The sequence below is a fragment of the Lissotriton vulgaris genome, chromosome 9 (genome assembly GCF_964263255.1).
Source record: "Lissotriton vulgaris chromosome 9, aLisVul1.2, whole genome shotgun sequence".
In the NCBI taxonomy this organism is placed as follows: Eukaryota; Metazoa; Chordata; class Amphibia; order Caudata; family Salamandridae; genus Lissotriton; species Lissotriton vulgaris.
In genome coordinates this window covers 734,489,520-734,561,608 of record NC_141697.1, presented here as the reverse complement: position 1 = coordinate 734,561,608, position 72,089 = coordinate 734,489,520, and positions in this window count along the sequence as shown.

The following is a 72,089-nucleotide window of genomic DNA, read 5'->3' as shown; positions in this document are numbered from 1 at the left end:
GAAGACTGGATAGTGCATCCACTTCCGCTGAACGGCCTACTACACTGTCCCGAGACATCCATCACCACTTCGAACACCTCGGTTTCCTGCACATTGGATGCATGGCGCCGTATCCCTCGGCGATTGTTATGCTTACCACCTTACTCCCCCAGACTACCGCACACCTATCACCCGCAACTCTCCTTGTTATCGGAGCTGGGGTTTCAACGACTCTGTGGTAAACTTCTTATCACCTGCTGGGGAGATCTGTTTCACGACAGTCAATTCAAGTCTGCTGATCTGTTTTTTAAAACGTATGAGCATACGCCCCTTGAGCTATTTTACTACATTCGGTTGCGCGCTGGGATGCGAGACATCCTACCAGACTACCCTGCTGAGCCCCCGGTCCTGCTACCGTTGCACTTCCTTTTGGGATCACAGGATGGGACTCACTTGGTTTCTGGGCTCTACCGCCAGGTCCGCGGTGCTGCTCCATTACAAGTCTCTGCTGCCCGGCTACACTGGTCTGCGGAACTTGGAGCAGATATCTCGGACGATCAGTGGAAGCACTGCTGTGCATTGACTTCCCGTATCTCTGCCAGCTGCAGGTTGAAAATTATTCATTATAAATACCTTCACAGGATATATTACACACCGGTCCGGAAGTACAGATTTGGATTGGCTGATAATGATCGTTGTGAGCGCTGTCGTGCTGAACATGCTGATTTTCTCCACCTTGCGTGGTCTTGCCCCCAGATTGCTCACTACTGGAGACAGGTGATTGATGCCGTTGCGGAGATGGTGGATGAGGAGATCCCTGCGGACCCTCTAGTAGCCGTCCTCGGTTATACAATGCAGTTGCCTAGAGAATGCAGAAAATTCGTTTGCACGGCATTGCTCTTGGCCAAGCGGCGTGTTGCGTGCCGCTGGAGCAGGGGCAGAGCGCCCAAGTTCAAGGACTGGCTGACCGACTTGATATATTGCCAAGATCAGCATACCACCTTTGCTGAACTACTGCCTCTCTCAAGCCGGCCCAGGGACATATGGGACCCACTGGTGCACTACCTGCTTCGGCGCTCAAGCGAAGATGTACAGTCGGGTCACGGGCCTGACACTCCCCAGCGACAATAACGCTCTCCCAGAAATTAACCTGTAGCTCTGGATGGGCCTCGTGGCCTTCCCTTTTTTTTCTGTTTATGTCTGCCCCTCTGCCCCCGCGTAAACCTCGGTAGGTGAGCTGCCCTGCCTAGACCGCGCCGCCCCCCCTTTTTTTCCCCTCTCGATGCCTGTACTCCCTCCCTCGCCATTGCGACACGCGCACGCCCCTCCGGCGAGTGATATCCTTAGAACCCTGCGATCTCCCAGACTAACACTATGCAGACATCAACGGCACTGGACAGTATGCTCAGGACACATATTTTCACTCGCGCCGCCACCTGCTAGAGCTACCACAGTAAACCATTATCACACATTAAGGACTCACACTGCTAAATTGGCATGGGAATGATCTAATACACATTCCGGTTCATACATCAAGCTTACATTGTCCGGGAAGGCGCCCCTTGGACCCCGGTTCCTTTTACGGTATCTCTACAAGCGACGGATCACATACTTAAAGGTAAATGAGTAGTCAGCTTTGTAAAACTATGGTACTCCATGCTAGTAGCCTCTTTACTCTGAGGTGCAGTTTGTTCCTAATATGTCCAGCCCCCCTCCTTTAAAACATTACCGAGTCCGCAGCAGGAGTCATCCATAACAAGAAACAGGCATCCAATATGCAATTAGACAACCCTCTAAATGGTTCTTTCTCAGTTTGTACTTTCCCCACTCCACCCTGGTTTTTCCTCTCTCGGTCCTTTCTTAGGCTACCTGTACAAACATAGGCTTAGTACACACCGTATGCCTTTTTTGTACACACACACCATCCAATTGATGGAAATGTCAGTTTTAAATGTAAATAGCATATGTAATCACATTTCATAAACTGTAAATAATGTATATATATCTGTACATATTTTTGCGTCCAAATGTCATTCCCTGCTCATAGACATCGGGGGCTGACACCCTAAGGACAATGTATGTACAAGCTCCATGTCTATCGTCGTAGTGCTTTTTAAATTGTTTTGTAATTGTCTGTTGTTGTATATATTGTTAGATTAGGTGTTGATCCTTGTATATATAAAAAATTGATTGTATGTATATGTTTTTACCGACAGCCCTGAAGAAGTCCCAGCTTGGGACGAAACGCGTCGGCTGTACGTTTTACTACAAACTGCAAATAAAGATTTAGAGAAGACTATCAACATCTTTCTGAGAAATATTTCTTCACTGTGTCCAAATACTATTTGCACTGATTTTCTTATTGTCTGTGGTGCACCTGTGCGGTTGTTTTTGCATTATCACACATCACTATTACACGGTAATGCACTGCCTCTTTGTTGTAACCTGGTTGGGGTGTTTTTTTTTGGTTCTTGTTTCTCAGACTACAAAACAGCAGTGAGACTTTCTCTCGCTCAAAAAAACCTGTTCGACTGCTGCTCATCCTCACTTGACCTACTTCACCGGATGCAGACCCGAAGCCATATGAGTCTGTATTGTGCCGCCGGGCCCCCGGGATGCCGGCTATCAGGCTGTGTATTGATGCTCTTCTCCTGCTGCCGGCCTCCGGGTTGTAGGCGACCCAAGCTGTGTACCTTACTATGTTTCTTTCAATAAAGCAGATTTGAACCCCCCCAAAAAAAAAAAAAAAAGAAAATCCTGCCAGCTTCCCTATAGGAAGTAGAGCCAATGTTACGGCACAAGGGGACTATCCATCTTTTCCTTGCCTTGCCGTAACTAGGGCAAAAAAACAACATGTGAAAGATATCCTCCCTTTGATAATTGGTGCACAAGCTACAATGGTCTTTATCTGTCTTTCCCCATCTTTTCTCAGTTACCTTTGTCCTCAGCGTTCCATACCTAAATTTTAGATATAAGGATTTGGCCAATGGAGGCTGGATTTCATCAAGAAATTGTTCGAAAGATGCCTCATTTTTTACCAGAAGAAATTTTTCTGTGAGAGGACCGTGTGTTCTTATATACACAGAATCGTGACTCACATATGACCAAAAAGTTAATTTAACAATTTTCTTGGAAGCTGAGTTTAGAGAACCAGGCTCGTTCCAAAAGTGTGTTAGTCCGAGCTGGATTAGCCAATTTTTTACATGCTTAAACCAAAAAATCTTGTTGTCTCTGTCAAGCTCTAGTACTTCCTTCAACCCATTTTTATAGTCAGATAATTCCAAAGTTGTCCATAATCTGACCCACAACAGCAATTGTCTCAATATAGCATGCTGATCTGTGTGTTTAATATTTAGGTCAAGGAATAAGGGTATCAATGGGGTATTGGTTGGAACTTTTAGTAGTCCCCTAATGAATTTATTCTCCAGTACTTCAAAAGTTTTTTTACATACCGGCCCCCAGATTTCCGCCCCATACAGAGAGGCAGATTGAACCTTATATCTAAAAAGCTCTATTGCTGGGGTAAGCTCCTTGCTCCTGAGCGGCCTGGGCGCTTCCGTTCCTTTGGTTCTCAGAGGGCTTTTGGTCCTTCTAGGAGGGGTCGTGCTGGTCCGCCCTTTCGTGGAAGGGGGCGTGGCCGGGGTGCTCCTTCCTTTGATAAATCCCGGTTCTCCGGTGCTACTTCCTCCTCCACTCCTTCCTCCAAGTCCTGACTGGATCGCTCCTGGTGTTGGTCGGGTTGGGGGTCGCCTCACTTACTTCATGGATTCTTGGCACAAGACTAGACTGTGTCAGATCGGTGAGTGCTGCAGGTGGTGTCGGAAGGTGTTTGTATTGGGTTTTCCCGGACTCCCCCAGACTATTTCAGGGCCACTCCTTTTCCCAGAGATCCTGTGAAAAAGTTGGCATTTTTGGACGGCATAGCTTCCCTGGTGGTCAAAAAGGCGGTGATTCCTGTGCCCGACGATCAGTTGGGGAAAGGGGTGTATTCCATACTTTTCCTGGTGTCCAAGCGCACTGGGGATCTTCGCCCTGTGATGGACCTGAAGTGGGTCAACACTTTCATCCCTCACCAGGGGTTCAAGATGGTTTCACTTCAATTGATCCTTCCTCTGGTGTCTCAGGGCGATTTCCTTGCATCAATAGACTTGAGGGATGCTTACCTGCATGTTCCTATTCATCCGGACTTTCAGACGTTTCTCCGATTTTGCCTACAGGGTCATCATCACCAGTTCCAGGTATTGCCTTTTGGACTCTGCTCTGCTCCTAGGATCTTTACTAAGATTCTGGCTACTCTTATTGGTCATTTACATGGGGTGGGCATTAGTGTTTTTCCGCATCTCGACAACATTTTAATTTCTGCTTCTTCTCTTCCTAAGGCGGAGTTACATGTCCAGAGGGTGTGCCAGGTCCTGGAGCATCATGGGTTCCTCGTGAATATACCGAAGTCCTCCCTGGTTCCTGCTCAGGAATTTACTTTTATTGGGGCTCTGTTCAAGACTCAGTTGGGGATGGTGTTCCTGCCCCCTCCCAGAATTCTGTCCCTGATGTCTGCAGTTCGTGCCCTGTTGGTGGGGCATTCTCATCCAGTGAGCCTATTGTTGAGGGTTCAGGGTCTGATGTCGGCGTTGTTGTTGACGCCTCCACATGTACCCGGTGGTGTCCCACATTTTGTCGCATTGGGACCCCTGTTCCCTCGATATGGGTGTTCTGGTTCCTATGTCGGAGGATATTCGGGAGGTCCTAAGTTGGTGGTTGGACAACGGCCATCTCTCCAGGGGCCGCCCCTTTCTGATTGTTCCCACCCACATGGTTACTACCGATGCCAGCCTGCTGGGGTGGGGTGCTACTCTGGCGGATTCGACGACTCAGGGGATTTGGCCTCAGTCGGTGTTGTCATGTTCCTCCAACTACAAGGAGCTGAAGGCTGTCCTTCTGGGTCTGTTGGATTTCTCGGATCTTGTTCGGGGTCACCACGTGCAGATCCGTACGGACAATCAGGTTGTCATGTCTTATGTGAACCATCAAGGGGGGTGCAGGGTTCTCAGGGTTCGCTCCCTCAGTTGCCTCAGCCGTCTAATTTGTTGTTGGGCGGAGTTACATCTGGAGTCCCTATCTGCCGTTTATCTGCCTGGCGCGGAGAACACTGTGGCGGATTGTCTGAGCCGGGTTTTTCCTTCCATGGGGTCCTTGTCCCTCACACGATGGGTGTTCAGGAGGTTGCAGGTGATGTTTGTCTATCCGATTGTGGACCGGTTTGCCTCCCAGGACAATGCCCAGATCTGATGCTTTTGCACGATTATGCCTTGCCGGCATGCCTGGAGGGTGGACGCGCTTTCGTTCCTTTGGCCGAAGGGTCTGTTGTATGCGTTTCCCCCTGTTCCCCTGATTCCAGCTGTGTTGCAGAAGTTCAAGAGGGTGGGGTCCTTTGTGCTACTGGTTGCTCCTTGTTGGAAGCGTTGCCCTTGGTATCCCTTATTGTTCGAATTGGCTGTGACTCCGGGGTGAGCCTTGCCGTTCATTCCTTATCCTCTGTTGGGTCCTCTTCTTCCCCTGCCTGTGTTCCGTTCCCTGGGTCTGCGGGCCTGGCTCTTGAGAGGGATTCTCTGATACGCGTGGGTTGTTCTGTGACTGTAGTTGGGGTCATTCAACAGTCCCGCCGGCCTTCTACGTTTAAGTCCTACGCCAAGCACTGGGATAATTTTGCTTCTTGGTGTATTGGTCGTGGGCTGTCATTGGATTCTTTGGATCCGGCACGCATTCTGGATTTTCTAAATGATGGGTTTGTGCTGGGCTTGGCCATTTCGACTCTTCGGGCTCAATGGGCCGCCATTCGGGATTTTCATTTCCTCCCTTTGGTTTCTGTTTCTCCATTGGTTGGTAGACTGTTTAAGTCTCTTTCTTTCCATCGCCCCCGTCCTATCACGTGTCCTCCTCCTTGGGACCTTCCTTTGGTTTTGCGTTCCTTGCAGTTGGCTCCTTTTGAACCATTGGAGTCGGTGGACTTAAAATTTTTAACACTCAAGGTAGTGTTTCTTGTGGCGATTGCTTCTGCCAGGCGTATGGGTGAGTTGGGTGCTTTCCTTCGTTCTGCCCCATTTTTGTTGGTTTTGTCGGACCGTGTGGTCTTGCGCCCTCATCCTATCTTTGTTCCTAAGGTGGATTCTTATTTTCACCGGTCTGCTGAGGTGGTTCTTCCGGTTCTTTGTCCTGATCCTTCCTCGGCTGAGGAATCCCTTTTGTACCTCTTGGATGTTCGTCGTGCCTTATTGATTTATTTGTCACGCACGTCTTCCTTTTGTAAGGTGGACAACTTGTTTTTCAATTTTGGTTTGTCGCGTCAGGGCCTGAAACCCTCCCTCTCCACGATCAGTCGTTGGATTAAGGAGGCCATTATGTTGGCATATGCTTCGGTTTCTGAGGTCCCCTCCCTTCCTGTTCAGGGTCGTTCCACCAGATATGTTGCTGTGTCCTGGGCTTCTTTCAAAGGGGTGTCCATGGAAGATGTTTGCAGGGCTGCTACGTGGTCTTCGCCACATACCTTCATGTCCCATTACCGCCTCCAGATTGGGGGTGGGGGTTCTGTTTTGTTTGCCTCTTCTGTTTTGTCTGCTGGGGTTCCTTGAGAGGTTATCCTTTTAGTTGCTATGCCTCTGTATATTAAATGTGTTTTTCGCTACACATGATGTGTGGTCTGTTTTCCTTACATGAAGCTGATTGCTTTGGTATCGGCTCATATGTAATTACTGTGGCGAGGAAGACAGGACGAGGAGGTAATGCCCCGGTTACTTACCGGTAATCTTCATTACTCCAAGTCCATGTCTTCCTCGCCACAGTATAGTTTCCCTTCCCTCCCGGCCCTGGTGGTGGCTTCATGTCTACAGCTTGGTTTTCAGGTTGGGTTGGTTTCTCTGTGTCCCTTTATGGGATTGGCTGAAGCCACTGGGGGCCATCTTGGAGGAGGGAGGGGAGACTTGGAGTTCTGTGTGGAGCCGAAGGCTCATATGTAATTACTGTGGCGAGGAAGACATGGACTCGGACTAATGAAGATTACCGGTAAGTAACCGGGGCATTCTTTTCAATGGAAATGGAATAAGATATGGTCAAGGCACTCTGGGGCATATTTAAAAGCCCTTATTTCCACTGCAATGTCCCTTTTTTGGACGTTGTGGCAGTGATAGGGGCTTTACCTTATTCTTAAGAGGGCGTTACCCACTTAACGTAGCTTAACGCTGCCTTGTAAATAAGGCACATAGCGTGAAAGGGAAGGTCAATGGGTGATGCGATGGGCTTTCCACCGCAACATCCATTGATTTTTACGCTGGCCCCTATTTACAAGGGTGGGGTAAATGGGAGGCAGCGCCAAAATTAAGACCAGGGTAAACCTGGTCTTAAACAGGCAAAACGAGGAGAAATGTTTAATTTCTCCTCTTTTTTGCTATTTCCATGTGTGCTGCGTGGTGCAGCACATATGGAAACAGCAAAACTCCATTGACACCATTGATTGTTTATGTACAGGAAGGTGCCCCTTCCTGTACATAAACAATAATTTAAAAGAATGTTTTTCAACGTATATGTGTGCTGCATTTATATGTGTGCTGTATTAGGCAGCACACATAGAAGTCACAAAACACCATTTAAAGATTGTTTATGTGCAGGAACTCACACCTTCCTGCACATAAACAATCTTACCCTGCAATGCAGACATCTTTGCACTATGGTACAAGGGTGCTTGTGTTGGCACTAGGCAGCTGCATTTAGCACCAGCACAGGAGGAAACACAGGGCTGCACCATATCGTTGTAAATAGGGTGCAGCCCTGCGTTTCAGAAGGGTTTGAGCACGGCATTAAGCTAAGAAGGATAATGCCGTCCTCCACCACATCCTCGTAAATATGCCTCTCTATTCTAACGTCAGGCCACTTCTCCAATCCTTGAAGGAGGTCTTTGTGCCGAAATTTGGTTGGATGCAGCCAGACATTGTGCTAATCCTCCTAGGATCACTCTGGGACCCCCCCCCCCCCCCCCCCCCCAAGATCCAGGGTGCAGAATGTCCATGAACAGTTAATGAGAGAGTGCCCCTGCTTCAGGGTCAGCTTCTGTGCAGTAGTACCCCCTGCCTTCACTTCAAAGGGACTTTGAGACAATCTATACGTGCGTCTTTGAGCCCCTGCTCTCTGTAACATGAATCTGAGCCCCACCCCCTTTACTTGGGTGGCTCGCTTTCTTGATCTGGTGCTGAGTTCTAATTCCAGCTCCTTCATTGGATGAAAAACATATTTTCCTAGGCGACCTTTACGTCACTATATCGCACTTCCCTACATGTCAACATTGGAAGCACATAGAAAGAGACAAAAGACTAGTGTTCACTCTCACATGTTGAAAAACTGGTTTGTTCTGCAATCCTGAAAGGGGGGATGGGGGGGCTTTCAGGACTGAGTTTGCAATTTTTAGCTGCATAATTCTCGGTAGTCACGTGTACTTTGGGTAAGTTATTGTTTGTATTAGCATACTGTTTAAAATGTTTTAATCCTGCATTTTTTTTTTCTTGGTATTCCGTTTCAGTCTGCCACATCACGCTCACAAATGAAATGTCTCCCAATGTCTCAGTGAAAAAACATATGTCGTCCCTATTTCCAACCTTTTGTCACCAGCAACACCTGCCCGTTCTAAGAGGACGAAAGGAAATGATTGGCTGTCCACATTAGCAGGAACTGTCCTTACTTTTTGATGCTTTATATAAAAAAAAACACATCTATAAGAAACAAGTAAAATGTTACCAAGATAAAAATCACGTGGCCAAACCCCACAGTGTCTGTCAGCCTGCAGGGCTCAGATGCTCTTGAAAACAACCCCTTGGTCTGAATCACGTGACTTGAATACCCAGAGTTTCATCTGACAGTGAACTTACATTCTCGGTATAGCATATTTATAAATATCACGATTTAGCAAGTGCAACTTCATTCCTGTTCACAGATTGAGGGCAGACATCTAGTGTTTATCAATCAGAAAGTCAAAAAACAAATTGAAAACTTTAACAGGGCCCATTACGAACTGAAAAAATTAAATAAAGTATTTTCTGTCTCCATATATGTTTGCAGTGTATACTTGTATCAGGTCTGTCCTCAGGTAAAAATACAATTGAAGCACTAATTCATCCTAAAATTAACAGTATTGAAAGGGGTATGACCCTTGTCATTCCTGCGCGCCCTCTAACATACGCATGAGCCTTCTTTGAACCAACCCCGTTTATTCTTAGCAGTGCGGACGAGAAGGTGTTTTTATTTTACTGCTGAACGCGTCCCCTGAGGTGACCTGTGCATTCTGACACGGGGGACGAGAACGCCATTCCTGTAAATCAGGACAGGTACAACCCCTTCGTACCACAAGAACGTTATCAGTGAGGAGCAGGTGCACGAGCCCGCGCGTCACCAAGGCCTTGCATTTGGGGAGAGACATGACCCTGTCAGCGAGAACAGATGCGGCCTCGCCATTCCAAGTGCCTTTTAGCGCCAGACAGAGGCCGAGCTGCACCCAATGCTGATTAAGGAGACAGGCCGCAGCAGCCTATGTTAGGGCATGCCCCAGGAGGGGATTCCCCAGCAGGACCCAGGTGCCAGCACAAAGGCAGTCGCTGCTCCCGACAGCGTCGCGTGGGAACATCAAAGTCCCGTGGGAATCTTAGACTGAGAAACCTGCACCTAATGCTTTATCACTACACCTATTACATGTTTCTTTTTGCAACGAGGCAGGTCAGACTCTGCACTGCTCCTTTAAGGAGCTTTGCAAGCTAGAATTATATTAATATCTTCTCAGCTGCCTGTAGTTTAAACTGCACGCACGTGCGCGAGCTCACACACTGCACAGCATACAGTATTTTATATTTTTCATGCACGCATTTTGAGTATTGTAAGTTCTAAGCTCACACTGTTTATAGTCACAGTCACACACAATGCACAAACTACTGCGTCACTGTAGACAGGTATAATGCTATCAGATTGGTGTAATGGCCCTAAGTCAAAGTCTTTTATTTCAGTTAATTAAAACCATAATATTTTACACAGCTGGACCAAGAAAAAGAACACATTTATTAAATATAAGCAACTTCTTTCTAGCATTATATTATAATTTTGAACAATTTCCAGTTAAAAATCCCTTGGCTAAAAATATAAAAAGCTGATGCTTCCGTATTGGAATAGTCATTACAATCAGCGCCAACGTAATAGCTTTATCGATTAGTTTGAAGTCCATTAGTGTGTTCGTGCAAAATCACCTCGAACTGAAAAGTTATCAATTAATTCAATAACACAGTGCTCCTCCTATTTCACCTGTTTCAAATGTTTCTACTGATATGACCATGTAAGATCTCCTAAAGTGCATTTGTGATAGCATTAAACCAGGGTACATCTAAAGGTGCAGACGTCATATCTAAATAGTTAATAGGCTACACAATATTAATCAGGCCTGTTGCTGTCAATAACTGATCCGCTTTAAGGAAGTTTTTTTTTTATAAAAGCTGTTATTATTTGAGGAGCCCCCTCTTTCCTGCAAAAGAGAAAGGCGTGTCAACATGTTTTGATGCCATGTGAATAAAAAAGTATTTTCAGTAAAAGTGAGCACTTGGTATCCTGTAGTTTTGTTTGCCATTTAGGGATATATTCAAATTGTAGTGTAATGGACAAAAGGAAAAAAAAAGGCAGCCTATTTGACATACGTAACAGATTTATTTAATACGCTGCCATAATTTAAAAAAAATATTTTTTTATTAAATAACTAGACAAAGAACTGCAGTGACAGCAAACATTTCAGACCAGAATATAAAGACAGGTGTATCCACCGACATACTCCCATCAGGATTATACTCTGCCATTATTAGGTAAAACACATTTAGGATTTTTTCCTGTATTTCCTCACTCACAATAAAAACGACCATACATCAGTTGTGTGCCTTCTTTATTTTTGGGATCTGTACACTCCATGTTTTGACTTCCCGACAGGGCGGTGCCTCTGAAATATAGGTTTGGCTGGGGAAGATTCTGTCCTGAAACCAGACTCATACAGCTGCCCAACTGCACACTATCTTGCTGCAGTCCAGCACCAGACGTGCGGCCGAATCTGGCATTTTGACAAACCCAATAGGCTTTGTCTGTAATAATGCTTTTAGCATAGTGTTTATCATGTGTTTAGTGTAGCTAGAAAACACAGACAGGAAGTGGACGTCTCATGTGTACTGTACATCGTGCAGCTTTTTAGAGCTGCCTGCCATGCAGTTGTGCTCTCTCTGAAGAGTTGTCACTTCTCGTAGTCAGACCGAAAAAGTCCCAGCGCAAACTTGGCTGAGTATGACAAGCGCGGAGAATCAGGACGCGCGCACTTAGGACCCGGCACCTCCGGACCCCGCCCCTGGTCTCTAGTGGTTGGTCGGCCGGGCCGCCCAATCGGCGTCCGGCCGACCCACTTCCGGATCAGGCGATGTCGCGTGACCTGGGTGATAGGGGGCGGAGACCTTTGGCCTATTTAGGGTCAACTCCCTGTGACTGGGGTCTCTGTTCCCGCTACCACTCCAGGATACCTGACTGCACACGCCGGCACCTGGCCATTCTCGAGTTCCAGGTCGGCATTCTGAAACTAGAAGCAGAAGGATCGGGCGTCGTCCACGTGGCCAGGTAAGGAGTCGAGTGCCTGGGGGGCCTTGTGGGCAGCCGTGAGTCACAGTGGGTGCTGGGACGGGGATAGGATTGTCGCTGCCTTACGGGGCTTACGGCTGTGTGTGAGGCTCCTTCCGGGTGCGGGCTCCTGCCGGGCGGCGTGGACGGTGCTTGGGGAGGGACCGGGAGCGGGGAAATCTTGCCTGACGCGTTAGCAGCAAAACAGAGCAGGCTTCACAAGGCTTCGCAAATGGTGCGCGGCGCGGCATCAGCGTAACAGCTATCTCGAGTTAGTGCGTGAGGGCGAAGTACAGACAGCATGGTGCCTAGGAAGGGAGGACAAAAGAGGAAGGATTCTGATCCGGAGATAGCACAGATTATGAAACTACTTCTGGCAAAATTGAGCATGGATGCTTCCAAGAGCGGAGAGGATAGCGATTCCTCGCAGGAGGATCAGTCTGAGATAGTGGAGCGGCCTCGCAGGGAGGGGGTGCCACCGAGGGCCGCTTTCCCTCCACTAAAGAAGAAAACCAAAGCACAGCCAAGGAGGAAGGGGGGAGCTAAACAGAAGAAGAGTAGGCCTAGCCCTGCCGGGGGAAAGGAGAATGAGGGATCAGCAGGTCCCGTCCCCACTCCTCCATTAGATGCAGAGGCTGTTGGACCTTCCACACCCATTCCGGCTGTGCCACAGGTTGTAGTTCCCGCGCCATCAGACCCAGTGGGGTCAGTACTGTCTGAGATTAGGGAGGCGCTGAAGGCATTGGCCCCGGGAAGCGCGGTACCAAAAACCGCGGACCCGCCGGCCCCACTCCCACCGCAGCCGGTGGCCGCAGTGGCGGTCGCGCATGACCCAATGGAAAGCTTGCTGTCATCAGTGACCACATTAGTGGGCCAACTATCTGCTCCGAATAAAGTATTAGAGAGAGTGAGCGCTGGAGCGGCGGCACCTTGGGTTCCACCCCAGGTTGCAGAGCAGGGCGCGTTACAAGACATTCAGAGGCAGTTGGAGCTCTTAGTTGAATCGCGCAAGGCTTCCCCCAGCGTGGCAATTTGAGCGCAGCCCCCCGCAACAGCATTAGCTGCAGCACCTACAGGAGGTAAGCCTGGTGACGCAGCAGCGAAGAGCAGCGAGATAGGGGGTGTGCAAGGGAATGTGTTGTCTCAGTCAGGGATGTTAGCTACACACGTGACTATTGAGGTGCGGGAGAAAATCTGGAAGGGCGCTTATGTAGATATATTCTCCCTTATCAGGCCCAAGAGAAGAGATGAGGATTACAAGGACAGGGATGGGAAAGAGCACTCCTTCCTGGATCGGAGACCTCGGATCGAGGAAACGATAACGAACTGGCTGTTCGGTTTTCATGTTTATGTCACAGTATTGTTGGAGAAAAGGCCAGAGTTGGCTATCCCGTTGGTGTTTTACGCTAACAAGATCGTGAAGGCACACTCCACACACGGGGGCTCAGTTTGGTTGACTTACGATAGGGAGTTTCGTTGGGCGAAAGAGGAGAACCCAGCCATTTGTTGGGATGAGGTAGAGGTCAATGCCTGGTTAGAAAGCATGAGCAGTAGGGAGCACCCCGCTAGGCAGCCTTCCCAGGGAGGGTGGGGTGAGAAGAGAGGGACCTGCTGGGCATTCAATAGCAAGGGGTGCACACGGCCCCCCGGGCAATGCAAGTTTAAGCACGCATGCGCCTATTGTGGTCACCCCTCTCACCCCGAATTCAAGTGCAACAAGAAAGCCAAAGAGTGTGGGGGTGCTACTCCCAAGGATATCAAGCCCCCAGGTGTAATCTGCCTACCCCGGTGGATATTGGAAGACTGACTTATTGGCTGAATGAGTCCCCAGACAGGGCAGCAGCAAAGGTGTTGTTTGATGGTTTTTCTAAGGGTTTTCGTATCCCAGCGTTACATGTCCCCCCTACTAGCCAGTGTAGCAACCAAGTATCAGCGAGAACCTATTCCTCTGTAGTGGCCACGAAGGTGGACAAAGAACGGGCCTTAGGCCGAGTAGCAGGCCCTTTCTCGGCTCCTCCATGGGAGAATTATGTGTGTTCCCCACTGGGAGTGGTGCCCAAGAAGGGGCCGGGGCAGTTCAGGATGATTCATAACCTCTCTGCACCAAAAGGTGCGTCTGTGAATGACTCCATTGATCCGGCATTGTGCTCAGTGACGTACTCGTCCTTCGATGCCGCGGTCCAGAAAGTGAGGGACTTAGGTCGGGGGGCATTGTTAGCGAAAACGGATATTGAGTCAGCATTCCGCCTGTTGCCCGTTCACCCTGACGATTACCATTTGCTAGGCTTCCAGGTGCAACAGCAGTTTTATTATGACAAATGTATGCCGATGGGGTGCGCGGTCTCCTGCAAGTACTTTGAGACTTTTAGCTCCATGCTGCAGTGGGTTTTTTCTCGTAGGTCAGGGTGTATAGATGTGATTCATTATTTGGATGACTTCATGGTGATGGGCCCGGCGGCATCGGATGCGTGCGCCCTGGCTCTTGGTCAACTGGTAGCTATGTTTCAGGAATTTGGAGTGTGCTGGCACCGAACAAGACAGTGGGCCCCGACACATGCATGTCCTTTCTAGGCATCAAGATTGATACGGTAGCAGGGGAGTGTAGGTTGCCGATGGATAAAGTGAGAGCCTTTTCCCTAGCTATTGAAGCGGCCCTGGCAGGTCCTAAGGTGACCTTGCACCAGTTACAGGTGTTGGTGGGCCAGTTGAACTTTGCTCTGCGAATCATTCCCATGGGGCGCCCTTTCTTGAGGTCTATAGCTAGAGCTATGGTAGGTCTTACCCAGAAGCACCACCGGGTGCGGTTAAAAGCGGGAGTTAAGGAGGACCTCAAGGTGTGGCGCGATTTCCTTATGGACTTCAATGGGCGGGTAGTGTGGCCCGCACCGCCGGTGTCCAGCGTTGAGCTTGGCCTGTACACTGATTCGGCTGGAAGCATTGGTTTTGGGGCGATCCTGGGTCCCGCCTGGTGCGGGCGGTTTGGCCAGCGGCACGACACAAAGCAGGCTTGACAAGGAACTTAGCCTTTCTAGAACTTTTCCCCATTTGGGTGGCGGTCACGATCTGGGCAGAGCACTTCAGGGACAGGGCGGTGACTTTCTGGTCGGATAACATGGCAGTTGTCCAGGTTATCAATCGGCAGGGGGCCACTTGCCCGCATGTGCTAAGGTTGTTGAAACTGTTGGTGCTGGTATGCTTGAGATTGAATTTGACTTTTAAGGCTGCGCATATACCAGGTGTTGATAACCATGCTGCTGATGCTTTGTCTCGTTCCAAGTTGCAGGACCTCCGGAGGTTCCATCCGCAGGCGGAAGAGCGCATGACTACGTTCCCTACGTCACTGTGGACAATTGGAGCCCCGCTTTAGCGGGGCTGGTAGGTGCCGCTCTGAGTGATCGCACCAAACGTGCCTATCAGTTGCATTTTAACGCTTACAGATCATTTGCGGAACAGGCAGGGACAGCGAGGATCTTTTCTCCTGAGACGATCTACGCCTTTTTACAGGCATTACGGGATCAGGGCAGAGCGGTGGCATATGCTAGGGCCTCCCTTTCAGCGATAGTCTTCTTTGCAAAACTGGCGGGGGAGCGGGACCCTGGGGCATCGTTCTTGATCAGGAAAGCATTAGCAGGGTGGGCCAAACTCGAGGGGCCGCGGCGGGACTGTCGTAGGCCTTTGGATCTCCCGACCTTGATTGATATTCTTGGGGTGTTACCCTCTATCTGCGATTCTCTGTTTGAGGGAGTCATGCTGGGGGCGGCCTTCTGCCTGGCCTTCTATGGGGCGTTCCGTCTGGGTGAGATAGTTGGGGCCTCCAGACTAGATCATGGGGGGGGGCCTGCAGTTCCGGGACACCACCCTTTCCCCGGGGGGCCTAGTGCTGCTTCTGAGACATTCCAAGACAGATCAGGCAGGGAAGGGGGCCACCATTCGTTTGCAGCCAGCACCGGGGGTAGCGGCCTGCCCCGTATCCCGTATGCAGGCGTCCCTGGCCCTGCGCCCAGCTGGGGGGGGGGGGCGGCGCTTTTCATTCATGAAAATGGGGATTGCCTGTCTCAATACCAGTTCAAGGCAGTGTTTGGTTTGGCTCTGTGGAAACTGGGGCTAGGGGCTGCGGGCTACTCCTCACATTCCTTTAGAATTGGCGCTGCCACTCTGGCGGCCAGGGCTGGTCTCGCCCCTAACGCTGTAAAGGGCATTGGGCGCTGGACGTCCAAGTGTTATAAGAGATATGTGAGGCCAGAATTGTTGTGACAAAATGTGCGTATTGTGTCTAACAGTTCCATTTCTCTCCTTCTGATTAGTATGCCCGCGTCGGTGGTGTGGGTACTCGGGCACTCGTTTGTGCGTCGCGCAATGTTGCGCTTGCAGCAACGAAAGGTGGTGAAGCCGGCTGAATTGGGCGAGACCGAATTCCTGTGGCGTGGCGTTGGGGGGGATGCGAATCCGGCACTTGAGGCGGCTCGTCGAGGAGCTCAGGGCGCATGAGCACAAGTCACCTGATTGGATTATCTTGCACTTGGGAGGCAACGGAATGGTCGACAGAGGACGCTTGGCGGTCAAGGAGGCCCTACTGGCAGAATTTGCCTGGTTGGGGCATATTTTTCCATCAGCTAGGATTGTTTGGTAAGGCATGCTATCACGCAGGACATGGGGCCCAGGAGTGCATACCAGATCATTGAACGTTTCCGTAAGACGACTGAACGGCGAATTAGCAAGGTTGTGCTCAGTAAAGGGCCGCTTGCGCTACATTCAACACTGGATGATTTCTGGAGAAACGATGTACCACCAGGATGGGGTGCATTTGTCGGACTTGGGAACAGACACTTTTATAAGAGAACTTTGGTCGTTTATTCTGAACGCAGGTGGGGAGGGTGTCAGACCTGTGGGCCTTGGCCACCCTTGTGGCGGAGAAGAGACCTGCGATCAGTAAACAGTGACTAAACAAAATGGATGGGAGGCCGCCTGGCGGACTCCATAGGCCAGCTCTGAGGGGGGATATGGTAAGCTCTCCGCTGGGAGGAAGTGACCACCGGCTGGGGAGGCTAGGGCGACAGATTTTGAGCCTCCCGGGCGTCCCTGGGCAGCCTGGTGGTCGAGAGGTGGGCCCTGGTAATGGCGAACAAGGACCGGAGGTTGGGGCCCACCACTCTAAGGGGCAGGTGCGTGGCACCTGGCGTAGCATACCCAGTTGCGAGATGTGAGCCAGATGGGGTTCCTCCCTTAGGGCTGGGAATGTGGAAGGAGCATGATATACTCGTAAATGTAATTGTAAATATCAGATATGCATGTTATTTACTTGTCATGTTTATACAATGTTGTGATTAAACATGGCCTTTTTTGCCCACCTGAATTTCTTGGTGATTTCAACGTGGGGACTCTGCATGTCTATGTCAAATTTGAGGGAGGCGGGGACCTATCTGGAGGGTACGGGTCCTATGACAAACGCGGAGAATCAGGACGCGCGCACTTAGGACCCGGCACCTCCGGACCCCGCCCCTGGTCTCTGGTGGTTGGTCGGCCGGGCGGCCCAATCGGCGTCCGGCCACTTCCGGGTCAGGCGATGTCGCGTGACCTGGGTGATAGGGGGCGGAGACCTTTGGCCTATTTAGGGTCAACTCCCTGTGACTGGGGTCTCTGTTCCCGTTACCACTCCAGGATACCTGACTGCAAACGCCGGCACCTGGCCATTCTCGAGTTCCCGGCCGGCATTCTGAAACTCCCACCCACCCGTCCCTTAGATAAAATGGTTTGAAGGGCGTTCTGCGGAAAAGAGACCTGGGATCTGTAAACAGTGACTAAACAAAATGGATGGGAGCCGCCTGGCGGACTCCATAGGCCAGCTCTGAGGTGGGATATGGTAAGCTCTCCGCTGGGAGGAAGTGACCACCGGCTGGGGAGGCTAGGGCGACAGATTTCGAGCCTCCCGGGCGTCCCTGGGCAGCCTGGTGGTCGAGAGGTGGGCCCTGGTAATGGCGGACAAGGACCGGAGGTTGGGGCCCACCACTCTAAGGGGCAGGTGCGCGGCACCTGGCGTAGGATACCCAGTTGCGAGATGTGAGCCAGATGGGGTTCCTCCCTTAGGGCTGTGAATGTGGAAGGAGCATGATATGCTCGTAAATGTAATTGTAAATATCAGATATGCATGTTATTTGCTTGTCATGTTTATACAATGTTGTCATTAAACATGGCCTTTTTTACCCCACCTGAATTTCTTGGTGATTTCAACGTGGGGACTCTGCATGTCTATGTCAAATTTGAGGGAGGCGGGGACCTATCTGGAGGGTACGGGTCCTAAGAGATGTACGACTTACAGATGGAAACCACGTGGACTTTGCAGTGCAGCATCAAACAAAAAATGTACACTGTGAACCATTTTCTCTTGTGCAACTCTTTCAAACATGCACACGTGTCAAGGTGTTGTCTCTGCTCTTTTTAGTCAATAGTATGAAAAGAGAAGATTACCTTGGTGATAATCTTTACATTTGTTGCAAGCTCAACCACAAAATATGTAACGATAAAGGCTACAATTAAATGGGAGCCCAGAAACACCAGAGGGGTGTTAAAATGAAGAAAAGTTCCAGACAGCTGTTAAGGCATGCTCAGTGATGTTTGCCCACCATGTGTGTGTTTGGATTTGACTTAGGGCAGGCTTCTCCAACGAGTAGCTCGTGAGCTACCAGTAGTTCTCCAGCTACCTACATGTAGCTTTCCTATGCGCAGTCCAGTCTAATAAATTAGAAACTTTTGCATGCCAGAATTAGTATATGTATACCAAAATTGACAAGTGTGTACTCAAGATGAAAATGTGTGTATTTCCAGAACTCATAACCTGATGTTTGGGGGGAAATAGTTGCAATTCCAAAGTATATTTTAAGCTGATATTAGATTGATAAATCATATATAACGCTGGGGAGACGTATTACTAACAGGAGCATCACAACTATGGCTGTTATGTATTATCTATGGAAAGGCATTTCAAATTGGGAAATCCTTTTTAGGTTGAGTCTGAGCCAGCACGCATGCGCTGCTCTGCAAGAGTTGGCGTAGTGGAGTACTCTCCGCCCATACTTTTCATTGGCTTGCGTCTTTGTCCTTCTTAAATGCTGCCTTCTGATTCAGTAATTGGCTTATTAGTTCCCTCCTTAGTAAGGCCTTGTCTTCATTAATAACGTCTTATGGCTACAGGCAGGGCACAAGTCCTAAAAAAAGAAGTGGGGGGACGCTGACGTCACAACAGGAAGCAACATCAGGAAAGGTGGCTTGCACCATCAGACTCATTGCCTCCCCTCGCTCACCCCTTAGATGCAATTGCATCAGAGAAGACAGCGTGCGAACAGCATTCTGTATGAGCTCCGATCTCGCCCCAAAGAGGCCAAAGACTGAATGTGTGGCTCCATTTGCTCCAGTTATTGAGCTCCATGTAAAATAAGTGGGGGGACACCGTCCACCCGCATGGTACCCCGATTCAAGCCCTGGCTACAGGCCCTTTACTTCTGTTGTTACACTGTACATGTTTTAAAATCTGTAAGCACTACTTTCTTTCATGTTTTTTTTACTACTGCAGGCATGACATACTGTCATTTAGCGCGCAATGAGTGCTTTCATTTTACAAGCGGCCCGTCACTTGTTTAATATATGCGCGGGCGCCGCGCATTATCACGGCGCCTGCTTAATTTAATAAGCACGGGTGCCCCATATGTCAGATAGTCTGCATGACCGGGTGTGTTTAGGCCTTGTTTGTTTATGTATTTCATGGTCTGTTTCCTCTTCAGGTGTTTCTAGATAGCATTGCTCTCTCTGGCATTCTTCGCTGGTAGGCCGATTACATTTTTATCGGGAATGGTTTCTATGAATGAAATCCTATTTACTCGTGTTTACTCACCTTACATTGTGACCAGAGGAAAGGTCCCGTCCTGACCGCTTGATTGTGTTTAGTGTACTAAAGTTACTAGCAGAAATTGAAAAACATAAAGGGGAAGGTGAATGAACAAGAAAACATCTTCAGTTTCAAATGAACAACCATCTAAAATTTTGGAATACGACTTTATAAAGAACATAAAAGATAAAGGGCCCGATGTAGGAGCCTTAATACCGGTCGGAAACGGCCGATTTCGGCCGTTTCCGACCGGTAAACGGCCATTTGGTATGTAGGTGCCCGTTTCCAAGGGCATATGTAGGTAACTGCACATTTACCGAATCGGTAAAATTACCTAATCAGTAAAATACCGATTCGGTAAATTCCTAATGTAGGTGGGACTCTTCTGAGTCCCACAGGTGTTACCGAATCGGTATTTTACCATGAAATACAACTTCATGGTAAAATACCAATTCCGGTGTGCATGCACATGTGTGCATGCACACCTATGCCATGTGGCAGGCAGACCTGCCCCTAGGGCATGTATGCCTGCCACATGGCACCCAAGCCTGTATTGGGGGTGCTAGGGGGTGTCAAAGTGACACCCCCTGCACCCTTGCAGAAATCGGTAATTACCGAATCGGTAAATACCGATTCGGTAATGCCCTTTGATTCCTATGGGCTTCAAGGCCCATAGGAATCAATGGGGGATACCGATTCGGTATTTACAGAATCGGTAAATACCGAATCTTACAGATTCGGTATTTACCGATTCTGAAATACCCACATCTCCCCCCCTCCAATTTACCACTTCTCAAATACCGAATCGGTATGATTCGGTATTTAATAAGTGGTAAATTGGAGTTTACCTACATCGGGCCCAAAATATTGAGACATGTTCCTCCCAATCAGTGAACTACACTCCCGCTAAGAAGAGGATGTTGCTTACTGGTAGATGTCATGCTTTGTATGTATGAGGCCCTGGGTTCAATCCCTGGCATTTCCAAAAGTATCCATCTTTTTCACAGAATTTGAACATAATGTTATGATAAAAATCACTTTTTGTTTGTTAGGTAGAGAAACTCCCACAGTTGTCGGGACGCTGCATCTGTTGACATAGGCATCACACTGAGTGGAGTGCGCATGCGTCTGATTTCCTAACACCGAATGAGCCCTAGAAAGAAAATAACAAGCATTTGCAGTGCAATAGGTCTTGCATTTACGCTAGTTTGAGCTATTGGCATTGTAAATGATAATGATGTTTATTTATGTTTTGGGTTTTAAAACATAAATAAAAGGCATTGTCCTCTACAATACTAATAGCTTAACCTCTTCCATGCTCATGACGAGCTCTGCTAGTCATGAGGCACGGTTGAGCTGCACTCATGACGAGGTGTTGGAACGTTCGAACGCGGGGATAATTTCCCAGCTGTGCTGAACGTTCGAAAACGGGTGTGGCTGTGACGAGCTCCGCTCGTAATGAGTGCAGCTGCACTGTGCCTCATGACGAGCCGAGCTCGTGACAAGCACAGCGGCGCCCCGCGCAACCCCCCTACCCCTGCACAGCTGGGGGAAAACACCTTGCAGCGAAGGGGTTAAACTCTAGGAAATGCTGAACCTTTTTCATTACAAATGCTTGTTACATTACTGGATACTCTTGTCTCACATAGTAACTATTACAAGACAAATAATACTATATGCTCAAGATGATTTTCAATAAATAAGAAACCCTTATTACAGACAATGCTGGTGAAGTCACACTGTGGCAGAAAGTCCACTGTAGAAAATCCTGTTACTCACCAGACTGAGGCAGTTGCTCCCAAGCTGGCTCTGTGACAGCCCACTCAAGAGCCCCAAATAGAGGAAAACACATATCAGGATTTGCAAAGAAACAAAATACGAGGGAATCTATTACCAAATAGAAAGTGGAATCACAGTGCAAAGCTGCTTTGAAAAGAATGCAAGGAAATGTATTGCCACCAAAGCAGCTACATTGGTAAACATGCGTTTGGGCTTCAGCATATTCAGGGCCGGCTTTAGGGCAGTGCGACTGGTGCAGCCGCACTGGTCACTGACCTGTTGAGAACGCTTTGATCTAAGGAGGGTGCTGTTTTTAGCAATATCTTATGATTGAAGAGATGAGGGGCACTCTTGCAGGTGGTACAGAGAGAATCCGAGGAGGCGGTTATGGGACGTGGGGGCGCCAAATGTGATTGTCTTACCGGGCGCCATCAGCTCTAAAGCCGGCCCTGAGCATATTGGCTATGGATCCGAGGGCTGGATGCAATTGTTTTGTAACAGAGTAACTGCAAAATGTAAAACTGTGAGTAAGGTTCATGGTGCAAGGACAAGTCAGAGGCAGAGGAAGAGCAAAGAAATACACTAAAAGCTATTAAAGCTTCTTTACTGGAGTGCTGACACGTTATGGGGTCTATTCACAAAGATAAATATTTTTATTTACTTATGGTAAACCTCCTTCTGAAAATAATAAAGTGGATAGCACTCCTTTTTATAAGAAAACTATTATTTTAGTACTCCTTCTTTTAACACATGCGTGCTGCAGAGGTGGCACGTTTGTCCACACACCGTGCCTGCAATACTATCAACCTAACTTGAGTGAATGAACCACTCAACCCCTGCGCACTGTTGCTACTGGTGGAAAAATCACACCAGATACATCATCATTCTGAATTTTAATCCTGATTTCAACAATCTAAACTTTCACATATAACAATTTCACCATTCTTATTCGGGAATATGATTTTTAATCATCAGTTCATTTTTAAATAAATTTCAACATATATTGAAAAATCAAAACATTTCACTGCATCAACAAAATCTTTCTTGACTGTATATAGTTGATGTAGCCCGATGCATTTCGAGTCCTATGTGGACTCTTCCTCAGGGGCCTGTGAATATGAACATTTTATATCAGCAACTTTGTAATATCAACTTTTAGTATCAGATTCAAGTTTGAAAAACATGGGGATGAACAAAACAACAATGAATCAATTTACATTTCATCTGAAAAAATAATGACCAAATCATGCACTGATAGTGGTGGAGTTTTGAGTTCTATCAGTGCATGATTTGGTCATTATTTTTTCAGATGAAATGTAAATTGATTCATTGTTGTTTTGTTCATCCCCATGTTTTTCAAACTTGAACCTGATACTAAAAGTTGATATTACAAAGTTGCTGATATAAAATGTTCATATTCACAGGCCCCTGAGGAAGAGTCCACATAGGACTCGAAATGCATCGGGCTACATCAACTATATACAGTCAAGAAAGATTTTGTTGATGCAGTGAAATGTTTTGATTTTTCAATATATGTTGAAATTTATTTAAAAATGAACTGATGATTAAAAATCATATTCCCGAATAAGAATGGTGAAATTGTTATATGTGAAAGTTTAGATTGTTGAAATCAGGATTAAAATTCAGAATGATGATGTATCTGGTGTGATTTTTCCACCAGTAGCAACAGTGCGCAGGGGTTGAGTGGTTCATTCACTCAAGTTAGGTTGAAACCTCCTTCTGCACCTACATGTAAAATATACACTTCTGTACTAATCACCATTTACAAGTGCAGATTTTACACCTGTGTGCAGACTTGCATGTCTCCACCCCACAGCTCTGGGTAGGAGATATCTAAGATTTAATTTACAAATGTTAAATTACCACTAGTACGTTTTTACAGGTAGGTAGACTGCTCCACTATAGTAGAGATCTCCGTACGGGAAAACGTGGAAAAAATTGAAAAAAAGGTTTACTACCGTTTAGCAAAATATATTAAAAATATTGTAATGCTAAATGTAATTGTAAAATAATTAAACATACTTATTTGTAACCCATAACTAATACATTCAAACGATACAGCATATTAACTGATTACATTAAATGTGTCTTGCACAATGAAGTAAAATATATTTATTTTATTTGTACATAATTTAAAAAAATGTCCACCCTAACTAACAATTTAATTTTTGTTTAATATGTTTTAAATATTGGTAGAAGTTATGGGTTGAATTTATTTACATGATTTTTCATTTTTTCCTACATGTTTGAAAGTTGAAAAAGCTTTATTTTTAAAGTATTATATTGTTACATTTTAAAGTGATAACATAATTATATGATATTTATATGTAATTTTTCACATATATATGTGTGGCTATAGATATAGTTATAGTTATAGATATCCAACTCATTTGTACTGCACCATGGCTTCGCCCCGCATATGGAGCCAGTGCACAGTGATGGTGCAGATCCTGTCCTCAAGAGCTGAAGGACACGCCCTCTCACCAGAAATCAATATATTCTTTATTCAGATGCACTTTGAACCAGGTGTGTGCCCCAATCCCCAACAAAAATATTTGTGGACGTTTTATAAACATGAATAGTCTGTGGCAAGCATACGCAAACATACATAATCATAAAATGTTCAGAATAAATTATTTAATTGTCACCACAGATAATTATTTATCATACCTTGGCATGCACGTTTTATAGTCACGATTCTGAGTAGCAAAATAAATGAAAGAGAAAATCAACATTGCTCTTGTTTTCACAGTCTGGGCAGCATATTCACGGACTCGCTCATGTGTAATAAATCGATTGTCGCCATCATATTTTATGCCAATTCAGTGTACCCCATATAAAGAATACTAGGATTCGTGCACAATGAGTCATAATCTAAAACCACCTAACTGTGCAATAATCCTATCTCTATAAAATATTTAGCCATTCCTACTCCCAGGGATACATACAGAGTTTATACCTCCCGTCAGGGCTTTAAATGGGATGAAAAAACTGGGGGGTGTCTCTCAAAAGGGCGTGGCCAATATAATTAAGGGCGTGGCTTAAAAACACGTAAGCTAAAAATCTGTGCTTAGCATAGTGTGCCGCTCGACTTGTATTCTGTTGTTTCTGTAATTGCATCCAGATATATGACACAACAAGTAACATCATACCTACAACAAGTCGCAACTATTGGCTTTGTCAATAGTTGTAAGTTGCATAAGATAAATAAGCAGAAACTAAGGCTTGTTGTTTATAATATTGAAAAAGCTTTGACTTAAAGCCCTGGTGACAACAAGACCCTGTTGTTTCTCCTGAATTTCAAAAAGAGAAGGAAAATCCAGAGAGAAAAAATGACTCTCTTTAAAGGATTTCCCTTCCCCTACAATGCTCACCTGGCATGTGGTCATGCAGTAACTAGGTGAGGTCATGCCGTAACTTCTCCACTAGTGAGAAGTGAGCAGTGTGAGCAGGCGCCCATCAAGGTGCCTTGTGTCACTGCATTCCGGGAAAAAAGTGCCCAAAACAGAGCCCGATAGAGGCCAGTTTCGAGGCCCTCTTTAAAAAACTGCTGGTGCTCAGCACCGGTAAGACCCGGCCCACTGAAAGCCCTGCCTCCCATGACAAGAATATCGCTATACCCCTTCTTGCAAAAGTTTTATTAGGCATAAAATCCAAGTCTCGTAATTATGTGATAGAAGATATTAATGGCACGTTCACCTGTATTAGTTACTGTCCCTTGGTTATTGATGAAAGTTGTATATACAAATATAGTTGTAGTAGCTCTGTTCAAAGGACGACATCAGCTCTTGAAGTAGTCTGAGACATATGTTAAAGAGGATAGGGGAAATAGGGGATCCTTTAGGGAATCCCCTTGTTAGACTGAAAAGCATATGAGCAGTACAGCTGGAGTGATGGAAAGAGGGATCTGTTAGGAAGGAGCTATTCCAGAGTAGGATGGTTCCTTGATTCTACCTCCGACAGGCCAGTCAATATATCCGCCCATATTTCCAGATCACGCGCAGCATCCTCATCCGTGTGCACAGATCACACACGTCTCTCCTCCAACACGCCCCATCCCTGCATGTCCGCCAGCCATTTACTGCTTGTCGGGCCGCGGGCTGCGCCCAGTGTGTGGCCACTCTCCATTTGGTCAGCACCAGTCCCAATAGTGTAACCCTATGGCGTATTCAGGCCTCATGTTTAGGTGGCAGGGGCATTCCCAGCAAACAGTGCTCCACGGAGGACTCCACCAACACTGGTGTGGTTAACCGCAGTGTTCTCAGGACCAGTACCCTCGTTGTTTGGCACAGCCCCAAGTCATATGAAGGAAGGACGCTGGGGTTGACGCACAGCGGGGGCTAGCCTCTGAGGCGTAACACAGGCCCCCGCAGCCCCATGGTGCAGGGGGCCCCCTCAGCACAGTACTCTAGCCTGACAGGTCCGGATTAAATCCGAAGCGTAGGCCCCTCCATGTATCTTGCAGGGGGGCTCGCTCCTGTTTCGTTATGCCACTGCATCCTGTGTAACCGCAGAGGGGTCAGGTAGGCTTGGTGCAAGTAGATAAACTGTGTACGTTTAAACCTCGCATTGCTTGCCACTTCCTAAACTTGACCTGATGCTCTCATCCAGGCCCTCTCCTTGAGGGGTGTTGTCAGTGCCCCGCGCACCTGTCTCAATCTGCTATGTTTATTGCATAGTTAATCTTTCTTTAGCATGCCAAGATGGCCGATATGTTGAAAGAAGCAGGCCAGTCACCTTGGAAAAGAAAAGAATAAGGACAAAAAATCCAAGATGACCAGCAAAGCAATGCCTGTGTGGGATAAGAAATACTATAATGTTATGTTATGCGGTTTTATATAGCGCACCGCTGCCCCGGAAAAGAGGCGTCCCAGCTCTGAAGCAGAAAACTGCAGAACAATAGACAACAGAAGCGGCCTACAGCAGAGGGAAGAGATGCGTTTTGATAGCCTTACGGAATGGCAAGTAGTTTTTCATACTGCGAATGGCGATGGGGAGCATATTCCAACGTTTGGCTGCCAATACACAGTAGGAGCGTCCACCAGCACGAGCCCTCCTCGCCCGCGGAACAACCGCCAGATGCTGGCCCATAGACCGGAGTTGGCGGGAGGGGGTATATAGTGTAAGCAGATTGGCCAAGATGTCTGGAGAGGAAAGATTTAACATTTTGAAAGACATGCAGAGGATCTTGAACTCTATGCATTTAGCCACAGGCAACCAATGTAGCCAACGGATAGCACTAGAAGTGGGGCATGTCCTGGGCAGACCCAACAGGGTTCTATTCGCAGCGTTCGGGACCCTTTGCAGTCTTGTAATTTCCACCTTATTGGCTCCCAAGTAGAGTGAATTGGCATAATCCAGTCTAGACAGAATAGAAGCCTGGACAATCACCTGCCTCATGGACGGGTCGAAGACACCTAGCACTGGTTTGAGCCCCTGTGGAATGCCAAAGTATGTTCCTGCTACTTTCTTTGTTTGTATCTGAAAGCTACGGGCGGAGTCTACCCACACATTCAGATTTTTTACCACCTGTTTGGGGACGGGTGCACAGCCCAGCTTTGCAGGCCTCCAGCGCTCACTCCACAGCTCAGTGTCTCTCCTGACTAGCAGTACCTCGGACTTGTTGGCGTTGAGCTGAAGACAGTTGGCAGTCATCCACTATAAGATGATCTCTAGATCCTTCTGGAACTTGCATGTGTCCTGTCCAGAGTCATCCGAGAGTGCCATTACCAACTGTGTGTGGTCCACATAAGACACTGCTGTGAGCCCTCTGCTTTTTGCCACTGCTGCCAATGGTTGTACATATAGATTGAACAATGTTGGGCTCAAAGCTGAGCCCTGGGGTACCCATAATTGATGGTATGGATCTTGGAAGCAAAAGGGGAAATGGCAACCTGGAAGGTCCTGTCAGCTAAGAAGGAGACGAACCACTCAAGGGCAGTCAGTCAGTTAGTCAGTCAGTCAACAATAAGCTTTATTCGGTTAAAAAAATTTTAAAAGCATCAAAGCACAATTCCACATATGCGTCATAATAATATTCACTATATACATACAAAAATACAATTAATACCAACATATGTGTTTCATAATTATTCAGAGAAGACCATTTAAGTAACTTTTCCCCTACAAACACAATACTTGACATTCAATAAACACTTAAAAAGATTGTCACCCACTGAATTTACATTTTTAAAAACCAATAAAAATTCATGTCAATAGATACTCCTTAAACATGAAGTCGCCACGTATGCAAAATTAGAGGGCTCATATCATAATAACTGCATCCTATTTCTTCGTCTGATTGCCCCTGTGATATAACTAGCCACTCCAAAACATACCATCGGGGACCTCAGACATTGCAGATATATCAGAGCTGGCCTGACCTGTTCAAAATTACAGCCCATTAACAACGGCAATATGAATTTCTTGCGTATAGTAACATAGAAATCGCAAAAGGAAATCATATGTAAGGTGTTCTGGTCTGAAAAGGTATCACAGGGGCATGGACTAAGGGCCCCTCCTTCGAAAAACCTTTTGGGAAAGAAAGTAGCCATGGAAGCATATTGTACTTAAATCTTATCAATACAAACAAATGAAAAGGTTTGTTTTTATATGTTAAGTATGGCTGAGTTCCTCTCCCCGAATTTAGGATTACAAAACTTCTAACTGAGTGTTTAATCAGCTCATCTTGTTCCCTTGTTGACATAGACCAGTTTAAGAACTGGAGTTTGATGGCTTTAATAGCCACCTTACTCAACGCCCTTGGATTTATGAACAGGTCAGGGCTGCCTAAGATGCCCATTTGAGTTTTAACATATCTGAGCCAAGGTATATCCAAGGCTCTGTCTAGGGACATACAATCTTGAATTATATCTTGATTCAAATTAGGCAGTTTCTGGGCCCAAGTTCTTAACCAGCCTAATAAAGGTGCCACAGCGATCTGATCTTGAATATAGCCGACTCCTAAGTCCTCATGGACATTAAAATTAGCAGCAGAAGCTGGAAGCGATAATGATTTCGATAGAAAAATATTTTCTGCTACTTGTATTTCTCTAGCGTCAGTGTAGCCCCAAACTTCGCTCCCATATAGAGCCATGGGGACAACACACTTCCCTTTGTAGATTTTCATAAGGGCTGGGAGAGGCTTAGAACCTATTCGCTTAGCGAACCCCAGAACAGCCCCCGTGGACCTTGCTAGACCATTCTTTTTTATGGTTCGCTGCGCCACCCATGACCTTTTATGATCAAATACTATCCCTAGATATGGAAATGTCAGGACTTTGGTCAGCTCCAGGCCTTTACAAAAAAATCTGGCTTTTTTTGCCTTCTTTCCGCCGATCGTCATTGAGTGCGACTTCTTAAAATTAATTATAAGATCAAGAGAGTCCATAAAACTAATAAAATGATCTAAATGTAATTGCAGTCCTCTTGCTGTTCTGGCTACCAAGATGGTGTCCCCTACAAACACAATACTTGACATTCAATAAACAGTTAAAAAGATTGTCACCGACTGAATTTCATTTTTAAAAACCAAAAATAATTCATGTCAATAGATACTCCTTAAACATGAAGTCGCCATGTATGCAAAATTAGAGGGCTCATATCATAATAACTGCATCCTATTTCTTCGTCTGATTGCCCCTGTGATATAACTAGCCACTCCAAAACATACCATTGGGGACCTCAGACATTGCAGATATATCAGAGCTGGCCTGACCTGTTCAAAATTACAGCCCTTTAACAACAGCAATATGAATTTCCGGCGTATAGTAACATAGAAATCGCAAAAGAAAATCATACGTAAGGGGTTCTGGTCTGAAAAGGTATCACAGGGTCATGGACTAAGGGCCCCCTCCTTCGAAAAACCCTTTGGGAAAGAAAGTAGCCATGGAAGCATTATGTACTTAAATCTTATCAATACAAACAAATGAAAAGGTTTGTTTATATATGTTAAGTACAGCTGAGTTACTCTCCCCGAACTTAGGATTACAAAACCTCTAACTGAGGGTTTAATCAGCTCATCTTGTTCCTTGTTTACATAGACCTGTTTAAGAACTGGAGTTTGATCGCTTTCATAGCCACCTTACTCAACGCCCTTGGATTTATGAACAGGTCAGGACTGCCTAAGATGCCCATTTGAGTTTTAACATATCTGAGCCAAGGTATATCCAAGGCTCTTATTAGGGACATACAATCTTGAATTATATCTTGATTCAAATTAGGCGGTTTCTGGGCCCAAATTCTTAACCAACCTAATAAAGGTGCCACAGCGATCTGATCTTGAACATAGCCGACTCCTAAGTCCTCATGTACATTAAAATTAGCATCAGAAGCTGGAAGCGATAATGATTTCCATAGAAAAATATTTTCTGCTACGTGTATTTCTCTAGCGTCAGTGTAGCCCCAAACCTCGTTCCCATATAGAGCCATGGGGATACACTTCCCTTTGTAGATTTTCATAAGGGCTGGGAGAGGCTTAGAACCTATTCGCTTAGCGAACCCCAGAACAGCCCCCATGGACCTTGCTAGACCATTCTTTTTTATGGTTCGCTGCGCCACCCATGACCTTTTATGATCAAATACTATCCCTAGATATGGAAATGTCAGGACTTTGGTCAGCTCCAAGCCTTTACAAAAAAATCAGGCTTTTTTTGCCTTCTTTCCGCCTATCGTCATTGAGTGCGACTTCTTAAAATTAATTATAAGATCAAGAGAGTCCATAAAACGAATAAAACGATCTAAAAGTAATTGCAGTCCTCTTGCTGTTCTGGCCACCAAGATGGTGTTGTCAGGGTATAGCAATGCTGGGATTCTTTTGGCGCCCACCCTTGGGATGTCTTCACAAACTGTTGCTAGTGCATCGCCCAAATTGTTTATGTAAAGTGAAAACAGCAGAGGGGCAAGGAAACACCCTTGCCTAACTCCACATTTAACGGGCCATGCTTTGGTTAGGCTCCCATTTTCATTCTAACGTACTGCAGCAGTATTTTTCTCGGGTACTTCAGCCAGGAAGGATATCAGAGTGGGATCGAGCCCAATGTCGAAAAGAGAGGCCCATAACTTTCGCCTATTTATAAGGTCGAAAGCGGTTGAAAGATCAATAAAGGCTAGGTGTATGTCTCCCTGCCTTGCAACCGTATATTTTCCTATGACCAAATGTAAATTCAGACATTGACCCACCGTACTTTTCCCCTGCCTGAAACCATACTGCAGATCAGAGACAATGTCATTATTGTCCAGCCATTCAGTCAACCTTGCTAAAACGACTTTCCACATTATTTTTGCAGCAGAGTCCAGGAGTGAGATTGGCCTGTAACAGGTCGGATCTTCTCTTGAGCCCTTTTTAAATATAGGGACTATGACTGCTTCGCCCCATGTACTTGGGAACCACGCCTTGGTAGAAGCATTAAAGACTCTGGTTGAAATCTTTGCCCACGGACATGGATCAGCCCTATATACCTCCGCCGGACCCCGTCCGGGCCAGAGGCTTTACCTTTAGAGGTTGATAGGATTGCATCCATAACTTCCTCCTCCTGAAAAATAATTGTGGATATGTGGTTGAGGTCCCTATCACCGTTAGGCAATGATTGCTTGCTCACAGAGTATAAGTTACTGAAATGTTCCACCCACCTTTCTGGGGCGATGAGGTAGTCCTTGTTGGTATTGTCTGCCTCATCGAAAAGTGGGCTATTTATAACCTTCCAGAAGTGGGTACTACTTTTCAGAATGCTAGCTTGAGTAAAGTCCTCCCAGGCCATCTCTTTAAGCTCAGTTTTCCATGACTTAATTGCGTTTTTATAGATCCTCCTAGTTTCAGCGATACTAGTTAAATCCCTTACAGGGGCTTTCAGAACCACCATTAGAGCATTATGTGCTGTAATGCACGATTGGTCAAACCAGTTTTTAAACTTCTTAGGCCGCTTTTCACTCGCCGAATTAAGTTAGCAGCTATTTGGTTTGTAATACTGTCAAAGGCACCTAGGATTTCTATAGATTCAACATCTGGATCTGAGCAGAGACTAAAATCTTCACGGTTACTGTCGTATAGGGTACCAAGGAAGTCGGCAGGAGTAATAACCTCCCATCTCAACCTTCATCCTTGGGAGTTGGTAATCAGATTGGTATTTGCAATAGGGGCCAAGGGTGTCTCTTAAATGAGGGCCTCAATTTCAATAGCCATCTTATGGGGGTTGTGGTCGCTCATCCCAACCTGTTCAACTTCAAGATAACCAACACGGTCCATCAGGGAGCATGACACCAGGATATAGTCAATAATGCTGTTATGTCCTTGACCTATATAAGTAGGAAATGGATTTAAAAGATCCGATTGTTCAGAACAAGACAAGTAATGGGCGGCTAAAAGACTCTCTAAAAACGCACCGCTTCTCGTGTGCTCGAAGTGGATGAGCCCCTGCGAAGTGGGATCTTGCTCAGTACTTTGCAAACAGTTTAGGTGACAACCATGGATATTAAAATCGCCTAGGATTATAACATAGTAAGGTGCTTCGTTACATATTTCTAAATTGTCTAAAAAAGCACTCAATGATTTCAGGTCCTCTAATTTGTCTTCCCTGGTAACAGAATTATAAACATTTATGACCAATAATGTTGGAAGGCTATTTTTACTCTCCAACTTAACAGCTAAGATATGAGGAGAGTTGGAGACCACCAACGCTGGACTATAAGATAATTTTAAGCTAAGCAATAGCAGAAGACCACCCCTAGGTCTTCCCATTTGGGACGGTAAGGCGAACTTGTTAAAAGAAAGATAGCCGTCCAAATAGTAGGGATCTTTCGCCTCTCAAGTTTCCTACAACACTATAATATGACTTGCAGATAGGAAATCTTCCCAAACTTTATTCCCTCTTTTAGACCGCAACCCAGCAATATTCCAAGAGAGTATCCTTATCTTGTTCTTAGTCATGGTAGCAACCTTGCCTATTATGTTCTCTCCCATGGTTGGCATGCTTACTGGGTTAGACGGGACCAGCTCGGTGGTGAAATGCTCCTCTAACTCAGCTACAGTGGACATTACGCTACCATCCAATGGATTAATAGTATCGGGCTGTGGCGTTTCAGACCCTTTGCTATTCAACTGTCAGCCTTGTTCATCCAAACCTGATAAAACCTTGTATCGGTTTGAAATAGGGGTGTCCAAATTGATCCCTCCTTCCAATCTCCCTTGCGGTTTATAAAAATAGCCCAATGGTAATGCAGCAATACATGTAGTTGTAAAAGAATAGTCCTGTGTTTCCAAGATAGTTAAGACAAAATCACATCTATCAAAATTAACGATGACACAATCACCCCTAATGTTTTTAGACGAATTCCCTAACCAAGCCACTTTCCGAACCATCAAGATGTGGTTTGCAAGGAAGGGCTTAAAGCCTTTATGCCTGATCAACCAGTCCACTGTTTTATTTTTCAACTCTACCCAAGTCTCAAGTTGGTCTTCCCTTAATGAGGGGACGCCTGTCAGGACTACCACCAAGGGACTCGATGCGGGAGGTAAATCTGTAACATCTACTGCTGGCTTCATTCAACCCACTGACTTGCTTTTGGGGTTCTGCCCCACAAGGAAGCACTTTTTTTTATACCTGTTGCATTATTCGTAAAAAAAAAAATCGTTACACCAGCTTGCTGAGTATTACTATGCTGTGGACGGCTAACTGGGCATGTCTGACTACTTAGAGTGACAGGCCCTTCTAAGGCTGGTGCTATTGAGGTGACTTTACTAACAGCCTTAGGGGGGATAGGGTGTGCAGTCGAGATGTTAGACTGCATGACCATAGTCCCACTCAAGGGCTTATTCCCTGTAGACATCGCACGTGTACATAGACCCCTCTCCTTATCTTGAGATAGTGTGAGACCTTTTTTGACCTCTTTGGTTAAGCTATTAATTTTGTTCTCCAAAGCTTCTAACCTAGACCAAAAAGGAGCTAAAGAAGAGGATATCACAGACTCCATTCGTACTCAAAATGCTTGAGTGCCTCCCGGTTCAGCTGTATCACTGTTAATGGAAATACCCATTTCCACATGCTCCTCCCTAGAATCAGATATGCTTGTCCTTTTAACTTCAAGGGCAGAGTCCACGATGCCCACCTCCTCCAACCTCTGCAGCAGGATCTGGTGGGAGACGGTTTCAAAAGCGGCACTGAGATCTAACAAAATCAGTGCCCATGTGCAACCCTCGTCTAGAGCCCCCCTCAGATGCTCGGTCACAGCTAGGAGTGCTGACTCCGTGCTGTGACCCGGCCAAAAACCATTCTGAGAGGGGTCCAGTAAGTTGTTCTCCTCCAGATAACCTGTGAGTATGGAATTAATATAGGCCCCCAAAATCTTGGAGATCCTGGGCAGGAGAGAGATGGGTCGAAAGTTCTCTGGTTTTGCAGTATCAAACTTGGGCTTTTTCAGCAAAGGGACCACCCTGGCTTGCTTCCAAGCTCTAGGGACAGCAGATGTAGACAGGGACAGATTGATCAAATGACTCAAAGATGGTAGGATCACAGATAGAGATTTTAAAAATTGGTCCGTCTTCAGGGGGTCAGCAGGAGAGCCTGGTTTAATCTTATGGCAAAGCACAAAAAGCTCCGCTTGAGAGATGGGCGGAAAGGCAGCCAGAGTATGACTACATGAGGGTCCAGACACAGGCCCCTGATAAACTGCGTGTTGAGGGAAGGATGTATATATTGTTTCCACCTTTTTCACAAAGAATGAGGCAAGGGCCTCACATTGTGCATCAGATGATACTGAGGGTGTTGTCATTTCTGCCAAGATTTTAAGATATTTTACTATAGAGAAGATACTTTTAGAAGGGTTGCTACTATTTCTGATCACATCTGAATAGTATGCTACCCGCTCAGACTGGATTGCCCTATGATATTTCTTAATGGCCAGCTAGTAAAATCCCTTTACGTTATGGTCATAATCTCTTCTCCTTGCCGGTTCCAACTTTTTACAACCTTTACGCAGGGAGGCTAACCTATCATTGTACCATGCGCTTGATTTGGTGCTATGACGTTTAGACCACCTAGCAGGGACCAGGGAATCCTGAGCATAGGAAATCCAGTCCAAAAATGCTCTGTCAGTCAACTCAGGGTCAGATGGCATCTTAAACGTGGTGGTAGAAAGGAGCTCATGGAATTGAGCAATATCAAGTTTATGCCATGGGCTCCTGAGAGAAAAAAATTTGGGAGCCCTCTTGACCGACTCGACGTCTGCCAGTGCCATAGATATTAAGAAATGATCAGACCAGCATACCGGTGAAGGGGCGTGGACCGTAATGGAAGACAAGTTGGAAAAGTAGTAAATGGCCATAGTCCTGTAGCCGTATAATGGAATCTGCTGGGCTCTCGCAAAAGGAACAACAAATACAGGTATGTTTATAAAATAACAAAATCGGTAATAAAGCATACATTGGCCCATCATCCCCTGCACTGTATGGGAGTACCTTTATGGGGTACATCCATATTGTACACAAGCTAAATGGCATAACTCACAGTGACGGGAGCCAATGGCTGGAGTGGCTAACCCATTGCATCATACTGTATGCTTTTGTGGATGCAAGCAAAATGTAAATGGGGACTTACCTGGATAATTGATGAAGATGCTGATCGAAAGCCCCTCGGTATATGTATATTATGTGTGATTTTTTCAATGCAATACTGTGGTGAGAAAAAGCTGTTTCAAAGCACTCACTTGAAATGGTGCGCAACCAGTAGCCAAGTCATAGGCAAGTCAGCCAACGTTCTTGTTGTCACAAAATCACACCGCACCATCAATGCTTAACTGAGGACCTCTGTCTTCTGGGTACTCTGGCTATGTTTACTTTCTGTCTTCAAAGCCGGCACACTATGTGGGCCGTGGTTCAATCTATTTTATTGGTTTGCTATTCATACTGCTTGGCCTTTTAAGACTAATGTGTAAAAAAGGAGGAGCTTATTTATCATGTGCTGCATTTCCCTTGCGTCACACAAGGTGGTACAAGGGCGACGCAACACTAAAGTCAGATATATCAAACCACGCAGGGCCACCATGCGTGGCCCTGCGGGGCTTGTTAAATATGAAGTAACACATGGCAGTGCCTTGCATTACTCTGTCCTACAGAGGCGTTCCATGGATGGAGAGTGGGTGTTCCTACACATCCACCCATGGATTCTGGTGCAGTTCCATATTTACCATTAGTGGCAGACCTGCGCGAAAATACAACACCTCCCCAGGGGAGGCATAACAAGGAGAAACATCTTTATTTCTCCTTGTTTTTCCTCTTTCTTTGTGTGCTGCATTCTAAGGTGCACCTAGAAAGAGGGAATGCCTCTCGGGATTTTGTTTGTGTAGGAAATCAATCCTGCTTACAACGCAGGTACACTTGCACCATGGTTCAAAGACGTAAGTACAAACATATTCAATTCAAATGTAAGGAAAATATATAATTTCAATGTTTGCTCAGAGGCAGTGTATGGGCATGAGCATGGTAACTGGAGCTGTATTTTTGCGTGTTGGCAATATATGTACCTACCGAATGTGGGAGAGAGCTACCTTGATTTTGTGAAACTCAATTATCATATAATTTGAACCCGTAGGTTAGGTGGGCCCCCCCCCCCCCCCCCCCACCTTTAGCCTGTGACACTTTAAATTAGAAAATGCAGGGCAAGGGTTTCGGCTGGGACAACAACATCCACTGACAGCAAGAGAAAAAAGCTATCTCTAATTTCCATTTTTATACCCCTTGTTTGTGAGCTGAGAAATCTTTAGATAAACCACTACTAGTTGGCTTTAGAACTAGAGACTTTAAAAACATTTTTTTATTTTAATTTGTAAAGGGCATGCACACAATTAATTCTAGAACTGTTTTCAATTTCCATTTTATCTGAGATAGTTTTATTTAATGTATACCCATAGATCCTGAGGCCTAAGCAGGAATGAGGGCACGAGAGGTAGGGCTTGCTTGCTGCGATTTATAAAAACTGACCTGGACCAAGGAACTGAGGCAGCAGTAATTCTTTTGGATCTATCTGCTGCTTTTGACACCGTGTCCCATTCAACTCTGTTGGAGTGTTTGGAAGAGGTCAGTGTATGTGGTCTGGTCAAACACTAGGTGAAATCCTTTTTGCCTGACAGATCAGAAGCTGTACACCATCCTCAATACACATCTAATTACAAGAATTTGGGTCACAGTGCCTACAGGCATCTGCCAATAATCCCACGATTTTAAACATATATGCCCATCTAGAAAAGTGGTGGAAACTTGGGGCTTCAATTTTGTGTCACATGCCACCAATACTTTGATGATGCTGTCTTTTCACCTGGTGGATGAAGCATTTGCAGGGATATTTCAAGACTGTTTCAGTGTAGTGGTATTTGTATGGAGAGGAGCTGTTTACAGCTTAATTCAAATAAGTCTGAGATACTGTTCTTTGGCAACACTCCACCACTTGTGCTACAGAGATGGTGACCGAAGGACCTATGGGTACTCCCTGCCTCATCCCCACCATGAGTAACCTGGGGATAACATTTGACCCCAGATCCGAGCCATTATTGCTTCTTGTTTGACTCTGCTAAAATCCTTAAAGAAGACCTTAAGATTCCTTCCAGTCCATACCTGCAAGACAATAGTGCACGTGCTGGTCCCCTCTAGATTAAATTATTCAAATACTCATTATCCAGGGTTCCCGTCTAGCCTCATCCGCAAGTTACAGATTACTTAGACTGTGCCAGCAAGGCAGATTCTTAATCTGACTAGATGGCAGCCCATCTCTCCAGATTTGAAGCAACTTCATTGGCTGTCTGTGGACCAAAAGATTACATTTAAGGCCTTGCTCATAACTTATGGAGCTGTTCATTATAAGGGGCCTGCATACCTTAGTGTCAGTTTTAGTGAATATGCTCCTACCATATCTCTTTGATCGGCCAATCAGAACCTTTTACTCACCCCTGGATTTGGAGAGCCAGAAAGAGTGGGCACTCCTCTTTCTTGGCTGTTAACCTTTGGAATGAACTTCTTGTAGTCCTGAAATCGTTCACCTCTGAAGATATTTAAGTAAAAAGGTCTAAAAACGTTATTTTTTAGGTAGAAGCTTGCCGGGATCGAGACACTTACTGGTAGCACCTGGATGCTTCTTAGGGAGCAGCTGTTGTGCTCTATAAATGAGAATCATTTAGTTGCCCTCTTTCTAAGATAAAGCCCAGAGTGCTGCAATGGGCTGATGGTCCTGAGTGCGGTTATGTGCACTGCATGATGTGCCCTGTTCTTATAGATAGATTGATAGATAGATAGATAGATAGATAGATAGATAGATAGATAGATAGATAGATAGATAGATAGATAGATAGATGGATAGATAGATAGATAGATAGATAGATAGATAGATAGATAGATAGATAGATAGATAGATAGATAGATAGATAGATAGATAGATAGATAGATAGATAGATAGATAGATAGATAGATAGATAGATAGATAATAGCTAGTACTTCATATCTAAACAGCACTTTAGAGGTCCCTATACCAGTGTCCTTCCTTTAAGTTTAAAGCCATGCCCTGTGGGGAAAAAATCATCCCTACCCCCAGATTCTATCACAATAATTATATTAAATTGACAAGGTTTACATATGTACAAACATAATTAGACATTGCAGTTAAATCTGTTATCTTTTTTAAAAATGCAATCAAAACATGATTGCTAAGCATACTGATCTGGTCAACAGGGCCTTACTAAGGCTTAAAAGTATCCAAAGGGTCATTAACAGAAAAGAGGGGAGGAGAAAAGGTTTGAGAAATATTTTGAGTCCCTTACCTTTGTCACCTACTCCCAGTAAGAATATAACTGACAAAAGATGGTGCTGATGGCCCATTACAGAGCGGCATACTGTCGCTCATTTTTTTTCTTTTTTTATTTTTTTTTATTTTTTATTAAGCAACTCTGATAGCACAAACAAATAAAAGGAAACAATACAAATACAAATCTTAAATTTAACAAAGAATTGCATAAAGTCATATTAACAAATCAAACATTCCATATACTTATTATAAACCTGCTAAAAAAAGAAAATAATTACAATGAAAACGATTTAATTCAAACATTCATAATAGACTCACTCCATCTATCTATAGGGGACCAGATCCTGGCGCCTCGACTTCTAGCCCGCCTACCTCTAGAAGCTTATATAGCTTTTTCCTGGTTGTACACACCTAGGAAATGACATAACCACATTTGGAACGTGGGTGGATCAGCCTCTTTCCACCTGGCTGTTAGTATAATTCTATATACTGCTGTTCCTATAAATAAGCAAGATTCTTCTTCTGCACTTAAGTCTAGAGAGCTGTCCTGCCCTAGTATATATAATGTGGAAGATTCTGCAACTCTATGTCCAAACACTTCTTCCCAGAACTCAGATAGCATCCTCTTAAACGATGTTAGTTTGTTACATTCATAGAGCATATGAATTAGTGTAGCCGGGCCTCTTCCACATCTAGGACACTTATCATTCAGCCTGAATGATAAGTGTCCTAGATGTGGAAGAGGTCGCTCATTTTTTTCCACCTATAACGAAGCACTGTTATCAGCATGATGCTTCCTTTGCCAGAGTCTGGAGCCCACTTTGGATCAACTAAGGTCCCCCACGGGGGGCCTTGCATGGTGAAGACCCATGGCCTACACCATGTAATGTAGTTGTCAAGGAAGTAAATGACACTGTAGCCCCTCTCTTAAAGAACTACTAACATAGAAACATATATGACAACTCCTCTTTGTTTAGGGGGGTCACATTCTATGGCCAGCCTGAAACCCCTTAGTGAAGTTGCAAGTTGGATCTGTATCAAGTATAATGAGCCCAGTCAGACCTTCCAGACAATGTTTTGGGTCTCGCATCAACCACACCATGGGATAGAGAAGCAATGACTTAGCAGTGGCACTATGGGCCAGATGCATCAAGCATCCATTTTGCGATTCCTAAATAGCGATTTATTGCGAATCGCTATTTAGAAAGCGCAAAATTGTATGTATGTACAAAATCGCTATTTTTTAGCGATTCCTTATTATTCTTTAATTGCGAATTCGCAAATAAAGAATAATTTGCAATGCATTCCTATGGGCCAGGAGGCCCATAGGAATGATACTGCAATAATTCTCAAATTGCGATTTTGCAGTTAGCTAATCGCAATTTGAGAATTATTTCAAGGGTGCAGGGGTGTCTCAAAGACACCCTGCTGCACCCCTGAAATTTACATGTGTGTGCATGTGGCACACATACATGCCCTATGGGCATGTATGTGTGTCACATGCAACTCTCACAAATGCCAAATAGGGCATTTTTAAAAGAAATCGCAAATATCCCCCAACTACAAGTTGGTGGTAATTTGCGATTCCTTAACACAAATTCGCAATTCCTAATAGTTACATACATATCATTTAAGGGATCGCAAAAATTGTGATTCCTTAAATGCTATGGCAAAATAAGGAATCGCAATTGTTTGCGATTCCTTAAATTGCGATTATTTGTTACATAGCAAATCATGCTAAAAGGCCGTTTGCGAGTCGCAAAGGCCGAAATTCTGCGGATTTCGGCCTTTGCGAGTCGCAAAAGCCTTGATGCATCTGGCCCAATTTGCAATGCATTCCTATGGGCCAGGAGGCCCATAGGAATGATACTGCAATAATTCTCAAATTGCGATTTCGCAATTAGCTAATCGCAATTTGAGAATTATTTCAAGGGTGCAGGGGTGTCTCAAAGACACCCTGCTGCACTCCTGAAATTTACATGTGTGTGCATGTGGCACACATACATGCCATATGGGCATGTATGTGTGTCACATGCCACTCTCACAAATGCCAAATAGGGCATTTTTAAAAGAAATCGCAAATTACCACCAACTACAAGTTGGTGGTAATTTGCGATTCCTTAACACAAATTCGCAATTCCTAATAGTTACATACATATCATTTAAGGAATCGCAAAAATTGCGATTCCTTAAATGCTATGGCAAAATAAGGAATCGCAATTGTTTGCGATTCCTTAAATTGCGATTATTTGTTACATAGCAAATCATGCTAAAAGGCCGTTCGCGAGTCGCAAAGGCCGGAATTCTGCGAATTTCGGCCTTTGCGAGTCGCAAAAGCCTTGATGCATCTGGCCCTATATGAGATATTATATTGTGGAATCAGGGCATCCCCTTACTGCTGGCTCTATTCCCTTTGTTCGGTTGCCTGGCGTCTCCATATTCTTGCTCCTGAAGCGCCCCTAGCTCCTGGATGCCCCCAACTGGGGGAACACTTGCACCTTCATGGAAGTAATAGTGTTGGCCGGCGGATCACGACTGATGAAGTGGTCCTCCTGTACTCTTCCTAACTGAATAATATGGGGACTGATCTAATGTAATATCAACCCTACAATATCTAAGCTCTGGGCTATCTATTGCTAAGGTAACACCCACTCAGGGCAAAAATGTGGGTACTGACATCATGTCTGACTTACCCCTGAGGTTGATTGCCCTAACAGGGACTTGAGTTTTTGATCCACTTATAGCTCTGCTGGTTCACTTACAGCTCTAAACCCGCAACTTGGAAATAAAATGTATTAGGTCCGTGGACATTCTATCCTCGGACATTGGTCAAAGGGAGGCCACACCAAGGAATTAGCCCCAGCACTTCAGAAAGCACTTAAAGCCAACCTGTCCCACTTTGAATCCTCCCAAAGGTCTGTGCCACCTTGGGCACGGCCTCACTAGGGACCTGTCTTGCATACTTGTAATAAGCACCTGTCTTCTTAGAGGCGTTTTCTCACCCTGCAGCTAAGTTCAAACTCCCACAAAATGTCCCAGACAGGGTTCAGACACTCCCGTCCACTCACGTGGCCAATCAGTTACACCTGTCACATTGGCAGCCAGGTACTGCCATTGCTGTCTATGAACCCGCCCTCTTTTTACCAGGTACCTGTGTGTTGTCACACTCGGCCTCGCACAGCACTGTGTCTAAAGGGATCCACGGGAGCTTTCATCCAGGTTTAAATCACTCATCTAATAACAACACATGTGCCAGTAATCTAGTCACAGCAGGCAGTCGCTCACCTCACTGTATGCTGGAAGACCTGCATAACTTGTATGTTTTAGGGGCGTTGTTTCCCAAAATAAATACCACTTTAAATTACGAGTTTTGATAGAGCACGCACAAGGAACTAAATGGTCTATTGGCGCTTAAATGCTACGGGTATTATTTAGAGAGCGGCAGAGACATACTCTGCCAAACATGTGACCGAATACCCTGCCTGCCAAACTCTCTATTCTCCTGCTGTCTAGAGTCGAGGGAGCTGCCACTTTTCCGCAGGGCTGGCTTTAGGGCATAGCTACCGGTGCGGCCTCACTGGGCGCTGACCTGTGGCAGAGGCGCTGACCTCAGGGGGGCGCTGTGTTTAGCAGTAATTTATGATTGCAGAGATGAGGGGCACTTTTGCCCGTGTTCATGAGGGAATCCGAGGAGGTGGCCATGGGGCACAAAAAATGATTGTCGCACTGGGCGCCACCAGCGCTAAAGCCGGCCCTGCATTTCCGCTGGCGCTGTTTAAATGGCGTCACTGGCACGCGCCTCTGACCATCGGCCCGACTAGATTATGCCTTTGATAAATAGATGATAGGCCGCCGGGCCTATTGAGTGGAGACGCTCTGATTTAATTTTCTTCCTGTTTGGGACCAGGAAAAGCCCGGTGGTCCCTAACAGGAAATATGATTATATTACCCCCCCCCCCACCCCCGCCCCACGTGCTCGGTAAAGAGTTCCAGCGCATCACGCATCAGAGCCAATAATGTTTTTTTCTAACAAATCCGTGCTTGGGAGTTTATTTTAGCTATGCAGGCACATTGAACATGGTGCCCTTTCAGCAAAGCATTAATGGCTTCAGCGGCCGCCTAATGCTGGTGGGTCTGCTGGAGGCACATACATCTCTGCCCTGCTGAAGTAGTTGCTGTATACCAACAGGGCCGTGAGTATGCCCCTCCACTGACCTCGCTGAATGGAAGACAGTCGGTCAAATCCTAAATAAGCCCCTACAGGCCAGATTTGTAAATCTTTGTGCAGTCTGGAGTTAAAATTTGCAGGGCTGCGGTGTACTAACCGCAAATAGTTGAGCACAGCCATAGCCGCGAAGAGTCGCGTGCTGATGATGGCAGGGGCAGTGTTCACGCAAATTAAGACAGTTTTGTTTGATGGTAATTGTTGTATGGCATATAGGAGAGAAGTAGTGTCTACTTTGACTTCTGCACGTGAAGTGTCCCCTCCAGTGCCAATTTCAGTGCACTGGGAGCAGCGCAAGGGCAAGCCTGGTAAGAAGTGTGATTTTATGGAAATTGCGTTAAGTTTTGGCTTATGATGCCATATTCTACTTGCCTCTTGTTTGTGCCTGACTTCATTTGGCTCCAAGCCAGGTCTTGCTATTTTAGGACATCTGGCATTGGGTCAAATTATCATGGAGTTTGCTCTGTTCCTCATCTGTAACAACCCATTTGCATACATTGGAGGAGGGGTTGGCACTTTGCCATACAAAGTAACTTTGGCACCGCTTGAACATCCACTTTTAAAGACGAAAACATTTAGTGACAGAAAGTTGATCAACAATGCTGTTTGCGTTGTTGTGCATCACAGAGCTCCACTTGCTGGTGCCCAGATGCCCACAATAAAGTGAATCTAGGCTTAAGCATTGTTACTAACGAACAAGTCTCATTTGATCAACCCTCAGTGAGAACAAAGGCTGAGTCAGCCCTAGCAGTGCTGGAAAGAGGTTCACAAAGAGTTAGGCAACATTATACACATACCACTTGACCCCGTCCCTGAGATTGCACTCATGGGGTACATGGTTAACTTCCCCCCAAAAGTCCGGAAGTTTGCGGCTCATAGTTTACTGCTGGCCAAGAGAGAAGTTGCAATCCATTGGGGCCGGAGGACAGCCCTTCGGCAAAAAGCAGGCTGAAAAGCCTGGTCACCTGTAACACACATAACGACCTGTACTCCGCAACTCTTCCCTCATCCTCCAGGCCAAGAGACATTTGGGAGCCACTGAAAGCCCATCTCGCATTGCGACACGACAACACAACCACACAGCTAGAGCAAGGCATAGTGCCAACTGGGGTGGGTTGAAGGTATACACTCCTTCAATACAGTGCAGTCAAGACTACTTGTTTGGCATACCAGATGACCGCCATATTTGAATGTACATGAACAATGTGCCGAAATCAGACTGCAGTCTGCGTATAGCATACTGATATATTGTATTCTTAGACTAACATGCACTGTTGATTACTATTCATGGCGGCTGTTATGTATTAATCGTACTTAATGATTCTTATACTTTGAATTTACAGATTATTCAAACCAAGCAGGTAATGCAACTGTAATCTCTACAAGGCACATGAGACTATGTACCATGATCACTGTGATGTAACTCATGCAATAAAATGATAAATAAAGGTTTTAAAAAAAAGTCTGAGTCAGCCTTGAGAGTATCTGAATTTGTAACTACCGGGTTACCGGATCAGATCTCTGCTAACAGTGGTCAGTCCACTGCGCAACATCAACAACTGATGATGAAGAAAGACTTAATAGAGCGGAGTGCGTCAAAATGGGTAGGCATGTCCACTAAACAATCTTATGCCAAAGTGTGCTGTATCACAAAGACAGCATGGTAAATTGATTATTAATAAATATGAAAGGTTGTAAACACCTTATGTTGTTTTTGCTGCTGTGGGGAATCGAAGAAGCCCATGGTTGGAAAGTTGGCCATGTGCTGTCAGGAGCCCTAGTAATTCGATGTAGAGTTTGACAGGGATATAATCTTAGTTCAAACCTTCTCAGCATCCACATTAACGACAAGACAACATTTCCAGAAGAATTGGAGATCCGAAGTCTACACTGCATGAATTTGAAGTAACAATCTTTACTTAATACACATGAACTTTCTCATCTGTCGGCCAATTAAATTGAATTTCAGTACACCCTTAACTTCCAGAAAGAGTACTGCAAGGTATGGGAATTGGTGCTAATCCCCAGATGGAAGAAAAGCACTGTCAAAGTCAAAAGGGCACATCTATGGGACCTATTGGCATCGCCAGTCGTATTTAGCGACGCTGTACAGCATTCCCGATGCTATGCAACATGGCTAAAGGTGGTTGAAGAGGATTTTTTAAAGCATATGACGTGACTGGCACTGCCAGTTTGTAGGCCACGCCTATGTACCTACAGAATGACTCAAACTTTTAAAAAATGTTGTTTGGTTTATTGTTTCTAGTTAGATTGGTAAATAAAAAGAAAAAAAACGTGGAGAAACTTTTTTTTTAAGCGGGGTAAACAACACGGGCAGGATCAACATGTGGCAGGAGGAGAAGCAACAGAGGACGGGGGTGGTGGCCCGTCTGAGGTAATGCTTAACTGGTATTTTGAACCAACACTGCTGACTGTGCATAGGCTGGATGATAATACTATGTGAAAACGACAAGCATACTTTAAGATACCTGTGCATGTATCATAGGACTCCCGCCCACTTTACTTCAACAGTATTTGAATTACATTAGATTTCTATTGCACGTCGTGTGAAAGTGAGATCCAGAGCTTTGCTCTTCCTTCAAGTATAGGTAAGTGAACTTTAAAACTGAAAAATTGCACCAATGGAGACATCTAAAAGAAGCCATTTTATATCTTCTGATTATTGTGGGGGAAATTATGGTTTTCTTTGAGGACCCTCACAACAGATGCAAAAACTGTCTCTACCCTGATCACAAAGTCAAAGACTGTAAGATCTGCAGAACTTTCTCTGCCAAGACTTTCAATGATCCTGAAAAGAGACTCCTGAGGTGGTTGAAGAAAAATAAGGCATCTCAGCACCCCACTTCAGGGGATGAATCTAAGAGCAGAGCATTCAAATCTGTTGAGAGCCAAGGAGAAAAAAGGAACCCTAATATACCTGAATCCTTAAAGGCTAAAACAAAGCCAAATGAAGCTTCTTCAAGTAAACCTGAGGAAAAAGGGCACAACAAATATTTGAAATAGTCAGCAGGCACATCTTCTCCAGGAAAGGAGTGAAGAAAGAAACATTCTCCGACTTCTATGCCTCCCCATCATCTTTTCTGACTAAAAAAACTGGAGGTTATCCCAACATAGATGGTAAACTCATCTACTATGTTGTCTATGATAACCATCAAGGCGCGAAAGCTACAGGTGACCATACACAGAAGAAAGAGGCCATCAACGCCATGGTTGGCAAAAGAGACGCTGGATAAGAAAGTGTCACCAGTCTCTTTCATGAAGAAGATACCAACTACTGACCCAACAACAACTGACCATTGATAACCTGGCCGATGACAACTGATCTGTCAACGGTACCGCTGACGACAACACCAGCATTGATTCTGCTGTCAACGACTCCACTGTGCATAACTCCACTATGACTGAAGCATAAGTCTCCAATTAAAATTGCTCTTCAACCACCAGCTAAGCTTCTGGGCTCTGAAGCAGAAGATGCATCTGATCCAGAGGATCCCTTTGGGGTGGCCAATAGTCGAAGACAAGTAAACATTAAATGTCAAGACAGAAGAAGCACAGTCATATTTCTTAGAACCACAACCTGAAACCCTTTGATCACTCTTCTGGCTCACGCTATTGGGAAGAAAGGCAATTCTGTTAGAATTGAAAATGTTACTGTCCCCTTTCTCATGTTTTATTCTGTGTTAAGTTAGCATTCATGGCGCCATTTTATTAGTAACCACCATTCTGTTTCATGATTGAAGCTAAGCTCCTGCCTCATACTGCCTGCCTCAGGAGAAAACTGTATCCATGCCCCACTGCTTGTGTTTCTCCAAGGCCGATTTCAGCTGCACTACTGAATGTACTCTCTATTGTTGCATACCTTAGCTGTTAGATAGGGTCATTCCCACCTTCACTCTAATGGTGAGCATGAGTGAGGTGGCCTTGGAGTGAAGATAACATGTACCCGCTCCCAGGACTGTAGCTTATCCTTCTGTGCCCCCTTTGTTTGCTAGTATCTGGACTGGAATTTTCCAGTTTGGGCGTGTTCGCAGAAGAATTGGAAATGTATAGTATCTTATGTCATGTTGGAAGAGTCAGTCCCTCAGCAGCCATCTCAAGAGGCTGGTCAGAATGGGATCCGCTGCAGCGCTATGCTAATAAAATACTTGGTTTGAATTCTCTACTGTCTGACCGAGTCTTCATTTTGTGGAAGGCGAGAGGTAGTCACAAGTGGCCCGGATGACCCTAATCGGGTCACTTCCTTCAATACTATGACACACCCTATGATCCTTACAAGTTTATGTACGAGAGCTATGAACAGCGGCCTATGGTGAAGGTTCCAGTAGACCCTACAAAGGATTCAGGTCCACAGCAACCACCCATACCTGCTCCGCCCCTGCAAGAGTTCCGCTGCATCATGAGCATCTACACAGGATGGTGGCCATCATCCACCTCAAACCCCATGTCAACTAGTACAACAATACATAGATGTGTCTAAACCACTAATCCAAGTTCACACATCTAATGACAAATGTGTTGATGTGGAAGCGGGTTAAATACCCCCATAAGGTCCGCCAAGGGGTGACAAGTGGGATAATAATGCCCTTCATATCACAAATCCATCTACACCTATAGACTTACTACCAGACGATATTAGTAAGATTAATTCCTTGGAGAATGGCTCTTTGGCAAATATGTGCATGAAACTCTTATGCAAGCATGGGCCCACAACCAGACTCATGAGGAAATGCTCTTTTGATAGGGTGGTACAGGATATTTGCCGCCATTCATACGTCTCATACAAAAAGTGTATTGCCAAGATGAAAAGGTAACCCTGCAGGTTGATCTTTAGAGCCAACACTTGTCTGAGACAATATGGGAGATTGCATCTGCAACCGCAAGCGCAAAAACCACCCATTCGGTCGAGATTGGATCTTCTATCCAGATGCCAAGGTCAGAATCTTCACCACATCTAGCAGTAACTTATATTGGCAGGTTGGCTACTGAATACCATGAGTTTTGAATGATCGATATTCAGCAGGATTGTAAAGATATCTTAGCACAAGCCAGAGCTGTTTCAACAAAAAGAATGTATGCTGCAAAATGGAAAAAAGTTCTATGTGTGGTGTTGTACTGGAGGATTACATTATTTTATTGTACAAGCTTATCATTATCATCAATAAAGCTTTATTCGACAATTTGTGATAAAAGCATAATCCATTACATAAAACACCCAATAAAACAGATAAAAAGTGAGTAGTATCTCTCAATTATTAAACATCAGTATAAAAAGTTATAAAAATACCAGGACTAAAATCAGTAATCACTCATGAAATTCCAGCTCATAATAGCAATAGAAATGCAACAATACAATGTTATTCATTTAGGGGCCATGATCATATATAAATTCACATATATACAAGTCTTTATAAGATTTAGAAATATATACACAATATACATTGATCATGATGCCACGATTGCTTTAGCTCTTATAATCCATACCCAACCTAAATACTTGGCTACAGCGATGTTAAGTGGCACCCACGTTTCGGTGCAAATCAATCTTAGAGCCTCATCACATTTCCTTGTCCCCAGCGCTCGGCAAATGGGGGCCAGCCATATTCGCCTTGGAACTATATTGGCGCGGCAGGCAAATAGCAAGTGAACCAGAGACTCAGGGCTTTCATTGCAACTGGGGCAAAGAGTATCCATTGATGCCTCCCACCTGGCAGAAAACAATTTGACTGGGAGCGTGCCTACTCTTAATTGAAACAGGAGCTTTTTATTTTGTTGCCTTGAAATAGCGTCCCACTAAGGTTCTAGTTTTTGGACTGGTTTAGCCATAAGGAATTGACCCGTCAGTGTGAAAGGGTCACTATTCCTAAATGTATTGGCATCCACCCATCCCCAATACATTTCCTTCATTTGCTCTCTGGATGGGAACCGGGCATTCTCAGAGTTCTCCCACAAGGCCACCAGACCAATATTTAACAAAAGTGTTCTAACCTGCTGTAAATAAGAAATCTTTTTAAAACGGTCACAGCATATCAGATCTTTAAAACCCTCAGCATAATGTGCCAGTTCTGAGGTTGTCCAGATTCTCCGCCAGTAAAACAGGGGGCGTAGTCTAGCACCCTCCGCTAATGCCTTCCTTCCTAGATCATGGAGCAGGGGCTTTACCGGGGTGCTTTTCGAGAGGTTCACAATTTTCTGAAGAAACTATTCTCCGCTACAGCCAGTTTACATGGATTATTAAAGCCCCAAAGTTCTACCCCATATAGGACTGCACTGACAACTTTCATGTTATAGATGGTCAGAAGAGGACTCACTGGCTTGGTAAAAGATGCATTAAATTCAGATAATATGGTACCCGCTAGCTGGCGATGTTTTACTGTGGCCATGTCGAGATACTTACCCCAATTAATGTTATCCTGAATAATAACGCCTAGGTAAGTGAAATCTTTCACCTTCTCCAGGGGGCGCTTATTCAATAGCATTACTCCTCCTGAGGATCTTTGTGGGTTGAATGTCATATATTTCGTTTTTGAGGCATTTATCTCAAGACCCAGCGTGTGACAAAATTCCTCAAAGAGTATTAGTGCTTGCTGTAAACCACTCTGAGTTTTTGCTATTAAGAGGGTATCATCGGCGAACATAAGGATTGGAATTCTTACGCCTGCCAATTTAGGTGCATCCGTTGGGGTATCCTCCAAGAACTTTGCAACGCCATTTATAAAAATAGACAACAAGGTTGGGGCCATAACACAGCCTTGTCTCACCCCCTGCCCACTCTAAATGCGAGAGTAACCTGGTCCTGGCTTCCCCACCTAATCTTCGTATAGGTGTCCTCGTGGAGTCTAGCAACAAGAGATAGAAATCCTGGGGAATCTTTAAATCAGACAAGACTCTCCAAAATCTACTTCGAGAAACGAGGTCAAATGCTGCCCTTAGATCTACAACGGTAGCAAACAAGCTACACTTTTCCAAGACTACCATTTTCCGATAAAGGAGAGTGAAGCGAAATGTCTGATCAATAGTGCTTATGCCCGAACGAAAGCCTGCTTGAAGGGGAGATAGAATGTCCTGCTTGATAAGCTAATCTTGGATTTTATGTAATACAAGGTGACCCATGATCTTTTGAGTTGAGTCGATTAGACTTATGGGTCTGTAGTTCCCCGGATTGGACTTATCCCTCTTTTTAAATATTGGGATGATGACAGCACCTTTCCAGGACTCATGAATCGGCGCACCCTTGGGAATTTCGTTAATTAAGAGTAAAATGTAGCTGCTCCATGCAGTTCTATCATGGAGAAAAATATCAGCTGGGATGCCATCAGGGCCTGACGCTTTACCTCCCTGCAGGGTGCCCAATACAGTATCAACATCACTTTACTAAAGGCAGAACCGTCATAGTAGACACACGGGGGATCAGATTGTTCCTCCTCATCATTAATGCACTCATATTGTGATTGAAAGTGCTTTACCCATTGGTCTTGGCTTTCATAATTGATTGGTTCTGCATGGATCCCGCCTCTGCCCCATTTGACTACATCCCAGAATAGTTTCTGGTTTATATTTCCGCAGGTGCTTCTAAGTTCCTGCCACCTCTTTTCATCCCAGGATTTCTTTGCTACTTCTTGGGTTTTCTTATATTTCTGCCTAGCATACCAAACCGAGGGCATGTCGCCACACTTTATCGCTTTCCCCAGGGAGCTACGGGCCTCCTTACATCCCTTATTAAACCAGACACTTCCCTTCTTCAGGTTGGTACCCTTATTTTTAACAGTCTTAAAAAAGTAGGTGCGAAGTTGTCTAAAGAACTCCGCATGAAATCCAATAACCTCCTTGAACGACGCCTTATTAAGCAAAAGTTTCTCCAAGTCTGAGGTTGCATTAATTGCATCTACTGCCAACATTGCCAAGATATCAGGTTTAACTAGCAGGTTTGCCCATTTCAGATGCCTCTTATTACTTGATGGAATTAGATCAAGGGTTATTAGATCACCTTCAGGGTGGGATGTAGCTTTGTCTGCTCTAATTTCGAAAACCACAGCTAATGGGTTGTGATCACTTTCGATATGGTCAACAACACTCATATCCCTTAGTGTGTGCCATAACTCACAATTAATTAAAACATAATCAATATGGCTTTGACTAGAGCCATTATTGAAAGTGGATGCACCGTCTCTATCTGAATGGGTTCTGCCGTTTATGGCCCTCAAACCTTTCTCCATACAGAAGGAGTTCATCTGAATTACGGCTTCAGTCTTTTACTGGAATTAGATCTAATTTCGGGATACTCCAAAACTCGTCTTCAGCACAAGCTTATCAATTACTCCCATATCTTCAGGAGCAAGTAAAGTCGGTCCTCAAATACATCAAATGGTGTTCACCTGGCAGCCATTACGTGTTTTAAAAGAACACCTAACAAACTATCTATTTAATTACACGGAATTGTAAGAGAGTTTCTGAAAGGCCTATGAAGAGGATTTTCATTGTGTTAGCACTAACAGTTTGGGAGTTGAATAGTGTTTTCACTGTTATTGTCAGACCCTTACGAACGATTTCACGAATCCAGCCTAAAATATTTAACATGGAAAACGTCACTCCTGAAGAGAAGAGTTAGGGCCCGATGTAGGTAAATCTACATTTACCACTTCATAAATACCGAATCATACCGAATCGGTATTTATGAAGTGGTAAATTAGAGGGGGGGAGATGTAGGTATTTCAGATTCGGTAAATACCGAATCTGTAAGATTCGGTATTTACCGATTCTGTAAATACCGATTCGGTATCCCCCATTGCTTCCTATGGGCCTTGAAGCCCATAGGAATCAATGGGCATTACCGAATCGGTAATTACCGATTCGGTAATTACCGATTTTTGCAAGGGTGCAGGGGGTGTCACTTTGACACCCTCCAGCACCCCAAAAAAAGGCATGTGAGCCATGTGGCACACAGACATGCCCTATGGGCATGTCTGTCTGTCACATGGCATAAGTGTGCATGCACACATGTGCATGCACACCTGGATTCGGTATTTTAACACCCAATTGGATTGGGTGTTAAAATACCGAATCTGAAGGGCCTGTGGGACTGAAAGTAGTCCCACCTACATCCCAAATTTAAAAAATCGGTAAAATTACAGATTCGGTATTTTTGCGATTCGGTAATTTTACCGAATCGGTAAAATACCGAATCAGACAATAAAAGGTCCCCTACATCTCAGTAGGCCAAATACCGGTCGGAAACGGCCGAAATCGGCCGTTTCCGACCGGTATTTGGTACCTACATCGGGCCCAAAGTGAGGTACGGGCCTTCACAATCACAGACCTTTTCATATAGTTTTTAAAGACAAGGTCATACTAATAAATCCCAAGTTCATACCTAAAGTAAAAACCGAATTTCATCCCCATCAATCGGTTAGCCTATAGCGATTCTTAAACAAATTTGACAAATCCCGTTGAAAGAGCTTTACATTCATTGGATGCCAGAAGATGTCTCAGATTCTGTCTAGATACAACGTAAGAAATAAGTAAATCCAACAAGCCTCTCGAATCCTTCTCTAGATCACGTAAAGTTTCTCAGCCACAAAACAGGGAATATCAAGATCGGGAGCTGCAAAGATAGTTTTTTTCCCACACAAAAGCAAGAAAACATCTTACACACAGTTAAGGCCAATTGTTCGAGGAGCCTGGCAACTTCATTAGCTCTGCATGTTGGAGAGCCACTAGTAGACATTTGCCGAGTCACAAAATGGAGGAACAGATAGGAACAGATACACCTTCAGAAGACAATACTGTTTGGCAGCTGTTGCAGACAAAGATGCAGGGGAGGGAAAGTTCGTTTTCTGTTATCTGTTTAAATAAAATACGCCTGTTTATTTTATCCTACCATCCTCTCTTAAGATATATAATAAATTGAACTATCAACAATGCTTGCTATTCTGATTTAAGCATGTGAATCTATGAAAGGTCCAATGCTGGAGAAATATACAAATTACTTACCTGTAACTGTGATTCTCCGTCATTGTTGTCTTTCATAGATTTACATGCAGCATACTCTACCACCTGAATAGAAGCTCTTCCTAACCTTGGCATGTATGATTATATCTTTCCACTTGTGTGCCAAGGAATCAGAGGCAGCTCCTTTAGAGTGGAATGAGGTACTTGTCAAATGGCCTCTCTTGCTCAATGATCAGATTCAGATTTACTGTAATTTTGCATCAGGCAGCGTCATTTTTGTGGCTCAACCTGAACGTAAAATCACTTTTGGCATTTACTAATCCATGCAAATGCACTTTACATAGTTTAGTAAATACAAAGTAGCGCTAGGAAGCACATAGCGCTTCCTTGTATTACTTTGCGTTGGGCTGACGTTATATGGATTGAGAATGGTGTATCCACCTATGGATTTTTACACAAACCCTGATTTACAAAGATTTGTAAACCTGGGTTTGTGCCAAAATTGTACGCCTATCCGACAGAGGTATAGCGAGGGTAAATATCTTATTCTCTCCTCATTACTTTCTAATTCCATGTGTGCAGCATTCTGCAGCACACATAAAAAGAGAATATGCCTCTAAGGAGTGTTTTTATGCAGGTAGGTAGCCCTTCCTGCAAATATGGCAGTGCCACCATTACGCCTGGTTGCAACCATCTTCTTAAGAAGGGTCACAATATGCCAGGGTCACCTTAATGTCAGTGGCGAGCCACATCAATATCAAGGAGGGTCATTGTATGCCTAGGTCTCCATTATGCCAGGAATGGGACAAAACTATATCAAGGAGGACCAACCCTATGGTACTCATGGTGCTCAATGTGCCAGGGTCTCAAATATACCAGGGCACAGCTAAAAGAGCCTCAATATGCTAGGTTCACCTTAATGTCAGAGGCTGGTGACCATGTTGTCAAAGAAGAGCCTCATTGTGGCAGTTCTGGTATATAATACTTTAGGACCACAAATGTACTAGGGACCGACCACTCTTATAATAAGGAGGCCATTCTGTGCGGGTTCACTACTAAGCGAGCGGTGGCCAACCATTATGCCAAAGGAAGGCCACCTTATAGTAGGGTTAACATTATACCGAGGTCCTCCTGATCAGTTCCCCTCTTACCACCACTCCATACAAGCAAGCGCACTTTAACACATATAGGAGATTCTGGGACGCCAGCATCATACAGCTGCTTGCATGCCGGGTAGTTGGTTGTAAAATTCAGTGGGTGGACTGCCACAGGCAAAGAAGACCATGGGAAGCAGGTAGAGAGAAAGACCAAATATGAAACAGGTACTTGAATCTGGGTATAGTGAAAGGGGCATCAGCGAAAATAGAGGGATTAGATAACCCATTAAGGGACTAAAACAGGAAACTATTGGGAGATTTCCTGCACTATTTCCGTGCATGCAGCCAGTCTGATGACAATTGTTTTCGAATGTCAATGCATCCTCAATGCCTGTGTAAGCACACTGTGCATGCCAGTGAGGTATTTCGATTTCCCTTAGCGATGGTTATGCGGATGTTCGCCTTACCCTAGGTCCACATTACACAATAAATGGATTGGAATTTAATGTCACCATTATATCTAAGCTTAAAAAGCAGCATCTTGGTGGAAACAGCCTTGTAATTTAAGTAGTAATGTAAATGCCACTTACAATTACTTTACAAGTACTTGCCATGCCCCAATAAACCATGCATCCATTGCATTGTGTCTTTGAGGGATCCTAAGTATTCGGTGCTGGGGTAGTAAGCAGTAGAAGTGGCAATTTCAAGTTAAGCCTCTTAAATAATACTATTGTGTTTTTTTAATCTGGGTTGTGACAATGCAGTTGTCAAACAGACCTATTGCAACAATATACATAGAGTGCCCATCTGCGCCCGTCCGCGCCTGGACCGCGCCCAGCGCTAGGATCCATGGACCCCGCGCCCCCGGAACGCGAGACTACACTACGACTCCAGCACCCTCCACGCACTCAACATCGGACAAGACCACCCCTGCTACCGAGCCACCCGAAGCGCACCCAGGGACCCTTCGCCTGCCGGAACTGCAGATTCACCAGCATCCAGCCCACCAAACCACCAGCCAGAGAACCCAACCACTTCCGCTGCATCCTCCTCAACACCCGCTCCGCTCACAAGCACGCCATCGAGCTCTGGGACCTCCTAGACTCCACCGCCCGATGTCGCCTTCCTGAAGGAGACCTGGCTGAACGCCACCTCAGCACCAGACATCCCCATAGCCATCCCACAGGGCTACAAGATCTCCCGCAGAGACCGCACCAACAGGTTGGGAGGGGGAATCGCCATCATCCACAAGGACACTCACGCCGAGCACATGCACTTCCAGATCCACACCGACCCCAACACCACCCTCAGAGGAACACTCATCTACAGACCATCCGGACCCCGACCACAGTTCAACAACACCATCGCCGACCTCGTCAGCACCCACGCCCTCGCCTCCACGGACTACATCCTCCTCGGGGACCCGAACTTTCACCTCGAGAACAATAACGACGCCAACTCCACCGCCCTGATCGACAACCTCGCCAATCTCAGACTCAAACAGCTCGTGACAACACCCACCCACGCCGCTGGACACACGCTGGACCCCATCTTCTCCACAAGCCCCCATGTCTCATTTAACCACACCACCGAACCCCACTGGACCGACTTCAGATGTGTCCACTTCACGTTCGAGAAACCCACAGCACACCACTTCACCCAACAGCTGCCATGCCGCTGCTGGGGCAAGGTCACTAAGGACCAACTGACAACCACACTCGCCCTGAGTCCACCCGCCGACCCCACCGGCCCAGACACTGCCGCAACCAATCTCAAACAGTGGATCAACGACTGCGCCAACACCCTCGCCCCTCTCAAGACCACCACAACCAACCACACCAACAAGAAAGCGGCCTGGTTCACCGAAGACCTCCGGAACTCCAAACGCACCTGTCGGAAGATGGAGAAGAAATAGCTCCACGACCGAACACGAGACAGCCATACAGCCCACAAGAGCGCCACCCGCAGACACCAACAACTCATCAGAACCACCAAGAGGACCGCCTTCAACGACTGCTTAGACAACAACGCACACAACACCAAAGAGCTCTTCAGCATCGTAAAAGAACTCTCCAACCCCAGCTCTAACACCAACGACATCCCACCATCACAAGACCTGTGCGACTCCCTGGCCACCTACTTTCACCGCAAGATCACCGACATCCCCAACAGCTTCAACTCCGACACCCCGCACCCACCACCGAGTCTACCACCCCTGCGACCACCACCCGCACCAGCCGCCTGACCGCCTGGTCCTAAGTCAGCGACGAAGAAACCATCAAAACCAGGAACTCCATCCACTCCAGATCCCCATCTGACCCCTGCCCTCACCACGTCTTCACAAAACCAGCACAACCATCACGCCCCACCTCCGGAGAACAATCAATAGTTCCTTTCGAGACAGCAACCTTCCCGGAAAGCAGGAAGCACGCCAAGATCAACGCCCTTCTGAAGAAGCCCAAGGCGGACCCCAAGGACCTTAAGAACTTCCGGCCCATCTCCCGGCCCATCTCCCTGCTCCCGTTCCCGGCAAAAGTGACAGAGAAGATTGTCAACAAACAGCTAACCCGCTACCTCAAAGACAACAACATCCTGGACCCTTCCCAATCCGGCTTTTGCAGCAACCACAGCACCGAGACCGCCCTCATCGCCACCACTGATGACATCAGGATCCTGATGGACAAAGGAGAAACAGCCGCCCTCATCTTCCTGGACCTATCAGCAGCCTTTGACACAGTCTGCCACCGCAACCTATCAGCACGCCTCCATGACGCCGGAATTCAAGAGAACACATCCTTCTTCTCCGGTAGAACCCAGAGCGTCCGTCTCCCACCCTTCCGCTCAAAAAGCACCGAGATCATCTGCGGCGTCCCACAGGGATTCTCCCTCTGCCCGACGCTGTTCAATATCTACATGGCACCGCTCGCCCATGTCGCACGAAAACATAACCTCAACATCATCTCCTACGTCGACGACACCCAGCTGATCATGTCCCTCACCGAAGACCCCCACACCGCCAAAGCCAACCTCCACAGAGGAATGAAGGCCGTAGCCGACTGGATGAAGGACAGCAGACTGAAGCTGAATTCAGACAAGACTGAGGGCCTCATCCTCGGACCAACCCCATCGGCCTGGGACGAATCTTGGTGGCCTACAGCGCTAGGTACAGCCCCGGAACCCACAGACCACGCACGCAACTAGGGGGTCATCCTCGACTCCACCCTCTCCATGACCAGGCAAGTCAACGCCGTCTCCGCGTCCTTCTTCAACACCCTCCGAAAGCTCCGCAGGATCTTCAAATGGATCCCCCCTGACACAAGAAAAACCGTCACCCAGGCCCCCATCACCAGCAGACTCGACTACGGGAAGGCCCTCTACTCAGGAACAGCAACCAATGTAATGTAATGTATGTGTCTTGTAAAGCGCACTGCTGCCCTGAGGCGTCGTGGCGCTGTAGACCGCTGGGGAACACGTCCTGGCTATCCCTGTGAAAAGGTCCCTACTGGGTATCTCCAAGGTGAAACCAGGCATCCCCGGCTAATGTGGGGGGCCGTTGTAGAGATGAAACAAGCTAATGCCCAGAGTTGCCGAGTGTGATCCCTGGTTAGAGTAGGCACCGAGGCGAGAATTATCGAGTCCGCTGACCCTGGTCCATGACCCTGCCGCGTTGGGAATTGAACCCTTGTCCCAGGCCGTTCTCTGCTTCCGGGTCTGCCGCCTCTAACCAGTGACCCACATCACTCCACTACACCAAGCTCCTAAGACAACTACAACGAATCCAGAACGCCTCGGCACAACTGATCCTCGACATCCCCCGACGCAGCCACATCACACCCCAGCAGAGAGGCCTGCACTGGCTCCCCGTCAACAAGAGGATCACCTTCAAACTCCTCATGCACGCACACAAAGCACTACACAACACCGGACCTACATACCGTAAGACAACCGACTCAGCTTCCACACCCCCACCCGAAGCCTCCGCTCAGCCAACCTCACCACGGTTCCTCGTATCCGGAAATCCACAGCCGGCAGCAGATCCTTCTCCTACCTCGCCGCCAAGACCTGGACCAACACTCTCCCTACCAGCCTACGACAGATCCAGGCCCTGCTGGCCTTCAGAAGACTTCTCAAGACCTGGCTCTTCGATCAGTAGCAGCCCCCGTCCCAGCGCCTTGAGACCCTCACGGGTATGTAGCGCGCTTTAGAAATGCAATGATTGATTGATTGATGGATATAGAGTGGGCTTTGGGTCTGCCCCTTCCAACCGTTGGGTTTCTATGAACATACTCTTTCAGCCATTGGCTTGAGACTTTGTCAATCACATCTTGGCTCAGCAAAGTGATTTATACCTCTCTCACCTAATGCTATTGGCTATTTGAGTAACTACTTTCACCTCCACTTGACTGCTTGCATTGACGTGCATTATCAACTACTTTACAAAGTTACCCCTCTTTATCTTCTCCTGCCGGCTTCTTCCTGTGTATTTTGCTCTAGTTTGCTAACAGTGTATGCATTAACACTTGAATCCCAAACCTTTTGGCTTTGTCAGGGCATTTATAACTATTGGCGCATACAGCTACATCAATTAGGCATGATATGTGGTAGCCGTAGCAGAGGCTTTTCTGTAGAGTTAATTCCCAGATTTTTATATGTTGGACAGGCCACATGATGGGCCGCTCCCCCTCTACCCGACCAGGCCCGAGCCCGGTCACTCAAGTGTCACCCACCACCACTTCACGTTTTCCGTCCCCTCCGGGACCCTTGCCTCTGAACATATCGACCTCGTGGGGCCGATCCACTACTGGCCCGCGCACCCAGCCTGGGCGCCATCTTTGGACACTCCGCCACGAGGCCGCGTGGCCCCCGATCGACCCCAACCCTGGGCCTGGCCAGGCCTCAGACATCCCGGCACCACCATCCACCCAGGAGGTGAGCGGACTACTTGGCAGGTCAATGGGAGGAAGAGGTGTCGATGGTTCTCCCCCGCCAGGTGCCGCTCGCCCACAACCTCCCCGGGCGCTGGCTCCACCCCCCTGCTGGGTGTCTGGACTCCCTCATCCCGGACCCCCCGACCTCCAAGTGCGAGGGTCTGGACATCAAAGGGCATCAGCCCTATAACTGGGGCAGCTCCAGAGCAGGAAGGCAGTTGTATCTTGGAGTCGAGAGACGCAGAGAAGAACTCATCCTTGACGGACTACTGGCGCTGCCGTAGCTCTGCCTTGCGCACATCGTCCTGCCTGTTGGCGCTGCCGCAACCTTCGTAATCCTTCATCGTCGTCGGGACCTGCTGGCGTCGCCGCGGACCGTCGCTTCTTCCGTCCATCTCGGGACCTGCTGGCTCCGCCGCGGCCCGATCATCTAGAACGCCGAGCTCGAGGATTGAGAGCTATTTTCATCTATTGGTAACAAGACTGTCCCGCTACCCTTTTCCCAACCCAGAGACCAGAATCGAGGGGACCCCTGAGTCCAGACCTCCTTGTACCATTCTACCGTACCTAAAGAATTGCTATAAAGTATCGTTGAACCTTATCCTTGTGTGGTGTACGTCTGTGGGGGGGAAGTTACTTGTCTGTACGATCGCTGGAGACGGCTCTCCCCGGAGACCTCTCCCCGTATCCTCGGCCGACCCTTCCGGTCCGTCTAACATTGGTGGCCAGCGGCGCGATCCGAATCACCGCATAATCGTACAGGAAGTAGCTCACCACACGACGAAATCACGATGACAACCAAAGAAAGCGGATCCACCGAGAAATTTCAGATGGAGAAATTGGACGAGTACAACCATCGTGAATTAAAACAATTCTGCATCGAACTAGGTATCGCTACCACCGGTCTGAGTACAAAAGACGATTTCAAGCATGCCCTAGAGTCCTGGGCAGAAACCGGGGCCGTCGGAACCACCGACCAAAACATCGCAGCAGTAAAAAAAAACATCACGGCCCCCGAAGAGCGAAGAACGGGTCTCTCGCAGGACGAGATCCAGGAAAGAGAAAGAACACGACTACATGAACTAGAAATGGCCCGGCTCAAAATGGATGTTGAACTTAAGTTGGCCGAACAAAAACTGAGCTTAGAGCACCTACGTCTCCGAGAAGAAAGAGAGGAAAAGCAGAGACAAAGGGAGCTCGAGGAAAAGAGACTGGCATATGAACACGAGCGCAAATTAGCGGAGATAGACTTACGCAAGCAGAACAAAGAGCTAGGGGTGCCCGAGCAACCCCACACCCCAGGGGCAACAGAGAAAAAGGTACACATCCCCAAGGATGTCGTTCGAGAATACTTCCGAGAGGACGACATCCAGCAATGGTTCAAGGCCTACGAAATCGCTATGACCGCCCACCGGATCGATCGAAGCGACTGGGGAGCCGGTCTATGGGGGAGATTCCTCAATGAGGGCCGCGATGCCCTGCTACAGCTCCCGGACCACCAGATGACCTCCTATGACCACATGAAAGCTGCCCTCCTCATCCGCTATGGGCTCACACCCGAGATGTACCGTCAGAGGTTCCGAGACTGCACCCGCATCCCGGGTACAACTTGGGTGGACTACGTGAACTATTTTAGCCGAGCCTTCGAGGGCTGGATCAAAGGAAGCAATGTCACAACTTACGAACAACTCTTCAATCTCATGGTGTGGGAGCATCTATCAAACAATTGCTTCGTTGAGCTCCGCCAGCACCTCCTCGACAGCAAATTGACTGATCCACGGCAGCTCGCAGCCGAGGCTGACCGATGGGAAATCACCAGAGTGGGCCGGAATGGATCGTATGAACAGAACCGGAACAGCAACGGTCAGCACCGTCCCCGAGGAGGAGGGGGCCAAGGACGCGGAAGAGACAACGCTCCGGTCGCCCCCGCTACCAGCTGGTGCTGGTAGAAGAACCCCGGCGCGACCGGGATACCGAGCCAATGTCACGTGTCATCGATGCCAACGAGTCGGCCACTATGCAAACGACCCAAATTGCCCACAGTACCAGAGCCCAAGACCCCGCCAAGTGGCCGCTGCTGCTCTGGGGGAAGAACAGATCTCAGAAGAGCAAGAAGAATATGAGCAAGAGCATCAAGAATGGGAGCCAGCCGCCATGGCTCTAGCATGTTTAGGGGGGAAAGACATGGTCCCGCGGGTCCCCCTACCCGCTAACACCCGGAAGTATAGCCAATGGGTGAGCATCAATGGACGCCAGGCCGAAGCCCTCCGTGACACCGGGGCCAGTGTAACAGCCGTCCGCTGTCACCTGGTGACCCCAGAACAGTTCCTACCAAACATTCTCTGCCCTGTCCGTTCAGCCGATAACTCCGAAAGTCTGTGTCGGATGGCCTGCGTCCCTTTCGAGTGGGGAGGGGTCTCCGGCATGTTGAAAGTGACGGTCCGAGATGATGCCCCCGTAGACTGCCTCCTGGGAAATGACCTTGAAAGCTCCCCGTGGGCAGCCGTAGAACGAAGGGAACACCTGGGGATGTTAGGCATCCCGGACTGGGCGTGCGTCACCACCCGGTCCATGGCCACCCGTGCCAATCCCCGACCGGAGGAACCCGAATGGCCGGCGCCTCCTCCCCCGGTCGCCCCAGTCGAAACCACCGACCGTGCCGTCCCCCCAGAACCGGCTCAACCTCCAGACCTCGCTGGCCTCGACCAGTGGCATCAAGAGGGGGGGCCCACACAAGAGCAGTTTCGCCAAGAGCAGAAGACCTGTCCCTCTCTCGAGGGACTCCGCCAACAAGCCCTCGCCCAAAGCGCAGGGGATACCTCCGGAACACATTGGATCTATTGGGACAATGATCTGCTATACAGTGAACAAAGGATCGCGGAGTTGGGGGCCAGCCGAGTGCTAGTGGTGCCCCTCCGTTTTAGAGACTTCTTGCTAAACCTGGCCCACGATGTCCCCCTGGCTGGACACCTGGGTCAGGATAAAACCTACAGCCGCCTGGTGACCCACTTCTTCTGGCCCAAAATGAGGAATGATGTACTCCAGCATTGCCGATCTTGCCCCACGTGCCAAGCCAGTGGAAAGAGCGGCCGCAAACTAAAAGCCACTCCCGGCACCACACCGGAACTCCGGTTCTGCGTCGACTACCGGGGCTTGAAGGCGGTCACCAGAACAGACGCACACCCCATCCCCCGGGCAGACGAACTAATCGACCGCATGGGAGCTGCCCGCTACCTCAGTATTTTCGACCTGACGGCGGGCTACTGGCAAATCGGCCTCACACCCCGGGCCCAAGAACGATCTGCATTTTCCACGCCTGATGGCCATTATCATTTCAGGGTCATGCCCTTCGGCATGAAGAATGCTCCAGCAACATTTCAGCGGCTCGTCAATCAGGTCTTGGCCGGGCTCGAAGGATTCAGCGCCGCCTACCTAGACGACATCGCTGTGTACAGCCACCATTGGTCCGAGCACCTCCACCACCTCCGAGCGGTGCTACAGGCCCTTCAGCGGGCTGGCCTCACGATCAAGGCCAGCAAATGCCAAATTGGTCAGGGGTCCGTAACCTACCTCGGACACCAGGTGGGAAGCGGCCGGGTGGCCCCTCTGCAGCTCAAGATTGCCGCCATCCGGTCCTGGCAGCCCCCCATCACCCAGACCGAGGTCCGCGCCTTCCTGGGACTCACGGGCTATTACAGACGGTTCGTGAAAGACTATGGTACTATAGTGGGGCCCCTCACAGAACTCACGTCCAAAAATCAACCCCAGAAGGTCAACTGGACCCCAGATTGTCAAACAGCCTTCGAACAACTGAAGGCCGCCATGTGCTCCGCCCCTGTGCTCCAGGCCCCCGACTACAGCCGGGAATTCGTCGTCCAGACGGATGCCTCCGACCACGGCATTGGGGCGGTCCTGTCTCAAGTGAACACCGAAGGCCTTGATCAGCCAGTGGCCTTCATCAGCAGGCGACTCCTACCTCGAGAACAACGCTGGAGCACCATCGAGAGGGAGGCCTTCGCCGTGGTATGGGCCCTCAAAAAGCTCCGGCCCTACCTCTTTGGCACACACTTTCGGGTGCAGACCGACCATCGACCCCTGCAGTGGCTGATGCAGATGCGGGGGAAAAACCCGAAACTACTACGTTGGTCCATCTCCCTACAGGGAATGGACTTCACTGTTGAACACCGGCCTGGGCCAGATCACGCCAACGCGGATGGCCTGTCCCGCTTTTTCCGCCTCGACGAGGAGAATCCCCAAGAGGATGGGTGACTCTCCCCGCCTTCAGCTGGGGGGGACGCATGTTGGACAGGCCACATGATGGGCCGCTCCCCCTCTACCCGACCAGGCCCGAGCCCGGTCACTCAAGTGTCACCCACCACCACTTCACGTTTTCCGTCCCCTCCGGGACCCTTGCCTCTGAACATATCGACCTCGTGGGGCCGATCCACTACTGGCCCGCGCACCCAGCCTGGGCGCCATCTTTGGACACTCCGCCACGAGGCCGCGTGGCCCCCGATCGACCCCAACCCTGGGCCTGGCCAGGCCTCAGACATCCCGGCACCACCATCCACCCAGGAGGTGAGCGGACTACTTGGCAGGTCAATGGGAGGAAGAGGTGTCGATGGTTCTCCCCCGCCAGGTGCCGCTCGCCCACAACCTCCCCGGGCGCTGGCTCCACCCCCCTGCTGGGTGTCTGGACTCCCTCATCCCGGACCCCCCGACCTCCAAGTGCGAGGGTCCGGACATCAAAGGGCATCAGCCCTATAACTGGGGCAGCTCCAGAGCAGGAAGGCAGTTGTATCTTGGAGTCGAGAGACGCAGAGAAGAACTCATCCTTGACGGACTACTGGCGCTGCCGTAGCTCTGCCTTGCGCACATCGTCCTGCCTGTTGTCGCTGCCGCAACCTTCGTAATCCTTCATCGTCGTCGGGACCTGCTGGCGTGGCCGCGGACCGTTGTAACTACCATCTTCATCGGGACCTGCTGGCTCCGCCGCGGACCGTCGCTTCTTCCGTCCATCTCGGGACCTGCTGGCTCCGCCGCGGCCCGATCATCTAGAACGCCGAGCTCGAGGATTGAGAGCTATTTTCATCTATTGGTAACAAGACTGTCCCGCTACCCTTTTCCCAACCCAGAGACCAGAATCGAGGGGACCCCTGAGTCCAGACCTCCTTGTACCATTCTACCGTACCTAAAGAATTGCTATAAAGTATCGTTGAACCTTATCCTTGTGTGGCGTACGTCTGTGGGGGGGAAGTTACTTGTCTGTACGATCGCTGGAGACGGCTCTCCCCGGAGACCTCTCCCCGTATCCTCGGCCGACCCTTCCGGTCCGTCTAACATTATATAACAGTTTTTACTGATATTTACACTGTATAAATACTATGGGCCTAATTTACAAAATGAACTTTGTAGTACATTTGTATCACTACAGAAGTATTAAAAACATGACTAAAAAGTGCTATCCACAAATGCACTTTTGTAGCAATTTACACCTTTGAGTAAGTTTAAAACTTTTTTATATGCACAAACTGCACTTTGCAGTAACTTACACTTTTATAGTGCGTCCCTAACTCCATTGTTTTCCATGGGAAGGTTTTGTAGTTCCAGTGATTAGCAGTCTGTAATGACTTACTTACTGCAAAAGTGTAAGGTACTTCAAAAGTGTAAGTTACTACAAAAGGGTAGCTTGTGAATACCGAAAAATAGCAAACCTACTCAAAAGTGTAAACTTACTCAAAAATGTAAACATACTCAAAACTGTAAGTTACCTTTGTGAATCAGGCTCTAAGAGTGTTAGTAGTGTAGGAAGCTGAGGGACTAAAGCAATGTGCCCAGGATACTAGCTATGAGACTAGGACAAGGTCTGTGGTGTCCAGGTTTCACAGTCAACAATACAACCACTAGACCACATCTCCTCCCAGGTGAGGTAATATAAATTTTATGGTCATGTTGTGTTCCCTAGCGAGTACCCCACCGACTCCATGTACGAGTTAAAGGTGCATGTAACTTCCCTCCTGTATCAGCTATGAAGACGCAAATACATTTGCGTCCAACGTTAACTTGTCCTCTTTCAGACCCACCATGAATGGGTTTGATGGTCCGTTCCTAAGTATGCTATGCCAACGTCTTTTTGAAGTGTACTCCTACGTTTTTCAGCTTGGCTGAAAGTAGGCCCTGAATCTCTGCCATCGAGCCTCTTTTCTGGCTTCTGACTGCGAGGGCCTCTGCCCAAGCAGCCCCCGTACCCGTGAACTCTGACTTACTTCTAGCGCGGCCCTCCGTACTCAGCTCAGCCTGCTGCCTGCCAAGATTGACTATAACCTTCGAGTTATCTGTTTTCCTCCCCGAAGATACATTCCAGCCTGCTAGCTTCAGTAAACATCCCTCCCCAGCTACAGGGCTAAAGGGCCGACCTGTCTTTATGCAAGTAATTCATAGCCTCTGTTGCCATGCTTCCATGGAAGGCCCCATGCCCCACGCTTCTCATACAGACATTCAGGCGCTTATACACGCACTCACAGCAAGTATAGAATAGCTTCTGCTCTAGAGACCTTTCTGCCCAGATAGCTTAGTTCCTAAACATCAGATATCAGATATGATAGAAGCACAAGTTGATCTGACATGCCAGACTTCTGTCTCTTTCCGTCAGTGTAAATGTCAAGTCCCCTGCACCCCGTCTATCACACGTCATGCAGCTGCGCGCGCATCCAAGCTTCCGATTTCTGCTGACATTGCAACATTCTGTTAGCACCACCCCTTGGTGCCACCCACTTGCGTCACCTATCAGTGACGTTTCTAGCACACACGCCTAGTTCACGCCTAGTTTACGCCTCTTGATGATGTACTAGCACCACGTGTATACTGTTATCTTGTCTTCTCTCAGCTGTTACGCCTCTTACATTGAACACTATGATGTAAATCAAGTATATAAGCTATGTATTGTCAATAAACGTTGGCGCGCTCATCATCTATCCCTTCTGACACCCTGTGTGGTGGTCAGAACATGATATCCTGATTCCTTTATGAGGAATAAAACCCTTAGAAACTCTTACACCACGGACTCTGTTTTCCTTCATTCCGATTGAGTTATTATTGATTAAGTACTTACCTGCATAGAAATTAAGAGAGTAAATTAATTATTTACATCATTTTGGCGCCCGAATAGGGACCCCTCCCCCACCTCACGCGCCGGAAGGTGCGTTGCAATCCGTGTCCCCTGCCATCAGTTAGACGGACAACACGTGTACTGGCAGGATTTCCTGCATCCCCCTCTGACACACGGAGGTGACGAAGACTGCGATCAGTGCCCAGACGAGGCGGTGAGGAGTGCGGAGGATCCCGACCAGAGCCCAGCCGAAGGAAGCAAGGTCCGAGGTGTGAAGAGGCCCACCAGTTTTCCGAAGTTTTCCGAAGTTTTCCGAAGCTTTCCGAAGTTTTCCGAAGTTCCGAGTCGAGTCCAGTCGAGTTTTCCGAGGCCTTCTGTTTTCCGTGCTTCCCGGTGAGTACCATTGCTGGGTCGTATCTAGACGGGTTTGGGTACGCAAGTCCGGTCTGCACTGTTTTTAGGCAGTGTATCTGTACTGTTTAGCAGTATATAAAGTATTCCGAATTTCTGCACTGTTACAGCAGTGTATCTGTATCGTTGAGCGGTACATTCAGAGTAAGGGGAAATTAGCTATGTCTTTAAATGTTTCATGTAATTAATGTCGTGGTATGAATGTGATTGTTTTTGTGCATTATTGTGTTTTTGTATAAATAGTTACAGTTGACATTAAGTATCTAGGATCAAGCATTCCAGTATCAAGTAGGCACAATGCCGTTTTTCAACAAATTAAAGCAGATAGGAACTAGGAAAGGGATGTTAGAGGAAGAGATTCCGATCCCCCCTAGGGACACTCCAGGAAATTTTATGTATAATAAGCATGGCATAGACGCCATCCTGTATCTAGAGTTATGGACCGATTATACCAAGCACTTAGAGGAAAGATACCGATGGCCAGTTAACGGAACATGGGATGCCGAGTGCATCATAAAAGTAGAAGAAATATTACGGAAAAAGAAAGCTAGACAATCTCAGAAAGACGCCATAGAATTTTGGCGTAAGGAATCACGTAAGCGTGCTGATAGAACACTCCGTAGAGAAGACAGACTTAAAGAATCAGAAAAGGCCCAAGAAAATGAATTAGTTATTGAGGGAATTCGAGTAAAAGCAGAACAAATAGATCGTATCCTAAATGGCAAAGTGAACAACATGTATCTTTTGGCCGATGGTACCCCTGACGCCATTTCAGAAATACCGAAAAATTTGCCGTCACCATTAGTTCCAACTAAAGTAATACATAAGACTACTAAAGACATATTCCTAAATTCATATCTCGAAGATGTAGCGCCAGCTTACACCAATCTGCCTGTTCGTGCCCTGCCTACTGACAGGGCCGGGGGTGGTACTGCCCCCCAAGATCACTCTCAGCCGGCACCGAAAAAGACTAGTCCCGCTCCGCCAGCTCCGCCACTTCCCTCACCTAAAACTGATTTACCGAAACCACTTCAATCAGATCCTACTAAAAGACAAATTCAGATACTGACTACACACAGAGATAATGCCCAAGTTTCCGCTTCAGGAGGTGCGACCGCGGGTCTACAGACCCCGCCACCGACTCACAGATTAAATCTCAGAGGTCTGCAGAGTCCTCTTACGCACAGATCCCCCCGTTCTTCTAATTCATCCCGTCTTGATGCACTAAAAGAAAATATGTCAGTTTGTAGATATGATCCAGAACCTGGACAGGACGACTTAATGGTATTAGCGTCTTTACGGTTAAGATCTGCTACTGATAGTTTGTTATGTTATGCAGGAATGAAGGAGCACCTAGATAGAATATATGAGTTCGTTCAAACGGGAAAGGACCCCGACAGTATTAAGGATGCCCTGGAGAAACAGAAAGTTACCATGCAAGCACTGATACTACGATTTTTCATAAATTGTCTAATAAGAGAACGAGACAGGCCCGGAACAGAGCAGAGTGAATTAGATGCATTGAACAAGTGGGGTCAAAATATAGCCGATGGAAAACATGACAGACAAAATTGCATAGAGGCCATGTATAAAAAGATTAAGAAAGCAGTGATAGCAGTACACGAGAAAGAGAAAGAAAAGGCTCCCTCCGAGGAGGAAGAAGAATCTGAAGAACCAGAACCGACTACAAGTACTATAGCATATGTAGGTAGGGGAAACTACCTTAGGAAAGGTGTCCGTCCGGAAAGCAAGAGAGTTTTCTTCTCTGCCTTAACGAATCCGAATTCTGCTGAACATCAGTTCCAGGAAACTGATAAACGGCTTCGAGATCGAGTTGGGTACCATGTACTCAATTCTATGGATGAACAAGAATTAGCCCGATCAGCGGTATCATGGGCCGAAAATGCAGACATATATAATGATGACACCGTAGCACAGACATTTCTGAACCTCTCCCCCGACGAACAGAAATTAGCAGGGGTATATATGATTCAGCACCTTCTCATTAAGTACAGAAAACATTATTCCGATCCAGGTCCCTTACATGAGACACTAGAAGCACTACTGATGGATAGATGGAGAGGCTTAAGCACTAAATTAGTTCAAATAATTCTAGAACAACGACGCAGATATGACACCTTTGTAAGTCCTGAATATGTTCCCGCCCCACCTCCAGAAAGGAAAATGTACCATATGCAGTACGGGGGTGGTATTGAAAGTCAGAACCCCTTGCGAGAAGTGCACCCTGTTATGGGTGAGGATAAAATTCTGAAACGCGTGTATGTACACACGCCTCTGACTAAATTAGAACTGTTAGAAATGAAGAAATTAGTACCGTGCCATGATAAAGACCCTGCAGGTTTCCATAGAGAGCTCAAAGACATGTTACTGATGGGGGACTACACATATGATGATATCATGAAAATGTTGAAAGTATTATTGCCTACGGGTATATTCGAGAAATTAAAGGAAAAGGACTGGGAGGTGGGAGACGCAAAGATTGCCTGGGCAGAAATAGAGGATGAAGAAAAGAAACGGGTTCCAGGGTTAGGCCTTGGGGACAAAACTAAAGCATTACCAGGTTTGATAGTACAGGTCCTGCCCAGATTATTGACAACTAGAAAGGAGGATTGGGATGCAATCTCGTCCTGTAAACAGAAACATGATGAAGATACTAGCGACTTTTATTCAAGATTCGAGAAATGTTTTATTATCAATAGTGGCCTCCAGCCAAGTAGCGAGTCGTACCCACATCTTTTTGTATCAAAGTTAGTCGAGAATTCCCTACCGTTAGTTAAAAATAGAGTGTATAAAGTCGAGAGTACATGGCAAGCAAATACGCCATCCCAGATGTTACAAATGTTACAATATCACCAGAATAGAATTAGGGAAGAACAAGATCAGGAACAGAAACGCATGAAAGACACGAAAATGAAAATGTTAGTAGCCCAGACGGTCCCATCCGACAGTCACAGGAAAGGTACGACCCAGACAAGTCACGCTGCAGTTCCGGTTAAAGGGACATGCAATTATTGCAAACAGCCAGGTCACTACGTTCACGAATGTGCAGTTCTGAAACATAACATAGCGACAGGTAAAACTAAAGAGAGACCGCATCCGCCTAGACAAGACCATAACCAGCATCAGTCTACCCCAAATACACAGCCCATGCATGCATCCGCACAGACAGCACAGACCGTAGCAGTACCACAGCCACAGCCCATTGCTGCAACTCAGCAAGTCTCACAACAGATGTACCAGTATGCCCAGTCTGCTTACCCCGAATATTCCCGATATACATGAAACAGCCTAGAGAGGGAAGGTGGCTTGCCTCTTATCGAGATTCCTGTAGATCAAGAAGGTCCTTATGTACACAGTCAGGTATTGGGGAAAGATAGAAAGTTTTTAATTGACACAGGGGCAAGTCGCACTACAATAAGTCATGACGAAGTTCCAGGGGCACCCCTCTCAGGCTCACAAAATGTTTCCCTTGGTTTTTCAGGACAACCTATTGTAAATGAAGTATCAGAACCAGTTCCCCTGGCTGTGGGTCCATTATCACGCGTTACAGACCTGTTACTAACAAAATCATGTCCGGAAAATCTGTTAGGAATTAAAACACTGAAAGCTCTAGGAGCTATAATATGCTGCTCCCCGGAGGGAGTTAGACTATTTCTGCGGGATTTCAAGGGTCATTACGTTCTTCGTGAGTTTGACGTCAGATTGAAAAATGTACCTGATTACTTGTGGGCAAAAGGCCCAACTGATGTAGGATGTATGCACATTACACCATACCGCGTTACCCTCAAGGCAGGTGTTGTATTACCCAGAATCAGACAATACAAGTTACCACCCGATGCTGTAGCGGCTTTACTGAAAATAATTGAAGAGCTCATTGCCCAAGGAGTGGTCGTCGAGACCGACTCCAATATCTGTAATTCACCCATCATTCCGATTCTTAAACGTACTGATCCCAATGCACCGCCAGTATATCGGCTGGTGATTGATCTTCGAGAATTGAATAAATGCATTATCCCACAGTATCCTGTGGTCCCCGATATATCATCTCTATTGACTGCTATTGATTCAGAAGCGACGTTCTTCACTGTAATTGATCTCAAGAACGCCTTCTTCAGCGTGCCTATTGATCCCGAGAGCCAATATCTCTTCGGATTCTGTTTAAATGGACGCAGTTTCAAATTTTCGCGCGCACCTCAAGGATTTACAGAAAGCCCCAGCATCTATAGTCAAGCACTGAAAAGACAACTAGATTGTATTCAAATGCCAGTTAACACCGCTTTACTACAATACGTCGATGATCTGCTGATCACCGCACGAAGTGAGCCCGAATGTGAAAAAGCATCACTGACAGTTTTACATTTCCTGGCTGACAAGGGACACAAGGTGTCTCCTTCGAAGCTACAATTCTGTGCTCAGCAAGTTGTGTACTTGGGTCACTTACTGTCCAAAGTGGGGAGACAGCTCACTCCCGATCGCATTCAGTTAATTATGAACATGCCGCAACCCAAGACACAAAAGGAAGTGCGGGCCTTCATAGGCCTCACCTCGTACTGCAGACAATGGATTCCCCAGTATGCATTCTTAGCTAAACCACTCATCCAGTTAACGACACAGGAGGCAGCGACTTCGACTGTCCTCCCTTGGACTCAGGAACACACACAAGCTTTTGAAGAATTAAAGAAAGTTTTATGCCAAGCACCAGTTTTAGCGACACCATGTTACAGCAAACCGTTTACACTTTTTGTTACAGAACGTGATGGCACAGCGTTGTCTGTCCTCACTCAAGACCAAGCAGGTTCACATAAGCCGTGTGCTTATTTTTCTAGTACATTGGATTCAGTAGCTCAAGCACTCCCTGCGTGCTTAAAGTCAGTAGCAGCAACAGCGTTAGCAATAAGACAAAGTGATTCAATTGTTTTAGGTCATCAGTTAACAGTTCAAGTACCACATTCTGTAGAGGTTTTGTTAAACAGAACCCAGACTCAACACTTAACTATAGCACGACTGACAGGTTATGAATTAACACTATTCCAGCCACACATAGAAATCAGACGTTGCAGCATCCTGAACCCCGCAACACTGTTACCTACAGTTATGACAGATCCAGCTCCGCATGATTGTATAGAAATAATTAATGCAGTAACTAAGCCTAGACGAGACTTAACAGATGTCCCATTGACAAATCCAGACCTGACACTTTATGTGGACGGTTCATGCATGAGAACAAGTACAGGAGAATTAGTGGCCGCGTACGCCGTGACCACTGAAACTGAAATTAAAGAAACACATCGGATTGACACCCTGTCTGCTCAAGCAGCAGAGCTCATCGCTCTGACCCGAGCTTGTATTCTAGCAAAGAACAGAAATGTTAACATATACACAGATTCCCGCTATGCCTTCGGAGTTGTACACGACTTCGGAGTCCTCTGGCAAGAACGAGGTTTTCTGACTTCTCATGGGGCCAAGATACAACATGGCCCCCTCATTCAAGCACTGTTAGAAGCAATACATTTGCCCTCGGGCATATCAGTCATGAAGTGTAAGGCACATACTAAAGTCACAGATTCTGTTTCCCAGGGTAACGACCTGGCAGACCAGACAGCAAAACATACAGCACTGACTCACACCCAGACTACTGATGTGACAAAGACAATAGTACAAACACAGTGTATGGCAGTTAGAGATCCCGCCCTAGACGTAATTGACATCCAGACACATGCTACTCCAGAGGAAATAAAGAAATGGACTGAACTAGGAGGGATTCAGACAGATCAAGGTTGGGTGACGAAGGGAAAATCTATATGGTTTCTCCCCGACTCAATGGTTCAAGTCATGATAAATACAGCACATAGTCCTGCCCATCTTGGAGAGAAAGCCATGTTAGACAGTTTACAGAATCTCTGGTACAACAAACACTTACGAGCAGCAGCAAAACAGAAAGTGCGTACTTGCATGATCTGTTGTCAGTTCAATCCAGGTAAAAGCGTCCCTGTTGAGCAAGGTGGATTTCATCCTCCCGATCACCCTTTTGAAGTCCTCCAGATGGATTATATCCAGATGAATAGCTGTAGAGGATTTAAGTATGTCCTTGTAATTGTTTGTGCTCTGTCCCGCTGGACCGAAGCATACCCAGTCCCAGACTACACTGCTCCGACCACTGCCAGACAGTTGGTTCGTGAATTCTTCCCACGGTACGGTTTGCCCCGTGTCGTGTACTCAGATAACGGACA